Source organism: Lactuca serriola, chromosome 8, assembly GCF_051521515.1.
Source record: "Lactuca serriola cultivar US96UC23 chromosome 8, Lser_US96UC23_V15, whole genome shotgun sequence".
Lineage (NCBI taxonomy): Eukaryota > Viridiplantae > Streptophyta > Magnoliopsida > Asterales > Asteraceae > Lactuca > Lactuca serriola.
This window is the reverse complement of record NC_136415.1, coordinates 301,803,258-301,875,346: the sequence shown is the minus strand read 5'-3', so window position 1 is coordinate 301,875,346 and position 72,089 is coordinate 301,803,258. Positions and strand designations below refer to the sequence as shown.

Sequence of the window (72,089 nt, the reverse complement as noted above, 5' to 3'; positions counted from 1 at the left end):
TTTACCGGTTATTTGCATTTGATAAATATTCTTTGATGAATTTAGAACACACTTTCGAATTTGACACTAGAGTTTGTGCAATGGGTTGCAATTTTGTATATGTATGTTGTTTTATTTTGCATTATTAGATATTAAATGTGAAATATTGTTTGATTAAGATTTAGATTAAAGATTTGGCAAAAACTTAGAATATATATATATACATATATATATATATATATATATATATATATATATATATATATATAAAACCATCACATAAATTGCATGTCATAAAACAATGTAAACAATCATAACATAAATATGTCGTAAATGTTTGTCAATAACTACAAAATGTTACGAGTTATGACATACAAAGTCAATCGTAAATGTATGTCAAAATGGCATGTTGTGTATGTATGTCTTAATTTTAGGTCATAAAGGTTTGTCGTAAATTTTAGGATAGACCAAATGTCTGTCATTTTTATTTATAACATGACTTTCAATGACATACATTTGTCTATCATGTATAGGCATTTATGACCGACATTGTCTGTTAAGGAAAACCTTTTTTCTAGTAGTGAAAGTTCATACCTTGAGGCATGCTTTGCTAGATCTTGCTAGGGTTTATGTTTATGTTCATTTTGTCCCCAAACCTTGGTCTTTGTGAGTATGGACTACTCTAGACCATTTGAGATGTTTTTATTGACATTTTTTAGTGCATGGTGTCATAAAAATGCAAGCTTGGCCATTTCCTTTCATCCATGAACGAGTTATGGGGTTTTTAGTAATGTTAGAAGTTAGGGTTTTGGGTTTGAGCTCTCTTTAGCCATGCAAAGGCATAAAGTGGGAGACTTTATGGATTAGAATGCTTCTTACGGTCAGATCTAAGGTTGGGGTGAAGTGTCTTAATGATTAAGAGCTTAAAAGTTAAGAATGGAGTTTAGGATGTGTACGACATGCATAGCTTACGCCATGCGTAGAGCCTTGGTACGCAACACGTAAGGTCATCTATGTTGACCTTTAACTTTTTGACTGAGTTTGACATTTGGTCAACTGTGAGGTTTTTAGTGTTGGAAAATGGTATTTTTTCCCAAATTGTGGATTAGACTTGGCTTAGGACTTGTTGAGTTTGGATAATTACCTTAATTATTAATTAGGGTTATTTGGTGCGATTAATAAAAGGAGTCTAGTTTCGGCAGTTTGGGTATGTTTTATTAGTGTTTTGTACGAGGTGAGTTTTCTCACTATACTTACCTATGTGGCAGAATATATGTGTTTACCAATTGGGTCTATTTGCTGTTATAGTGATCTGTATTACTATGTGTGCTGAGACTTCGGGTAGTCTCCAACGCCCTCTAATATTTTAATTTCAAAAAACATTAAAAATTAGATTAATGAAGAAATTTCAATTTATGGGTTGGGTTTGGGGCTTCTTTGTCGTCGGCTAGGGTTGTGGATGGCGGAATAGTAGAGTAACCATCGACATCAGGCATCAACTTTTGATGAAGAAGAAGAAGAAGTGGCGGAATAGTAGGGTAATTTGATTTCTCCAGAGGAGGTAATTTGATGATGTTAATTTAATGGTGAGCATATGGATGAGAGTGTTTACGGAAAAAGAAGATTCCGAAGAAGACATCATGAGATGAAGATAGAAGATGAAAGGCACAAAGAAGAAAGCGGCGAGGGTTAGGGTTAGGATTGATATTTAGGTTGATACCATGTGATAATGGGATAATTGTTCCCAATAAATTTTATTGAACAATAGAGGAAAAAATATATAAAAGATACAACATTAATATAGGAGATATACAAGGTAAATAATCATTTATAATAAGGAACTAAATAAACTAATTATGTATACGATTTAATCTCCAATTTGTAAGACCGGTACGAAGATGGTAGAGTGTATTATGTATATACAACACCATAAAACCTAAAGTCAAGAAAGGCAAGTTTGTGATGGGTACTGGTGTTGGGAAGAGATGTGTATATGATGTGGATGCAACATGAAGGTAACATATTTGTTAATTACATTTAAATTTATCTAATATTCATTCTAAACAATAAATGATTGATAATTTTGAAGTAGAAAGGACATCTTACTTTTATAAATTTATAATTTTCATACAAATATAATAAAAAAATAAAAATTAATATTAAATAAAATTAATAAAGGGATATTAGTCTTTTTAGTTCAATCAAGGACCACACAACATAAATATATACTACAGATTGTCCGATTTAAGAAAATAAGTTAGAGATCAAACGCATAATTTATCCCGAACCATAAGGACCATTTGTGTAATTTATTCTTTAATTAATTAGTTACGTCATAATTTGATGTATATAAATATATGGCATAGAAAAACTATTGTTTTTACCTTACAGTTAACATACTGTTTATGTGCAAATGATACAATAGATTTAACATATGAACACATTGTTTATGAGAATAAGTGTTTAGATAAGAAGCTAAAAGCTAATTAACTAATGATACAATGTAATCTAAGTGTCATTACATTAGCTTTTATTGATCGATGGTTTAAGTTTTTATATAAGTTGATTAAGCCTAAACTAATGTATTATATAATATATAATTAGCATTTTGTGCATGGATTAAAGGAGAATACAAGAGTACCAAGTAGGGTAATTTTTACAGCAACCAAATGTGAGTAAGATTTTTTTGAACACACATCCCTAAAAGATTTTATTTTTGTGTTTACGTGGTATGTGTTATGATTTTTTTATTGATTATATGATATGATTGATATTTTATGATCTAATTAGAAGATTTTTATGAATTTATGTGAATATATATGTTTTTCTTCTTTTATTTCTTTAATATATATATATATATATATATATATATATATATATATATATATATATATATATATATATATAACTCTTTTAAAAAACATAGTTTTTCATGTACACTAATGGATTTAATTACTTCTGTTAAACACATGTTAAGTATTGAGGAAGGATTTTCAAAATTTTCATAAGCTTGGTTTTTTTACTAGCATTAAGCTAAACTTTCAATTTGGGATAAAAGATTATGAGAATCAATGTTAAAATGGTGATGATGGCAACCGTACATATGTTTATCAGTTGTAGTGGTGGTTGTTTGATTGTTGTAACACCCGTTTTCAGGTATTTTGATTTTTAACCTAAAAAAGACATTTCTTGTAAAATAGGTCCTAGGTGTAGGTGATGTGTACGCCGAGTGCAAGTCACTAAATGGATCATAAACTTTCTTGAGTATGCATAACATACATGTTGAGTACGCAAGACATACTCGTCCTGTTCCAAAACCCTAAAATATAGGGTTGTGACCCGTATTTAAGGACATTAACTCCTCTCGGACCTTCTTATAACCATCCTTCATCCCTATTAGCCCTAATATCAAAACCCTAACCCTTGAGTGTGAGTTTTGAAGCTTTTGAGTGAATTTTGGTGTTCTTGGTGGTGAACGAAGATCATTTGAGAATTGGTGGTGCATTCAAGCTCTTGGATCCAAAATCTACACCTCATTCTTCATCTGTATAAGGTATAAAGTTCATACCTAGAGGCATGCTTTGCTAGATCTTCCTAGGGTTTATGTTTATGTTCATTTATCCCCAAACCTTAGTCTTTGTGAGTATGGACTACACCAGACCATTTAAGTTGTTTTTATTAACATGTTTTAGTGCATGGTGTCATAAAAGCAATCTTGGTCATTTCCTTTCATTAATGCCTGAGTTATGGGATTTTTAGTAATGTTAGAAGTTAGGGTTTAGGGTTTGATCTCTCTTTAGCCATACAAAGGCATAAAGTTGGCGACTATGTATTAGAATGCTTCCTACGGCCAGATCTAACGTTGGAGTGAAGTGTCCTAATGATTAATTTCTTACAAGTTAAGAATTGAGTTTAGGATGAGTACGCCATGCGTAGCCATGCTTTGTGCTCTAAGCCATGGGTAGAGCCTTGGTATGCAGCACGTAAGGTCATCTGTGTTGACCACTAACTTTTTGATTGGGTTTGACATTTGGTCAACTGTGAGGGTTTTGGTGTTGGAAAATGGTCTTTTTCCCAAATTGTGGATTAGACTTGGCTTAGGACTGGTTGAGTTTGGATAATTACCTTAATTATTAATTAGGGTTATTTGGTGCGACTAATAAGCGAAGTCTAGTTTCAGCAGTTTGGGTGTGAGTTTTATGAGTCTTTCTTGCGAGGCGAGTCTTCTCACTATACTTACCGATGTGGTAGAATATATGTGTTGACCAACTAGATCTATTTGATGTAATAGTTATGTGTGTTACTGTGTGTGCTGAGACTTCAGGTAGTCTCCAGCCCCCCTCTAATATTTTAATTTCAAAAAACATTAAATATTTGATTAGTGAAGAAATTTCAATTTGAAGTACTCTTAACGCTTGATACTTAATTTCAATTTGAATAACAACGTCATCAATAACAAAACATTATCAGTGGTGGTTGTTGGAAAACATGGACATAGAGGAGGAGGGGGATATTAATCCTATGGGGAGAGGGTAAGAGGATGTTTGGGTCTCTTCTAATATTTTAATTTCAAAAAACATTACAAAATTGATGAAAGAGGAAATTTCAATTTGAAGTGACCTTAACCTGTGACACTTAATTTCAATTTAAATAAGGACCTCATCTACAACAAAACATTATCAAAATGACCGAAATTTACAAGTTTAAAACCTTTTACCAGTTTAGTCAGATAAACCATTTGTACCATATTTGCACTTTACTTTTTAAAGATTGACCCTAATAGACAAGAGAAGAAACGGCTTTTCTAGAGAAAGGTAGAAAAAAGGACATTTTTTTTTGTCCGTCTCACCAAAAAAATGATTAACATGTTAAAAATCCAACAAACGATAAATGTTTTTCTAATTAAATGAAAAACATGTTAAAAATCCAACGTAAGCTCAGAAAACAAAATTGATGTTGAAAATGCATCTGAGCTTAACGAGGACGACAACATGAGTGAAATTTCTGTAGAGGACACGGTTGACTGCTCAGAATTTATAAAAAGCGAACCTGAAAACCACAAGAATCTAATTTCTGAAAATTCAGTGGAGTTCGCTGGATTGTCCCAACAAAAGTCCCCGATCTTAGCAGAGAAAGCAGTTGTGTATCAAAAGGTCAGGACCACTCCAAATCAAGTATACAAGGTCACTGGAGTTACCGAACATCAGACGGCTGAACTCACAGCTATTGTAAACGAAGACAATGCTGATGGCTGTGATGAGTACTTCTGGTAAGCTCCAATAGATAATGCAAACGAAACGGTAGGCTTATCTGAAAAGACCTCCTGGATGAGTAAAGGTAGATACATACCTGAACCCTTGAATAAGCCAGATAATTTCGATGAGCCAAGCACCAGTGGTACGAAAGACATTCCTCAGGAGAATGAAAGTTCGGCAAAAGAAGACGTTCCCTCTACTTCCTCAGTTCAAAGTGAAACTCCTACAGTTCAAAATGAACCAGCCAAGGAGAAACCGAAAATGAAGGCTAATATTCATCATCAACCGAAGCAGATGAGGAATAAGAAACGTGAAAGGAATCAAAGATACAGGAAGAATCTCTCCGAAAGGAGGCAATTCTGGCAATCCCAGAATGCATACTTCTCACATCAAGACAAGAATCTGAAGTATGAAAACAATCCTGTCGGAAAGCCTGAGAGCCACAACAACCGAAAGCCAAGGTTCGGCTCACAAGAGAATACCAACCGAAAGCAAAGGTTCAGTTCTGAGAATGACTTCAACCGAAAGAAAAGGTTCGGTTCAAAGAACGATTCCAACCGAAAGCAAAGGTTCGGTTCTGAAGTCAAAAGAGATCAAAACTCTAAGGTCATTCCCTCTAATGATCAAAAGCAAAAGGGTCACCTAGAGTCTCCAGCCAAGAAGTCCTCTCAATCTAAACCCACTCCTTCTAGGTCATCTAATTCTTCTACTTCTAACAACTCATCTCCATCTTGCTCTAAAGCTCATTCTGTTCATTCTCAAAAATCTCATTCATCGGCTGAACAAAAAGGCAAACAGAAGGTTTCTACATCCACACCAGAGTCTAAACCGACCGCACCCAATCTTAATAAAATAAAAGTTTTTACCATTAAAAAGAAAGATGAAACAACACTTATAAAACGAACATATCTTGTTGACATCTCTCTTACTGTTCCTGTTCCCATGAAAGGCTCACGTGGACCCAAGAAACTTTGGGTTCCTAAATCTGCTTAATTTTTGCAGGTTATAAGTGACGAGCAGTTCGACGAAGAATGGTACATCGATAGTGGCTGCTCATGTCACATGACAGGGAGGAAAGAGGAGGTCAGGGAATATAGATCTCTTACAAATGGTGGCAATGTCAAGTTTGGAAACAATTCTTTCGGCACCATAAAGGGATACGGAATGATTACTAATGGTGATTTCACTATAAGGAAGGTGGCTTATGTGGAAGGACTCCAACACAACCTCATCATTGTATCTCAGCTTGTTGGAGGTACAGGTCTCAAAGTCTCATTCGATGATGAAGGTTCTGAAATTATTGAGAAAAAGACAAAGAAAGTAATTCTCAAGTCGGAGCGAAAGGGTGAAATGTTTCCTCTAAACCTTAAACCCATCAAAGGAAACCCGGATATATGCTTGTTATCAAAAGCTCAATCTGACGAAAGCTGGTTGTGGCACCGAAGATTCTCTCATCTCAAATTTAAAGATATCAACCGACTTGTCACTGGAGGTCATGTTAGGGGTCTTCCATTGCTCAAGTTCGATAGAGATCATTTGTGTGCTGCATGCGAAATTGGGAAGCAGAGTCGTCAAAGTCATCCATCTGTAATTAACACAAAAGTTGTTGAACCACTCGAATTACTTCATATTGATTTGTGTGGTCCTTCATCTATCGAAAGCATCGGTGGTAGCAAGTATATTCTTGTTATTGTTGATGACTTTTCACGATTTACATGGGTGTTCTTTCTAAAGCTCAAATCTGAAGCGACTCATAAGTTGAAAGTGTTTATCAAGCAAATTGAAGTACAGCTCAAAAAGCTCGTTCGCAACATCAGGAGCGACAATGGTCTGGAATTCAAGAATAGGGAGTTTGAAGAATTTCTAGCAGAAAAGGGAATAAGTCACAACTTCTCAGCTCCTTACACACCTCAACAGAACGGAATAGTCGAAAGACGAAACCGATCGTTGTGTGAAGCTGCCCGAACTATGCTAAGTTTCGCTTCCTTACCTCTTTATTTTTGGGCTGATGCTATTTCTGCTGCTTGTTTTACACAGAACAGGTCTTATCTCAACAAACGATTCACGCTCACACCTTGTGAGATACTAAACAACAGAAAGCCTAATGTGAAATTTTTCCATGTGTTCGGCTCACGGTGTTTCATCTTTAACTCTAAAGAACACCGCAACAAGTTTGATGTCAAAGCCGACGAGGGAATCTTTCTGGGCTACTCTCTCACACCCAAAGCATACAGGGTCCTAAACAAGCGTTCGAGAAAAATTGAAGAGACATATTACGTGACCTTTGACGATAGCTATGTCAAAAAGCTGCAAGCCAAAGAAGACATTGCTGGGGAAATCTTTCCTCAAACTGGCCAAGTCACAGTCTCGATCGCTAATCTATACGAGAAATTTCTGGAGCTCTTTGACGAACCAGAGAAAGCTTCTCTCTCAGAAGCAGGTGCAGCAGACAACAAGGTAGACCACATGAAGCAAATTGTCGAAGAAGCTGCCAGGAGAATGAATGAAGGAGGATCGACTTCTGATGAACCTCCATCCAACGATGCTTCAGTCGAGGGGGAGCCAAGCTCACATGTCGAGGGGGAGCCAAGCTCTACAACTCCAACCGAAAGTGCTTCTCCAACCGAAGGTGCTTTAACGCCTGAAAGTCCTGGACCACAAGAAACCTCTGAACCTCAAGTTTCTCAAAGCTCATCAATCGAGGGGGGGGGGCATGATGATATGACGCTTGACTACGATAGCCAATCCGAGCCAGAAGAAATGATCAATGCTGAACTAGACCCAACCTATAATCCAAACTATCCTCCTCTTACCAAATGGACCAGAGATCATCCTATCTCTCAAGTGGTTGGCGATGTCTCTGAAAAGGTTCTGACCCGATCACAACTGAAGGCAAAACAAACATCCTTATTTTCAAAGGTTGAGTTTTGTATGTTTACCTCATTCGTATCAAAAGTTGAACCGAAGACAGTTAACACTGCCCTCGATCACTCTGATTGGGTTCAAGCAATGCAAGACGAACTAAACGAATTTGAAAGGAACAAAGTCTAACGCCTCATTCCAACTCCTCCAAATGCTTCGGTTGTTGGTCTCAAATGGGTCTTTAGGAACAAAATGGACAAGGAAGGGAATGTAATAAGGAACAAAGCTCGCCTGGTAGTAAAGGGATACTGTCAGGAGGAAGGGATTGATTATGAAGAGACTTTCGCTCCTGTAGCTAGGCTGGAATCTGTAAGAATATTTCTTGCTTATGCTGCCCACAAAAACTTTGAAGTTTTCCAAATGGACGTCAAGTGTGCATTTCTTAATGGAGAACTCGAAGAAACCGTGTATGTGGAGCAACCTCCTGGTTTCGTGAACGAAAAGTATCCAAACCATTGCTATATTCTGGATAAAGCTGTGTATGGCCTTAAACAAGCTCCGAGAGCCTGGTATGAAACGCTGACTAAATTCTTAAAGATGTCTAAATTCAAACAAGGTTCGGTTGACCCAACCTTCTTTCGCAAAAAGGAAGGTAACCACCTTATGATAGTTCAAATTTATGTCGATGACATTATCTTTGGCTCTACGAATCCCAGCTTAACAGCTGAATTCAGAAAGTTGATGGAGACTAAATTTGAAATGAGCTCAATGGGCCCTATTAACTTTTTCCTTGGTTTAAATATTATACAGGGACCCGAAGGCATCTTTATCAATCAGGAAGCTTACACGAAGACTCTCCTAGCAAAGTTTGGTATGATGGGAGACTCCAAAGTCAAAGTCCCAATGGCATTCGGCACCAAGCTAACTCCATCCCTAGACAAACCGGCTGTCGATATGACGCTCTATCGTCAAATGATAGGCTCACTAATGTATCTTACTGCTAGCATGCCTGACATCATGTTTTCAGTGTGTTATTGTGCTCGATTTCAGGCAAACCCACGCGAACCTCACATGCTTGCAGTGAAGAACATCTTACGCTATCTCAAGCGAACCACCTCCTTAGGTCTATGGTATCCATCCAACTCAGGCTTCTTCGTTCAAGCCTATTCTGATGCTGACCTTGGAGGATGTGGACTCGACAGAAAAAGCACTACTGGTGGTTGTGAATTCCTTGACAGGAAGTTGGTCAGCTGGCAATCCAAGAAACAAACGTGTGTGTCGTTGTCTACTGCCGAAGCGGAATACATAGCCGCTGCTTCTTGCACCTCACAAGTGATTTGGATCCAGAGTCAACTTCAAGACTATGGACTCAATATGAAGAAGATCCCACTATATTGTGACTCTGAAAGTGCAATTAGGATCTGTCATAACCCAGTGCAACACTCTAAAACCAAACACATAGCACTGAGGTATCACTTCATCAAAGATCACGTGGAAGATGGAAACGTCGAAGTTCACTTCGTAAGAACCACTGATCAACTGGCTGACGTATTTACCAAAGCTCTTCCTGAAGCATCATTCAACAGAATATTGCAAGGGCTAGGTATGATGGAATCAGAGTCAGTACCTCACACTACCTCTCAACCTCAAACGTAAGAAGCGAAACCAACCGAACGTTCGGGTTCGGTTAAACCATCTGACTCGCTCATCACTTCAAAGGTAGTTTTTCTTTGTTGTATATTTCTTGTACAAAATTGTTTTTCTTAGTGTTGAAAATATTTTCCAATTGCATGTCTAAAATCCTTGGTTTCTTAAAATTTTCCAAAACCGAAACCAACCGAAGGTTCGGGTTCGGTTTCTTAAAATTTTCCTAAACCAAAACCAACCGAAGGTTCGGGCGGTTTCTCAAAATTTTCTGGAACCGAAACCAACCGAACGCTCGGGTTCGGTTTTTCAAAATTTCCTGGAACCGAAACCAACCGAACGTTCGGGTTCGGTTTTTCAAAATTTTCTGGAACCGAAACCAACCGAACGCTCGGGTTCAGTTTTTCAAAAATTTTCCCAATCGAAACCAACCGAACGTTCGGGTTCGGTTTTTCATTTTTTTTTCCAAAGTTTTTTTTCTAAGTCTTATTTTTTTTCTCTTACTTATTTTTTTTTCTACTTATCTTTTTAATTTTATTACTTTTATTATTTCTTTAATAAATCTCAAAAACTCCAAAAATATTTTTTTTCTTGTTGTGTGTTCATCCATTTATGGGGGTATAAATGTTGGATTACTTAAGTGTCCCTAGAAGCATGCTGTTGCATGTGTCCCAAGCCTCATAAGATTTTGAATAATAGCCTTCATGACCTGGTATAAACAAACCTTGTCTTCCCAATAAGTCTACCACATTTATTCTAATCATGAGCTACCTCACTCTTTTCTCACATGAGTTAAGAGTTTTTCTGCTTGGTCCTTATTTTCGCAGCAGAGGTACTTTATCTTCTTACACCATCTCCATTACACTTCTCCATTACATTCGTTTCATAACATCTGTGTTTATGATCTTAGTTTCGTGTCACTACGAGCTGAGTGAAACCCAACATTGAACACCAAATCTGAATTGACGGTGATCAATTAATTTGCTCAAGTTTTCACCAAAGAATTGACGGATGTACTTTCATGAAATCTCAAATTTTATTTTTTGTGATTCCTATGAAATTGTTAAATACCATAACATTTCTTCCCTTGGGATCCAGTTTTTATTTTTTTTTGAGATTTTATATTTTCCACGCCCATTTCAAATAAATTCCTACCTACCTGTTCAACAGACGACACCGGTCTCACAAGTACTTTGATCACTTTCTTTCTTATTTCAAGATTAGAATTGTTGCATCAAAGCGAAAGCCACCCTAAAGTAGCCTAATTAAAAGAAGTCTTTCAACTTTTCTTAAAAAGTGATTGATCGTAATTCAACGGGAATCCACATTAACACTTTAAGGTCTCTCTTGATCTTGAAGGAAGAGATTCGTGCCCGGGATCATTAGTTTCGTGTCATTATTGACATCACAGTTAATCCTAAAAAGAGTTGCTTTATTTCTTTTCTTTTTACACTCCTTGCACGAAAATCTTTGATTTTCCAAAATTCCGTTTCTAATTAATTTCAGGCTGATTTATTGCGTTGGTGGTTAATAATTAAGACGTGGTCAACAATCCTCCACGTGGGCAGTTTAATCAAAAGATGTGATTCAAAAAGATAACATGAAGGGTTGCTGACTCAGGCGGGAAATAAAAGGATTGAATTTCAACCGGTAGTAAAAAGGGGCGCGTGTGAATTTGAAACGTCCACTCTTTTACTGACAAAGTGGACGCGTGTGCGAATCCAAGCGTCATCTCTCTGGCACTTAAAGGCGCGTGAGGAATTGAAACGATTCTTTCTCTGAAACGGCGCTTGTTGGGCGGCGTGATCCTAGGAATCTGACACTCTCTCTCCTACGTGATCATCGCACGCCTCAACTGTCGCACATCTGTCATTCAGGAAACATTTTCGTATTTCCATAGAAGATTTGAAACGATTTTTCTCTCTCCTATCACCCACTATAAAAGGCAGTCTTCACCACCATTTACCTCTTTACTGCCTCGTAAAAAGCTTTCCTGTTCATCATCTTCTTTAATCTTCAACAATGGCAGAATCATCTTCCGTCCATGCTACCTCACAAATCCTTCCTATTCATCCACAACAATGCCTGGTGATTGACCTCAACCCTCTGGCGTACGACTCTTACATGACGCCGATCATCGAGTGCCTAAAGTACTCCCAAATCGCTCCAGCTCTCTCCAGGATTGAGTCTGTGCCAATGGTGGTTCTCTCGCAAGTGTATGCGACTGCTTATTACGACAAAGCAGTTGAGCGGGTGTTCTTTGAGGTTGATGATCACAAGACCTCGATTTCAAGGCAGTGATTCTGCACTCTGCTAGGGTTTGGTGCTGACTCTTCAAGAATCAATCCGGAAACGATTCCGGTGGGCCATCTTTACAACATGTTTTATAACATGGGGTACACGGAGGCGCTCGTCTCCGTCGCAAAGTTCAAGAAGTCCTGCTTGCCGCCGCAGTGGAACGGCATGTTCACAGTCCTCTTCAAGGGCTTGTCGGAACGGAGCTCAGGATCCGACGGTGCTAGTCGACTTTTCTTGTCGATCATGTATGCAGTCTACAACGGGATCAACTTGGATTTTGGGTTGGTCCTCTAGCAACAGCTCATCCAGAGCCTTTCTTCTTCATCACGGCATTCGGAGGTGTCGCTTGCCCGGTTCTGGATTCTTATCACCAAGTGGGCAATGAATAAGCTGGATATACCTACTGCTGCTGGTGCGGTGATGTCTTCGGTCGGTACTTTTCATACTACCAAGATAATCGTTTCTGATGCATCCAAATTTTCCTTCATTGGCTCTATTCCAGAGACAATGTACGGCGATGTTCCTTCTGACAGCAGGATCATCAGGACGATCAAGGAGTTCAAACAGTCAAGGCCAAGGGAACTCACACCGGAAATGCTCAAGTCCATCCACGATGCTGACAAACCGGTGCCAAGGGGCAAAAAGGCGGACAAAGGGAAGCAAGCGACCAAATCTCCTAAGGGTCCTTCTCCCAAGAAGAGGAAACAGACAAAAGCTGCACAGTCCCCACAGCCGAAGAGGAGGAAGACTCAACCGAAGCGCAAGCTTGTCATCCCTTCCTCTTCAAGTGACTCAGAAGGTGAGAGTTCGGGTTCGGACGGCTCTCAAGGAGGCGAAACCCCTCAAAGAGGCAACACCCCACCCCGATCTCCTACTCCAGACATGGAAATCCATCATTCACCCATCCCTTCACCCACACAAACTATCCCTACTTCCATTCCGACCATAAACCCTACTACCACTATTCCCCCAACCTCTTTTCCTATACCACCACCCATTTTCACTGATACAACAACAACCACTGCAAAGGTTACAACCAACGTATCTGATACGGGGGTTCATACCAGTGCAACCGAAACCCCACCCGTAACCGAACCACCTCAAACCGAAACCCATACAACCGAACCTACCCACACTCAACCATCACCCGAAACTACCCCACCCCATACTCAACCTGAACCTACCCAAACTACTACACCCCCAGCTTCACCACACCCACCATCTCCAGATAATGCCTCTGATGGAGATAACTCGTTCCTTGGCGGTGATAACATGACCTTCGATTCGGTCTATTTTAGTCCGTTTCAGGTTTAGAGTGATGAAGAGGATGATGCTCCAGTGACAAAGAAGCATCTTAAGGAGCTCAACGAGAAGGTTGACTTACTTCTCGCCTCATCTTCCAACCAACAATCCTCCTTATCTGAAGCTGCACTTCAGAATATTGTTGATGCCTTCTCCAGGGCTCAGCATGATTCGGTAGCCTCAGCCACTGCCGCCATCGACGCCTCTACCAAAGCCTGTGAGGCTGCGACCGCAAAAGTCGATAAACTATTCTCCGATGCCTCTTCTCTGTTGAAGTCATTACAGGAGAGTGCGGATTCTACCAAGATAACTTTGGAACCGATTGTTCAGCAATTGGCAAAGTTCATCTCAACGGAGTTGACCTCGTTCGCCAACCTTCGCCAATCAATAAGCGACGACAACTCGGTCCTTCGTGCCTCCATTGATGAGCGCCTCACTAAGCTTCAGGAGGATCTCGCTGCTGAGAACTCATTGATGGACGTTCTGGCAAGCAAAACCACCGCCCTAAAGGTCAAGAGCACTCAGCTATCAAACTCTCAACAACAGCTTGAAGCTCTTCGATCCGAAAGGGAGGTCATCAAGACATGTGTTTCGGATGTACACGCTGCCTTATCAAACATCCTTGAAGCACACGATCCCATTCTAAACCATTCGGTGAGGCGAACCCTTGCTGAAAAGCTCTCTCCTGCCATGGACCTTCTCAGCAAAATAGAAGGCTTACCTAGTTTCGTGTCCAATCCAAAACAAGGGGGAGAAGAGCAGAAGACCGGATCGAAACCACCTCCTTCCTCCAAAGCTACTCACACAACCGAACCTCCTCCAACTGGTCAAGCTTCGGGTTCGGGTGTGAAGGACAAAGGGAAAAATATAGCTCGAGGAAGAAGATGAAGATGAAGACAAGGAAACCATTGCGGACATGTTGAAACGAAAGAACAGTCGCAATGTTGATGAAGATGTAAATCGTGTGGCGCGAGAGGCTGAAGAAGCCGAACGCAAGCAAAAGGAAGCCAACGATCTCCTTGAGAGCAGGAAGACTCTTTTCCCTGCATGGACTCGGGAGCGAATGATCAAAGAGGCCATAGACACTCCCAGCATCTTATGGCTCGAGCCGGTGATTTCGTTCGACTGCGTTAATTCTGTCGATTCGCAGTTCGACATGTCGTTGACTCGAAAGGCGTTTATCTTCCACGCCTTCTCAAATATCTTTGAAGTCCCTCATCCGAACGCTGAGCTTGATAGGGAGCTCATCGACTTCTATCTGAAGGCTGCTCGTCCTCAGTATCTAACTTGAAGCGCCCAGAAGATAGTGAACGTTCGGGTATTGAAGCCTTATACCGAAGGGAGATTCATTAATGTTCGGTTCAAGGTGATTCGAGGATCTGCAAGAACTGCACATCATATCTCCCTGGCAGATCTACCGAACTTAAATCCTCATGATTGGATCGTTCTGCATAACATCCTCTTGACAAATGAAGCTGAATATGGTCCGATCATAGACCATCTCAAGAGGATGATTGTCTGTTATATCATGGAGGTAGCCCTTATGGATCAGGAGGTAGCCACTGTCTTCAAGAAGAAACCGGAGATAGCTCCTGTGGGATTGGCCAGTGATCTCAATCAGATGAAAATGGGCAAGATCGACCCGAGAAGCAATTCGGTTATGTTCACTAGAGCAGAAGGACAAAAATGTCTCTTTGCTTTACCTGACAAACATCTTTACACCACTACTTGTCTAGAGCACGTGCTGTCAATCGTTCGAAGGTGTAAAGAGAATGCAGCGGATGATGTTAAGTACTTCAATGACATGATCCAGTGGTACATCAGGTTTAGGCAGACGATTCTGGCTCTTATCTCTCGTCTGTTTAACACCGTGAAGAAGAAGGTACCTGCCTCCGCTGCTGGCCCAAGTAACAAGTGAAGATCTCGCTCCAATTGAGGCAAAGGGGGAGATTGTTGGGTTGAAGATTTGTTCAAGGGTTGCGTCTTTGGGCTCGGCTATTTGTTTATTTATTTTGTATTCCGGTTTGGGCATGTCCAACCGAGAGCCCATTATGTTTATTATATAAGTATATGCTTGCATGCATATTAGGTTAACGATTGATCTAGAGCATAACGATAGTATTTACAGATTTCTTTGATCATTCTTGTGACCTACCAATCCTCTACAATTGATGTTCTTAATCGAGCTCTTCTAAGGATTTTGTTTTAATCATTCGACACATTTGATTCAATCTTGTCTTGTTCTTATTTTCGTGTTCTTGCTGTTTTATATTTACTTACCTGTTTAAGATCTAATCGATCTTCAAAGATTAAAGTTTTAATCTCATCAACATGTTATTTATCTTTTCATTATATTTATCCACATAAGTGATTCATTTATATAATGGGAGCTCCATGTTATAACTTTGGCACACAATTCTGATACCTTATTTCTTTTCAAACAAAAATATATATATTTGGAGCTTCTTCTAATGGCATTTTCTACATGTTATTTGTCCATTACAATCTTCTTAATGATTTTGCAGGTGTTATGGAATACTAGCGTGTATGCGAATGGATGCTATACGTCCATCTTTAGCTTTGGAGACTCCTTGCCCGACACCGAAAACATTAAGCAAATCGCCTCCATAACCCACACAGACGTTGAGGCTCTACGGTGGCTTTACAGAGAAACATTCTTTGATCAACCCACGGTTCGTGCCTCCAATGGTCGCCTCCTCATTGATTTCCTATGTAACTCCTGTGTGTGTGTGTGAAAGTAATAACTATTAAATGTGACTAGTAATGGTTGATCCCTAGCTAGAACAACTTAAATATTGCAGTAAACAGCAAGATTTGATAGGACGTAGTTAAATTTGTTTGTCCCGGATTAGACTTGACTTAGAGTAGTTTTGTTTGATCGAGGATTAAATTTGACTTATGGTTTAAGGTATGTCTTATATGATAAATGAGATTCTAGTTGTCAGTACCATTGCATAGATACATCGAATTTCGTTCATGCATTGACAAATACCTAAAGCAGTTCACCGACCACGTTCCTCATATCATGTACATGTCTGGATAAGCCAAATCCATATGTGTAATTCTACGAGCGCATTAAAAATTGACCTAGATCTTGGAGAGAAACATTATTTTTGTATCAATCCTAGTGGTGGGTTTAGATATTTGACATCTTGTAAACAATATCTAATAAACTATGTAGTTCATGTTCTAGGTGAATAAATTTTGATATTTTCTTCTTCCAAAAGCTGAGAGTCTTGGGTTGCCATTGATACCACCGTTTATGCATGACAAGGAGGATGACAAAGTGGTGGAATTTGGACAAGGAGTTAATTACGCGGTGGTGGCTACAACAACATTGGATACATCGTTTCATGAAGTAAGAGGGACTGTTAATGCGGCGGCAAATGTTTCTTTAGGAGATCAATTGAGATGGTTTAAACAATCATTGCCTTTTATTTGCAGCAACACTTCAGGTAATCAAACATACATATGTGCTTCTACTGTATACAGTTGTGCTAACCATAATGCGGCAACAAAGATTCTTGTTTATAATTTTGAGATTCAATTTACAGTTTTTAGTGAGTACTTGTATTTATTATAATTGTTGGCAGACTGTAGAAACTTAATTGGGCGTTCTTTGATCCTAATGGGAGAGATTGGTGGAACTTGTTAGGGTAAAAAGTTATTCATTCATGACTTTGTAAATGTTTGACTTTTGTAAAACTCACTTGCATGTGGTGCTTTAGCCTTTAGACCTATTTGTTTGTGAGAGTGAGAGAGAGACATATAAACACCTCTATAAATAGTGGGTTCTTACCACTTGTAGAGGTGTGCTTGAGAGATGTAAAAGTGAGTGTGTAAGTGTGTGTTATTTATGTAGTCTAGATCTAGATCCTTTTTGTGTAACACCATATACATTCAATATATCTCTTAAACACCCAAATCACTATGTTCAATTGTGCAAGCTTTAATTCTGCATGCCAAACCATGTTCGTTGTCACTTTAATTGGTATCAGAGCTTGGTTTTCACGATCAATGTGACTTTTGAAGAACGATTCATGGTTTGGCAAATTTTTGTCGCAACTTGAACAATTTTGGTGAGTCTCTCTCTATGATCTCTCATAATATTTGATTCGTGCGTTGCGTTTTTTATTTTTGATGGTTTTGATTCATTGGATCTAATTCATTTGAAACCTCATTATTGATCCAATTAATTTTTTATTAGATCAAATTCAAACCAAAAACAAAATAAAATTTACTGTTCATGTTCATCCATTGAGCCCAAATTCGAATCTATTATTGTTCACAATTCTTTGAGCCCAAAATCTCGTATGGTTACTGTTCTTCATTCCAATTTGAGTCCAATTAATTTTTTTTCGATTAAATGAGCCCAAAATATAACAGATGTATTTGACTCAATTCGCAGTTCCTCACTCTGCGTTCACTTTATCTGTTACATATACTGTTCTTGATTCACGTTTTGTTCAACTTGATCTCATAGATTTGATTTTGTTTCTTCATCTCTAACATTTGATTAACTTTGATTCTTGAGTTAGAATTGTGAATCGGTTGTGTATGATAAGCCGATAATGATTAATTAATCGTCAATCCATTCTTTGATTTAGATGAAATTGATCAGCTTCTAAGTTAGAAGAATAAATTATTATCTGTTTGACATGAGAATCAATGATAGATTCATGGATTTATGTTTGTCGATTGATGAATTGAAGAATCAAAACAAAAAGTGTGAGTCGTTGTTCTTGGTTCAACTTGTACGTGTGCATCACTGTGTTGTACAATTGGATTATCATTGTTTGAATTCAACTACGTATCGTTCTGAATCAAACCGAGTTGCTTGGTGCTTTTAATTGATATCTGATACTTAGAGTCAAGTATCGATATCTTGGAGACTGATCAATTTCGATGAATTGGAGCATTTTTGTTATTGTCGATGGTTTTAGATCGATTTGGGTTGTAAACTGAAAGCAAAGATTGAGTCTTGGAGTCGTAATTTGGATGATTCGCTTTTTAGCTTTAGCTGTCATTGTTGAAGAACTGGAAGAACGAATTTTTGGGAACGAATTTCTTGAAAACAAACGAAGCCATGGATTTAGAAAGCAAATGACTTCGCAAGATTTTTGTTTTTGGATTGTATGATTATTGATAGTCGATTTTGGTATCATGAATGGGTATAAGGAGGATGCGAAGGTGATTAAGGTTGTTATTCACTTCGCATTTGGTGAATAAATTTAAAGATCAAAATCGGGTTCGCATAAGGTGATTTGGTCAGTTCGCATATAAGGTCAAAAGCTGTTCGCATTTGATTAACTGGATTGAATGTTTTGCAAATAATGATATGGTTCGCATCCATGTTCGCATATGCGAAAGTTGTTCATTCTCATTTGTGTTGCAAGTGATTTGCGAAAATAACGATGGGAAGAATTTGACTGAATAAGAATATGCGAAGCGTTCTTGTTATAACCCGTTCAATGAAGAAGAAAACAAATATTTTCGAAATTGGTCCCTGATCTTTTCACGAAATGACATAATTGGTCCAACTTCGCAAAATGGGGTTATAAAATGACAAAAATGCAGAATTTTCATTTCGCATCCCTGCAGTCTTTGCAAAATGGCAAATTTTACCCAGTTTCGCATTTAGGGTAAAAAATTTGAGAAAATGGAATATTTTCAAATCTGGTCCCTGCAGTTTGTGCGAATTTACACATTCTACCCAGTTTCGCAAATGGGAGTGTGTTTCGCATATTTGGCTGTTTTTGGCGCAACGGGTCACTGCAGAATTTTGAAATTGACAATTTCTACCCATTTTTGAGAAATTATGTCAAAGGCGATCCGTGAACGATGATAAAAATTGATAATTTTTTGATTTTCCGGATTGAAGCACAAAGTTTATGCCACATGTTAAGGGGGAGTTTTGACACGAAAAATTCCGAATAGAGCACGTTCTTTTTCCTTGGAGTTTTATAATCAAATTTTGATTATAAAAAGGGGGAGAAGTTTTATATGGAAATTCGAACTTGAATTTTTCATATTACGCGGATTTGAAGACCGAAGTGATCTTGAAGTTTTAAAGCTACGAGATGATGCAATTGGAAGTTCGGAAGTGATGTATTCGAAATAGGTTTGGATTTATTGAAGATTTTTGGGGTGTGTTTTTATGCGCAACTTTTGGGTGATTATTTGGAGTTTAGAATACTCTTGATCATTCGTTGCTGCTTGGATTGTATGGTCTCACATCCTAGAGCCCAAATTGAAGAATCATGGAAGAATTGAAGATTGAAGTTCGTTTCAACATGTGTCACCTTTGAGGCTCGAACCACGTAGTGCTTGATTTTGGAAGATTTGAAATGGGTCATTCATTCCTAACTTTGAGGGGGAGAATGTTAGGGTACAAAGTTATTCATTCATGACTTTGTAAATGTTTGACTTTTGTAAAACCCACTTGCATGTGGTGCTTTAGCCTTTAGACCCATTTGTTTGTGAGAGTGAGAGAGAGACATGTAAACACCTCTATAAATAGTGGATTCTTACCACTTGTAGAGGTGTGCTTGAGAGATGTAAAAGTGAGTGTGTAAGTGTGTGTTATTTATGTAGTCTAGATCTAGATCCTTTTTGTGTAACACCATATACATTCAATATATCTCTTAAACACCCAAATCACTATGTTCAGTTGTGCAAGCTTTAATTCTGCATGCCAAACCATGTTCTTTGTCACTTCAATCGATTACAACAATCCAATAGTTGGTAATAAACCAATCGATGAGCTCAATTCAAACGTTCCACTTGTTATTGATACCATCATCTCAGCAGTTAGTGTAACTACTCAAATCATTCATATTATATTTTAAATTTCTTTTCCTAGTTTGTGATTTTCTGTTGGAGTTGAATCTAATAGTTTTAAATACAGGAACTAATTAATATGGGCGCTCAAACACTGGTTGTTCCAGGAACCTTTCCAATTGGGTGTTCTGGTATGATTCTAACAAGCCATTTTTTTGAAAAAGAAGAAGAGTATGATAACAGAACCGGTTGCCTCATCAAGTTCAATACACTTGCTGAATACCACAATGAACTGCTGCAATCCAAACTAAACCACCTTCGAGAGCTTCATCCGAATGTCACCATCATCTATGCTGACTACTACAATGCTGCCATGCAGATTATCTATTCTCTAGATAAATTCGGTACTTTTTTTTTCTTGAACGGCCAGAGTTATATTAAAATAGGTGATAGCAACCAGAGACCAATTTGAGACTCTACTCAAGTAAGCCAGTAGGTATATATATTCACCCAATCTTTTCACGTAAAAGGAATATACACAACACCAAGTTTTCCCAATTTCAAAAATCTTCCCAACACAAACAAAACACGTTTTTAACATCGAAATTATCTCAATCACACCAACACCCTTTGATCTCACAGTTAAGATTGCACCCCAAAAACCTGAACACATTCTATGAGTTCCCATGCATCCAATCCACCACGATCCGTGTTCCAAATAATGATTGTTCGACATGCATGCTCTTTCCTTTCTTCATCATTCTTAGACAAAGGGCAAACTATGATCATCAAGTTATACGCCAATATCAAATTGACAATAGTAGGAAGTCGTTTTTTAGGAGTTCCCTAGATCAAGACATTAATTTTTCCAGAGATCAGGTTATTCCACTTCCACTTTGCGCAACAACCACGGAAAATCATGTCATTTCATATGCCTTAACGGTCCAACCTTGAATCTTTTCGAAGGACCTAGAGACCATTTCACGCAATCTGTGTCTCTAGATAGCCTTACATTTATGTAAATGTCAAACAGATTATCGAATTCCTCGGTAGTCCTTCCAGCCACCTTTTCTTGAATCCCCTCCCAGGAGAATTCTACCCCCTCACTATATTATTTTAATCTTTGGCTCACTAGAAAATCTCTTTTAGTTTCAATTGCCAATACTCTTGGAAATGGATCTGCAAAGGCTGTTTTATCACACAATGTTGTTAGCGGGTAATATAGCAAACCCCTTGTAATTGTGTTCACAGCCCTTGTATAAATAGCCCAACAGTATGTTGTATTTTGTTACATATTTCTGTTGTAATCCCTAATATCAGCAACGAGAGTGAACCTTTCAAACAAGGTATCAGAGATGGTATCTTCTCCTAAAAATCCACACTTTCCCTTCTTTCTCGACAACTTCCTTTCTTACTCAAGGCGGCACCACCTGCTCCACCTCCGGCTACCATCCTGTGGTTTGTCTTTTTCTTCTTCTTCTTTTCCAAAAAAGGTCTTTGGTATCAGCAATATCAAAACTCACATACCCTTGATCATGCACTTAGATCGATTGAACTTTGACGGTTGGAAAGAACAATTTTCAGTGGACCCATGTGGACAACACCATGCCTAAGCCAACAGATGTAGAAGGGAAGATGATTGATGCTACTGTGAAACTCTGGACATATGGCAATGTCTTTCAAAACCTATCGCCGATATTTTGAAGATTGGCTTCACTGTTAAAGATGTGGGTGAATCTAGAAGGCTTATTCCGAGTCAGTAAGGATGCAAAAGGTATGGAGTTGGATACTAAATTGCATAATGTGTCCATTATTGATATCTCGGTCACGAGATCTTCACAAAAATCAAGACAATGGTTGATTTAACTGAAAATGTCGGATCCCCATTACTAGACAAAAACCTAGTCTTCTTTGCTATTGAAACATCCGATATCCCAAGCTAAACCTTTCATTTCAAAATAATAAAACATCCAGTTTAGCAAAGTTACATTTAGGGAAACCTATTTTTTCATAAACCATTATTCATAAATCGGAGTTAATAAGAAGACAATGCGAAATCTCAAATCATACATCTGAAGATGTATATGTATAGTCTCGCCTTTGCAATCGGATAACTCCATGCAAAATATTTAATCCACAACTGTAAGCACAAAATTTAGTGAGTTCCTAACATATCGCATACATCACGGGTTATCAGCAATCCTGGGGACTATCAACAGTCCTAGTGGGCTAACGGTATGCCATGTAGATTCCACAGCACACCTCATGGGTAATCAACAACCCTGGGGACTATCAACAGTCTCATGGACTCACAACAGTCCAAAAGTTATCAACAAATCAGTTCCCATATAACAGAAATCAATAAACAAGACCCAGCTGGTCCACATTCATATACTACCACACATGTAAGTATGGTGAGATGGCTCACCTCGCAAGTAGTGGCTAAACACCACAACTCTCACCCGAAAAAGATTGATCCTACATGGCACCTAACAGCTATAAATAGTACCCTCTCAGTCTACACTCCAAAACCCTTAGTTTGACCAAAACGTAACAAATGTCGAAATTCAATGGTGAAAGTCAAAATCAACAACCACCAATATTAACAGTTGACCCTCATGTCGTGACCAACCCTTGGTCACATTATGAGAACGCACCACGATGTGAGCCTTCCTTGTTCATGTCGTGAACATATCAGGACAAGATAATCACGAGAACTTCCATCGTCATGTCATGACACTCTCTTAATCACGACATTACCACAGTCTAAAACATAATCCTAATGGTTTGAGTCCTTAATCTTAGAAACCATCAACTCCAACTTTCTAAAAGGTTTTCCCCAATCCAATGGACCATAAAAATCATAGTTTTTTAGTCATGAATGTCCAATGCATGACATGAATGCTAACTAGATAAAAAAAAAAGGAAAATGAGGCCATGACTGATGCTTGGAATCCAATCCACTACCAAACTTCAGATCTGATACTTATGATTAACAAATGAAACCATGTTCGCTATCCACTTCCTGAAAACAATGGGGTCTTTCACCCCGAAGAACTTTGGTGCCCCACATCCCCAAAAACCCTTAAACGTGAGGGTACGATCTTCATACTGCCCGTCAAACATATTGGCTAGATAAATGTTGGATTAGTGTCTAAGTCCATAACTATTTTGGTATGTACTTGACCCGATGGTGCATGGTCCTTTTGGGTTGCCTTCACCAAAGCAACTTGATAGGATGAATTATGGAGAGAAAGGATTAAATATGATTTATTAATATATTATGAGAATAATATATTAAAGGAGAAATCATATTGTTTAATTAATATTAGTCAATAATTAATTGGTAATTAGTTTTGTGACTAAAAGAGATTAATTAAACTTAAGGGACTAGAATTGTAATTATAAGATAATTGAAATTTGGGCCATGGATTGCCTTGTATTAAGGAGTGGACGAATTCTATTGGGAAACCCATAAGTAAATCGTCCAAGGCCTTAAGGAAAGGGATCCATAGGTTACTTAGGGCTTAAGCATCCAAATTAGGGTTTCCTTGTTAGATAACCCTAATAGCCTCACTATATATAGACCCTTAAGGACCAAAAACGTGGCTAAGCTTTGTTCTAGAGTTTCACACGTTTTCTGGTAGCCTCCATCCTCTCTCCTCTTCATCCTCTTGCTTATGGTGTTTGTGAACCATTAGAGGAGTGACATTTGTGACTCTAAGCTTTCTAAAGTCAATACAAGGATATTTGGATTGTTATTACTACATAACAATCAAGGTAACATCTTAAACCTATTCTTATGTTAATATGATTACTTGAATGCTAGAATTAGGGTTTATAGTCTTGGATAACTTGCATGTACTATAGAGAAACCTAGATCCAAGCATTAGGGTTTGTATGAGCACATAGGATGTTCTTAGGACCAAAACCCATCCGTGGTATCAGAGCCTAGATTGGTTTCTATTGTACTGATGCTTTGTATGATTGATAAATTCAATTTTTGTGTTTCTAGAGGCTGGACTCGCCGAGTCCATGCTGACACGACGAGTCCATGCCTGACTCGGCGAGTAGACTCATCAGAACGAGGGAAAACTGGGATTTCTTGCTGTTTTTGCTTAAGAATAGTTGCCTTATCATATTAGATCAATATAAATCCGATTTTATGAAATACTTGACTATATTCTTGATCTAATTGAAGATATTTATCAATTAATAAAATAGTTGTTTCCTTATGCGATAATTGATTAATTATTTTGATTAAATTGGTAAATTGTTTTGCAAGAAATCATTAAATAAATCAAATATGGATAATTATGTGATTAAATGTTAATTTAGATTATTTGTTATTTGATACTTGTGCTTTGAAAAGTTTCATATTTTCCCCTTTAGGTTTTATAGTTTAAATTTCAACCCAAAAGTTTTGTTGTTTTGAAATTTAAATAGTTAAAACCCTAATGTTTGGAAAAAGGTTTCAAAACTTGCCCTCAAGTTTTGGACTTTAAATTTTGATTAATTGTTTAATGTTGATGTACATTTAAATTCTAAACCCTAATGTTTTGAAATGTTTCAAAACTTGCCCTCAAGTTTTGGAATTTAAAAGTTGATTAAAAGTTTAATTACAAATGTTAAATTCTAAAACCCTAGTACTATTTTGAAAAAGTTCAAATTACACCCTTATGGTTTTATTAATTAATTAAGGTGTATAATTAAAAGAGGTTTAATAAATCCATAAAAATTTTGGTTTACAATTTAATTGAATTAAAAGTATAATTGTTAAATTTGACCACCTAGTATTTTAAAAGTATAAAATACATCCTATACTATATATAACATTAAAAGTCTAACATTATATATATATATATATATATATATATATATATATATATATATATATATATATATGAGTAAAAGTCAGTCTTACCGTTACTAGGCCTCATTCACGAAGCTAGTCTATAAGGGGTGTTTAAGGAAATTACCTATAAAATGGCGATTGAATGGGTATCCACTCTTACCCACCGCACTCTTGACTAGTGGAGGGTCGTTAGCCGAACGGGTAGGATAGGACAAAACCTTCCATTATAAGTATAATGATATACAAAAGTAACTAAATGTTTTACAAATTCCCAATCTTAGTTACTTAGGCAAAAGTGAATTGATGCAATTCCATGAAATTACACTTTGTGCCCTTGCGAAGACGTTAGTGGAGCGTGTGTGGTTTACCGGCACACTAAATGGTTCTAAGAAAAGGTAGCAAAGGGTGACTCAATGTTTGTCATAGTTCGGTGGAGCGTGTGTGGTTTACCGGCACATCAAATAGGTGATTGTAACATGTGAGGGCACCATGTAAGTTTGCATGGTTATTCACACCCGCTTTGCGATCCTCAGCATCCCAATCACAAACAAGAGGGGCATATCGAGAATTAAACATGCCACTAAAATGTTCAATGAATCTCAAAGGATCTAGGAGTTTTCATAGATTTAAAACTTAAAGTTCTTTTTCGTTTTTCATGGTGGAAATTAGTGAATCGTCATTCACTTACCTTCAAATATTCTGCAACTAGATTACGACATCCCTTTTCTAGGTTGTAGCATATTGTGTTGGGTCCCAGCCTTAGTATCTCATTTGGGTGATTTACTAAGGACTCAATCAATCAACTAACTTGAATTTGTTTTCTCCCGTTTTGTAGATGTCAAAGTTCGACAACTATGGTCTTCCCAAATCCCGTGGAACAAGCTTTCCACATGAAGATGGTATTCCACGATTCGATCAAGGAACAAGAAATCATGCTTCACTTCATCCACCTCCTCCAATTGTTCTCCCCAACCCACAAGTTCAAAGGCTTGAAAAGTTCAAGATTACTCAAGCCCTTTTGGCAAGTAAACATAAAGAAGGAAAGCCGATGTGTGCACACGTCCTAGGGATGAAGTCACACATTGATAGGTTAAGAATGTTGGGATCCGTTGTCTGTGAGGAAATGGCTGTTGATTGGGTTCTTCAGTCACTTCCTAACTCGTATAGTGAGTTCGTAAGAGAGTACTGTATGATGAACCGCGACGTAACCCTTATAGATCTCACCTATATGCTTATTGCTGCTGAATCAGCAATGGTTTGGCGCAATAGAAAAGCAAAGTTGATTGGTGAATCTGCCTTCAAGACCTCTATGGATATAGACAATGGCAACGAAAGACAGGCTATGATCGAAAAGTTTGATCGTAAGAGAAAGGCAATGTCTGAAGTAGTTCCATGGCATGTTCCAAAAGAGTCAATTTGCTTTTATTGCCAAGAGAAAGGGCATTGGAAACGAAGCTGCCCCATTTACCTAGGAGATCTAAGAGATGGGAGAGTCGAAACGATGGCTCTAATATAGGTAAAATCCATTAACTAACTCTTTTAAGTTTCTATTCTAGATTCTTACTACATAATGTGATAAGATTACAATTGATGTTTTGTAGGATCGAAGAAAAGAAAGGAAGCTTAAGGGAAGAAGTGAGCAAAATCTAACCGTGAAGGAATGGATTTCGATCGCATTTCTTGAAGATTAGATTCTTGAGCTACTACTTAGAGTTAGAATTAGATTGCTAAGAAAGATGTATTAGCATAGTTTTTCAATGAATTGCATTGTAAGGACAAAATTTTTCCGCAATAAAATAAAATTTGATTTTATATCCTTGCAATGGCGTATATGAAAAATTGATGTTTGAATGTTTCTATTATTAGCAATAATGGATTTGGTTCTTATTATGTTATTTATGGAAAGTCGAGAGTTTACCAAATAGGGAGAGTTTCTCATCGCCCAAGTTTCAATTAGACATAAACTTGGAATCATGCAATTTGGTTGCACGATGAATGAGGAATTTCATATTTGGAAATTAGACTATTTCATTGACAAAGTGTCAGGTGAAAGAATAGGAGATCGAGTACACAAAGTTGCGTGTTGATCAAGTTCACCATAAGAGTAACAAAGAATAAGAAGAATCAAGTGAATAAGAAGAATCAAGTAGGCAGAAAGATAAAAGTTTCTCCATTCTAAGAAGAAGGGAGAGTACCTTTTATGCTTTATGATAGGTCTTAATGATTAAGAACCATATCTCAATTGATCCTCTAAGTGAGTCTTAGTACAATTGTATGTCTAAGAAGAGGAATCAAGAATTGAAGAAATGGTTAAATCAAGAAGTCAATCATACTTCGTTCCAAAACAAGTCTTAGAGTTAAGATTGCGACATTGAGTGATAAGTATTAAGAAGGCTTATAGCATTCATCAAATATGGAAAAGTTGTGATGTCTTGGATAAGATAAATACCAACTAGGACCAATTTATGAAATGTTTTGATAAAAACTACGCTAACTCTTGAATATTTGTTTGTCAAGAAATGGTTATTGACAAGAGAATCCTATATGTCAAGGAGTAAGTGGGAGTCTTAATGGTCTTGAAGGGTTTCAAGAACAAATCAAATAAACCTTATCGATCATCACTAGGACACAATTTGAGGTTTACCACCTATCGTGTTGACATTATTTTGTTTCTGTGCCAATCCAATCGAGTTAATTATGCATGGGAGTCCTATGAGTTCTCATTTGAATGCATAAAAGGCAAGGACCTTGATCAATGGAAAGTACATTGATAAGAAAAGGTGAGCTGCTTAACTACTTGGAAGACATGGTGGGCAGTTGTGCTACCATAAGGCAACAAATCGAGATTAAGAAAGTTCGATCCATATGAGTTTGAATTTGCCATAAACGTTAGTTTTAACAAATTCACATGGATAGGAGTACATAAACCGTTTAAATCTAAGTGTCATAAGATTTCCTCCTTCATGAAAATGATTGTGAGGAAATTCTTTCACTAAGAAAGATTTTGTAACAACCCGAAGTTGTCCATTGCCGAAATCCGTTCCGCGCGTAAAAATCCGCCTTTATCGATTCGTTCCGCTTTCGTTTTTGGACTAAGATATATAAACTATAAGTTTATTTTAATCTCGTAAGTGTTCAAATCCATTTAAAACTCATAAAAATGGCCCAAAATCATTAACTTGAAATTTCTAAATTCTATCCCGTCGGGTAACGGCAACTTAATCGGGTGTGACCAAAAACCCCGTTTAATGCCGGTATCGGGTGAATTCCATCGTGTCCAAGTTTTTGGACCTATTTAAACGTGTTTAAACATTCATTTGAAGCTTTTTCTTCCTCTCTCTACTCTCTCTCTAACCTCTCTCCTAAATCCAAGTTTAAGGGTCCAAATCTCAAATTTAAGGCTTCTAATCACCAAGGTACCTTCCCTAACTTGTTATGCAACCCCTCTAGCCTTCAAATACGAGTTCAAGTCATGGAATAGGCCCATATTCATGAGTTTACAGCCCTAGAACAGTCCTAGGCCGTGAACTCACATAAAATGGGTTTTGGAGCCCAAAAACCCTTCCAATCGACCTTTGGAGCTTAGATATGGTTTAATGGCTTAATGGACCGGACTTAGAACACCTTGAACTTAATTTTTGGAGAGTAAACATGAGTTTACTGCCCAAGATCAAGCTCGGGCCGCAAACTCCATATCATGGAGAGTAAACACATATTAAAGGGGTTTTTAAGCCCTTAAACCCTTCCAAAACACCAATAAGGCTTAGATACGACTTGTAGAATTATGGAATTGGCCTTGGAACACATTGGACATCAATTTAGAGGAGTAAACTTGAGTTTACTACCCAAGAACAAGCTTGGGCCGTAAACTCATTAAAATGGGGAGTAAACTCCTCTAAATGTGTTAAAATGCCACTTTAACACACCTAAAGCCTTGGGATAAATTCTAGAAGTGTTTACAAACAAGTATTGGACCTTAAAACATATAAAATCACCCTTTCATAAGAGTTCACGGACATGAGGGTGTTCATGGGCCGTAAACTCCTAAAAACATGCCAAAAGTCCCTTAAAAATCCATATAAGGCTTAGGAAAAATCATTAGAATCACATGTGATTGATTTAGGACGAAAACATCAAGGATCTTGTGTGAGGGGGGAGTTTACGGCCGTAAACTCCATGTTTACAGCCGTAAACTCCAATAAATGGTCCCTTTGTGAGTTTTAATCCATTCCAAAGCCAAAAATCCAAGTCTAGCAATTATTCCCGATTGTTATGAAGCCATTTTGCACCCAAAATCACCCTCCATGAGTTCACAGCCGTGAACTCATGTGGATGGGGTGTTTATGGAAGTAAACTCCTTTTGGAGTTTACTCTTGAAGTGAAACTCCATTCCCTAGTCATACAAGTCCTTAAACGCCACCCGAGTCCTTCCAAACACTCAAAATGGGGTGTTTCCGCAACTAGAAGTGTATGTCGTTGGCAAATAAATTAATCAAGTCCTAATTAAATACAAATATGTATCATTTCATAATCCATAGGAAACTTGTGTGTTCGCGAACCCAGAACTGACGTTTAGGATCCAATCTGACGCGTTTCTCAACCGGTGAGTTCATACCCCTACCCTTTTTCATGTGTTTTTCAAATGGTTTTGAACGTTTTCAGGGGGGAGAATACAAGCAAAAGTTCAAGAAACCTTGTACTTTAACGTATTTTCATTTCAAATGTTTTCTTTCATGTATGATTTTAATAATGAAAATTGTGATAACTAATGGTTCGAATTGCAGGTTAAACAGTTAGACTAAACATAGATTTCTTTTAAAAGTGTTATAACTATATTCTCTTTGAATAAGAAATCATACTAATCATAACTAAGATTAATACTAAACAAATGCGAATACGATTATAACTAATAGAACAGAACGAATACGAATATATAACTATTAGGTTAGTACGAATATGAATGTGAATACGAATATAACTAATAGGATAGAACGAATACGAATATAACTATTAGGTTAGTACGAATACGAATGCGAATACGAATATAACTAATAGGATAGAATGAATACGAATCTAACCAATAGCATAGTACAGATACGAATAGAAATAGGAATACGAATGCGAATGCGAATTAACGCCTTTGGATGACACCAAGACTTCGAACACACAGCTAGTGTACCCCTTGAGTGTCACCAGAGTTTCGAATTAAGTATGAAAATACGCCTCTGGACCTCTTCTGAGTTTCGAATATATCCGCCTCAAAATGTCGACAGAGCTTCGATTATACAACTAATATACTCTTTTGGAACTCAACAGAACTTCAAAAATACTGTAATGTACGCTTCTGTATGATTCAAAATATTCGAAAATACAACTAAGTTAGTAGATAATAGTCATTCGAATGTAGAATAACTAAGGGTTTAGAATACTTAACTAATACTATACACCTGGTAATTACTAGTACTTCGAAATCAAACCTAAGAACCAACTCAACACATAGGAAAATATGGGATTTTCCTGGGATAACATAACAACCAGTAACGAACTTAGATAGAAATAGGCAACTCAACACATAGGAAAATATGGGATTTTCCTGGGTAGCACATCAACTCATAAACGGATAAAGTAACAAACGAATAACTAAAACTATAAGGAAAATATGGGATTTTCTTGGAATGACATAACCAACCGTTTTCGAAATTGTAACAAAGGAAACTTGATCTTTTCAAAACTAAACCGCTTATGAACTCACCAGCTTTATGCTGATTTTCAAACCGCTTGTATTCTCAGGTCAGCGTTAGACAGGTACACCGCCACCTTTTGGAGAAGACAGAGCCTTCCGAGGACTCGTCTTTACTTTTGTTTATATTACATATGTAAAACACTTGTACAACTTTACTTTCAAACAGATGTAATCAATATTATGTAATGTAATGTTTTGTGATTACTGCTTTACTATGTGCATTGGATTTGATACTCAACATGGAGTCAACCCCGGAAATGTTTCCGCCTTTGGTTTTCGGGGTGTGACAGATTGGTATCAGAGCCCTTGTTTATAGTGAACTGGTATACCAAAGCTTACATGGTATAAGACTATAAACATTAAAGGGCCTAAGTGCTCTGAACTAAAAGTATACTCTACGAATATAACTATTTTCTAAAGTATACAAGTATACCGACCGTCGAGATCCGTAACTACAAGTAGAACAAAATATAAGTAAAGGGGTGTTGTACGCTGCGATTAAACCTGGGCAGTTATGTAGTCGTGTCTAGGATCAATATAGCCTGGCCAACTATATTCATTCGAGACACGGCCAACATGTGCTTGGGAGTGACTGTGGTACGCAACATACCTAAAACTTACCTAATATCCCAAACAATGAGTCGTCGCTGCAGCATACCATGAAATACTATGGGAGTATTTCTTGAGCCGATCCTTTGTAGAAATCCTCGTATACGTGTTGTTCCTTGATCATTCCTCTAGCAATAAAATTTCCTGCCTTGATCACTCTTTCCTGCTTTATCACTTAATATAATGTTATATCTGTCTCGATGAGATATCCTCTAATCCATATCTCTTGATTCAATTCAGAGGACTTATGATCCTCTCTTTCATGATCTTTTTAGATCAAGATGCCTCCGAGGAAAAGACCCAACTCAAAGAACACCAACAACCCTCCGCCACCACCACCTCCTCTTCAAATCGATCTAGAAACACTTCAGGCAACCATTTCTGCCACCATATCAGCTCTCCTACCTCAACTAAAACCCAACGGTTCAGAAGGTGGTTCCCAAAACCAAAACCAAGAAGGTAATCAGGGACACCGGAAGGAGTGTTCCTATAAAGAATTCATGAACGCAAAACCGATATTCTTCGATGGCATAGGGGGTGTCATTGCTCTAACTCGGTGGTTAGAGAAAATCGAATCTATCTTCGAGATTTGTGCCTGTTCGGAATCCGATAAGGTAAAATTTGCCGCCTGTACGCTCACCGATAAGGCTTTGACTTGGTGGAACGGTCGAGTCAAATCCCTGACTTTACCTGTAGCCAATGCTATGGGATGGGAAGTTATGAAGGAACTACTACGTATGGAGTATTGCCCTCGGGGTGAAATCCAGAAACTGGAACATGAGCTATGGAACTTGAAGATGAAAGGTTCTGATATCGCCGCTTACACTTCAAGGTTTGACGACTTGGCACTTCTCTGTCCGGGAATGGTTACCCAGGAGAGCAAAAATGTAGAAAGGTTCATCTGGGGATTAACCCAGCCAACAAAAGGGAATGTTATAGCAGCGAAGCCGGATACCTATGACAATGCTAAATGTCTCGCGCAAACCCTGATCGATCACAATGATAACCAAGAAGAAGCAGACACCACTCCCGAGCCAACAGAAAAGAGTGATGAGAAAAGAAAGTTTTGGAGAAAGAAGAAGAAGAGTCAGCCTTCCCCAGAGCCCTCGAAGAAACAGAAAATAGTGGCAGTCCACGCTGCCACTATTCCTGTTGCTGTTTCTGTTGTCAATTCCACATCCCAAGTACCTGTCACCGGATATGTCGGTATCCTCCCGTGGTGTGACCGATGTAACTACCACCATCGCATCCCTAGTCCTTGTCGTGCAAAGTTTTGTAGAAGTTGTGGCCAGGAAGTTCACCTTGCACGAACTTGCAAAACCCCAACCCCGTCAACTAGTCATGCTTCCGGAGCTGGTATCGGTCAAATCTGCTACAACTTTGGAGAGGTCGGACACTATAAGCGAAACTGTCCAAAGACAGTAACGTCTGGCAACACCGGGAGAGTCCTAATTATGGGGCAAGAAAGGACAGTCGCTGATCCCGCCGTTGCCACTGGTATACTTCTTCTCGATAAATCTTGTACTTGTGATCCTTTTTGATTCTAATGCTGAAAGAATTTGCTAACCATTCATTCAAAATATCTTTCTAAACTAAATCCTTCGTTAGTAATCGAAACGTGCACCATCGAGATGACCAACCAATGAGAAAGAGAATGTTAATGTCATACCTATGGATCGTATCCTCAATCCGGATAATTATTCCTTTCCATTCGATCTAATGATAAACTTTTCATGAAAAACTTTGATGCAAACTCGACATGGAATGCTTTAGAAAAGCGAAATCCTTCCCTCATGGTACATTAGACCCTTCGCGACCCTTGTGAAATTGATTCCGTAACCTTCAAACTCCGATTACCCTCGGAACTTAGTAACACCCATCTGATACTTCACGTCTCGGTCTTTGAGAAGTATCTACCCAACGAATCCAAAACGCGTCTCGATAGTGAGGGTTCGCTGGAACGTCAAGCGGAGACCCGATGCCACTTGGGAGCGTGAAAACCCGGAGCAACTGATCCACCCGCATCTCTTTTCATTTCATGAGCTGTATCGTAACCTTTGAATTTCGGGACGAAATTCCCTCTAACGGGGGGATAATGTAACAACCCGAGGTTGTCCATCGCCGAAATCCGTTCTGCGCGTAAAAATCCGCCTTTATCGATTCGTTCCCCTTTCGTTTTTGGACTAAGATATATAAACTATAAGTTTATTTTAATCTCGTAAGTGTTCAAATCCATTTAAAACTCATAAAAATGGCCCAAAATCATTAACTTGAAATTTCTAAATTCTATCCCGTCGGGTAACGGCAACTTAATCGGGTGCGACCAAAAACCACGTTTAATGCCGGTATCAGGTAGAATTCCATCGTGTCCAAGTTTTTGGACCTATTTAAATGTGTTTAAACATTCATTTGAAGCTTTTTCTTCCTCTCTCTACTCTCTCTCCAACCTCTCTCCTAAATCCAAGTTTAAGGGTCCAAATCTCAAATTTAAGGCTTCTAATCACCAACGTACCTTCCCTAACTTGTTATGCAACCCCTCTAGCTTTCAAATTCGAGTTCAAGTCATGGAATAGGCCCACAATCATGAGTTTACGGCCCTAGAACAGTCCTACGCCGTGAACTCACATAAAATGGGTTTTAGAGCCCAAAAACCCTTCCAATCGACCTTTGGAGCTTAGATAGGGCATAATGGCTTAATGGACCGGACTTAGAACACCTTTAACTTAAGTTTCTGGAGAGTAAACATGATTTTACTGCCCAAGATCATGCTTGGACCGTAAACTCCATATCATGGAGAGTAAACACATATTAAAGGGGTTTTTAAGCCTTTAAACCCTTCCAAAACACCAATAAGGCTTAGATACGACTTGTAGAATTATGGAATTGGCCTTGGAACACATTAAACATCAATTTAGAGGAGTAAACTTGAGTTTACTGCCCAAGAACAAGCTTCGGCCGTAAACTCATTAAAATGGGGAGTAAACTCCTCTAAATGTATTAAAATGCCACTTTAACACACCTAAAGCCTTGGGATAAATTCTAGAAGTGTTTACAAACAAGTAATGGACCTTAAAACATATAAAATCACCCTTTCATAAGAGTTCACGGCTATGAGGGTGTTCATGGGTCGTAAACGCCTAAAAACATGCCAAAAGTCCCTCAAAAATCCATATAAGGCTTAGGAAAAATCATTAGAATCACATGTGATTGATTTAGGACCAAAACATCAAGGATCTTGTGTGAGGGGGGAGTTTACGGCCGTAAACTCCATGTTTAAAACCGTAAACTCCAATAAATGGTCCCTTTGTGATTTTTAATCCATTCCAAAGCCAAAAATCCAAGTCTAGCAATTATTCCCGATTGTTATGAAGCCATTTTGCACCCAAAATCACCCTCCATGATTTCACGGCCGTGAACTCATGTGGATGGGGTGTTTATGGCAGTAAACTCCTTTAGGAGTTTACTCTTGAAGAGTAAACTCCATTCCCTAGTCATACAAGTCCTTAAATGCCACCTGGGTCCTTCCAAACACTCAAAATGGGGTGTTTCCGCAACTAGAAGTGTATGTCGTTGGCAAATAAATTAATCAAGTCCTAATTAAATACAAATATGTATCATTTCATAATCCATAGGAAACTTGTGTGTTTGTGAACCCAGAACTGACGTTTAGGATCCAATCTGACGCGTTTCTCAACCGCTGAGTTCATACCCCTACCCTTTTTCATGTGTTTTTCAAATGGTTTTCAACGTTTTCAGGGGGAGAATACAAGCAAAAGTACAAGAAACCTTGTACTTAAACGTATTTTCATTTCAAATGTTTTATTTCATGTATGATTTTAATAATGAAAATTGTGATAACTAATGGTTCGAATTGCAGGTTAAACAGTTAGACTAAACATAGATTTCTTTTAAAAGTGTTATAACTATATTCTCTTTGAATAAGAAATCATACTAATCAGAACTAGGATTAATACTAAACGAATGCGAATACGATTATAACTAATAGAATAGAACGAATACGAATATATAACTATTAGGTTAGTACGAATACGAATGCGAATACGAATATAACTAATAGGATAGAACGAATACGAATATAACTATTAGGTTAGTACGAATACGAATGCGAATACGAATATAACTAATAGGATAGAACGAATACGAATACGAATCTAACCAATAGCATAGTACGAATACGAATAGAAATAGGAATACGAATGCGAATGCGAATTAACGCCTTTGGATGACACCAAGACTTCGAACATACAGCTAGCGTACCCCTTGAGTGTCACCAGAGTTTCGAATTAAATACGAAAATACGCCTCTGGACCTCTTCTGAGTTTCGAATATATCCGCCTCAAAATGTCGACAGAGCTTCGATTATACAACTAATATACTCTTTTGGAACTCAACAGAACTTCAAAAATACTGTAATGTACGCTTCTGTGTGATTCCAAATATTCGAAAATACAACTATGTTAGTAGATAATAGTCATTCGAATGTAGAATAACTAAGGGTTTAGATACTTAACTAATACTATACACCTGGTAATTACTAGTAATTCGAAATCAAACCTAAGAACCAACTCAACACATAGGAAAATATGGGATTTTCCTGGGATAACATAACAACCAGTAACGAACTTAGATACAAATAGGCAACTCAACACATAGGAAAATATGGGATTTTACTGGGTAGCACATCAACTCATAAACGGATAAAGTAACAAACGAATAACTAAAACTATAAGGAAAAGATGGTATTTTCCTGGAATGACAAAACCAACTGTTTTCGAAATTGTAACAAAGGAAACTCGATCTTTTCAAAACTAAACCGCTTATGAACTCACCAGCTTTATGCTGATTTTCAAACCGCTTGTATTCTCAGGTCAGCGTTAGACAGGTACACCGCCACCTTTTGGAGAAGACGGAGCGTTCCGAGGACTCGTCTTTACTTTTGTTTATATTACATATGTAAAACACTTCTACAACTTTACTTTCAAACAAATGTAATCAATATTATGTAATGTAATGTTTTGTGATTACTGCTTTACTATGTGCATTGGATTTGATACTCAACGTGGAGTCAACCCCGAAAATGTTTCCGCCTTTGGTTTTCGGGGTGTGACAGATTTTAAGAAGATAGTGATTGTAAAATTGCATTCTCGAATTCGATCATGGTTACGGTATCCCTTTCCATGATTTGAATTGTGAGGTTTGGCAATTAGTCTTAATTGTTTAGACACAAATATGAACTATCTAAGGGAAAGGTGTATAAGTTCAAGAAGCCTTGATAAAATATTATCAAAGCACTAAGTATTAGAAACATGAACTTAACAAATTCAATAGGTATTGTTTTCTGAAAGTTAAGATGTTTATGAATACATGTCGAAGCTAGTGGGAGCATAAGTGTCATGTTTATAATAATCATCATGATAGTGGGAGCATAAATGTTATGATTGTATGATTATTAAGGCACGTATTTCAAGTTGGCAATATTAATTATAGAAAACAAGAGTTATACCTTGCAAAGTAGTAAGGGTTGTAAAGTTGTTTTGCTATAATTAAGGGAGAGAATATTATGCTTCATTTCAAATCTAAAGGCTTAGGTTGTGGAATGTTAATAAATTTAGTCAAAGGTACATAGTGTGTTCTTAAATTTCGATTATGATTACGGCATTCCTCTTCATAATTCGAATTTTGAGAACATAGCAAATGAAATATTATGGCGGAAGATTGATAAAGTATCAAATCTTTATGTAAGACATTATGCATTGTGTCCCATACGCTTCGGGTATAGGATCGATTGCAAATGCTATAATATTTGACCATTCTAAAATTTTCCAAATGTCTAGCGCATTTAGAGGGAAAAAGGACAAGAATCGGTTTTGACTAATATAATTAAACAACTATCAAAGGATAATCCAAAGTTCGCCGAGGATTGGTCGCTTGTGAGTAGTTGGAAGTATACTATTGGAAAATATGGAAATGTTTCCATATTGGATGGACCATATCGATATTATTATGAATAGATAAGATTCTATTAAGAATAACTTGTCATATGGAAAATATGGAAACGTGTCCAAATTGGGAATTGAATATTGAAAATATATGTCTAGATTAGAAACTTTTATGCAAAAGGATGTTCAAAGGAAAGTACTTTGAGCGAGAGACATCATATCTAAGGAATTGTCTTGTAACAATCTCCGATAGAGGACTTTGTAATATCATTGGGAATAGTCTTTGTGACTTTGGTGCGGTGATATCACGAAAGGATCATTGCATAAAATGTTAGAATCTAGCATAATCTATAAGTAGAAAGAATTTGATATTCTTTCACTTATGAAAAAGGATTTGGGATTGTGAAATGAGAATGACTGGAAAGGTGCTCAATTTGGTCTATTTCACAAAGTAAGAACCATACGTAAACATTGTGTGCATGCTAAGAGCATGGGACAAGTGTAATAATTCAAATAAGAAGTTGATTACCCGAAACGACAAATAATGAGTAATCGATATGGTGATAAATAAAAGGTGTTTTATTTATACTCAAAGGTTTGAGGCCATATGGGATTAGTATTCTTCTTGTGTTTCACTTTGCATGTTTTGACTTCCTGAATAATTTAATTGGTTAAGAACAGTCAAATTATTCGAACGGGCCACAGTCGTTCATATGTTGGAAGTAGGTATGAATGAAGACTATCGTGAATTGGTGTGTGGATTGTCTAAAGAGCGTTAGACATAAGCAAATGTTTGCTGCAATGTTCATGAGTGCTTATGAATATGAATTTGAGCATTGGATTAAACCCACGCTCACTTGGATCACTCCGTGAATTGTATCACGAGTGATTGGTGAGACGATAACATCTTATATTCTTAAAACCGAGATGTGTGAGTTGTATCTTGCAAATCGGTTGCACATTGATAATATGTAAACGCACTAGTAACTTGGTGTTATAAAACATATTGTTGTGTGTGATTCGGTGAGTGAGTGCAAGAAAGCATTGTATCAAAGTTTATCCGTTCCTTTTATCCAAAGTAGGATAAAAGCGATATCTTTGGGCCCCTCGATGATTTAGTGATGACAAACGTAAATGCTCGGCCGGGCTAGCCCTAATTTGATTTGTTCAATTAGTCAGTCGTCATAAATCGGGAATCGAGATATAGTACAAGGAGAATGATTTGAAATCATATCTCATATGATATCTAGAATGGAGGAATATATGATCCCTTATCTAAAGGAAACGCGTATCTGATAGGATCAGAGTTGACAGCGGCTTCGGAAAGCTACGATTGCAGATCAGGATCTGAAGTCATACGCATAATAGTTATTAGACTTATCCAAGTGGGAGACTGTTGGATTAGTGTCTAAGTCCATAACTATTTTGGTATGTACTTGACCCGATGGTGCATGGTCCTTTTGGGTTGCCTTCACCAAAGCAACTTGATAGGATGAATTATGGAGAGAAAGGATTAAATATGATTTATTAATATATTATGAGAATAATATATTAAAGGAGAAATCATATTGTTTAATTAATATTACTCAATAATTAATTGGTAATTAGTTTTGTGACTAAAAGAGATTAATTAAACTTAAGGGACTAGAATTGTAATTATAAGATAATTGAAATTTGGGCCATGGATTGCCTTGTATTAAGGAGTGGACGAATTCTATGGGGAAACCCATAAGGAAATCGTCCAAGGCCTTAAGGAAAGGGATCCATGGGTTGCTTAGGGCTTAAGCATCCAAATTAGGGTTTCCTTGTTAGATAACCCTAATAGCCTCACTATATATAGACCCCTTAAGGACCAAAAACGTGGCTAAGCTTTGTTCTAGGGTTTCACATATTTTTTGGTAACCTCCATCCTCTCTCCTCTTCATCCTCTTGCTTATGGTGCTTGTGAACCATTAGAGGAGTGACATTTGTGACTCTAAGCTTTCTAAAGTCAATACAAGGAGATTTGGATTGTTATTACTACATAACAATCAAGGTAACATCTTAAACCTATTCTTATGTTAATATGGTTACTTGAATGCTAGAATTAGGGTTTATAGTCTTGGATAACTTGCATGTACAATAGAGAAACCTAGATCCAAGCATTAGGGTTTGTATGAGCACATAGGATGTTCTTAGGACCAAAACCCATCAATAAACCCAAAAGCGCTCCTCCATCATTTCAATGATCCCTTCCCTGATCGTCCCGAACATCACCGGGTCGCATCAATGATACTTCGCGTAATCTCCGATGTGATGAACTCAAGTAATCCCTCATCAATTGGTTTGTTACCATAACTAGATCCTGAACCTCCTTCCCCACAATGTGTCATCACTATACTTAAACACAATACACAAACAATTTGTATACAAGCGAAGAGGTTCACACTCTACAAGTTCCACAGAATCATCATGACTATCCTCGATTTGAGTGTGGATCCTATGCTTTCAGTAATACGGGTCTAATATTACCTTGCACACCTATCCATACTTTTTCATACCGATACACATAGGTACCCCGCTAAACAGCACAACAATCACACTAAAGTACTTGCTAAGCACTCCTAGAATTCCCACATCACCCTACCATCAGTTGCTGAAAAACTCCTACTAATGTTAGGTAACTACTTCATGAATAAAATTACATGAAACAAAGCTTAGATAATCCTTCCACTAAAAGACTCAACCCTACAATGGTTAGAATCAAATGAGAGATGTGCAATAGGCTCAGATCAATCACTATTAGATTATCTAACCTTTGTAGCATGTAACTTAACATATTCTTGTAATAATTAACTCACATCAATATGAGTCCCAGAAAGCACAAAGAAAGCATCATTCAAGCATCGAGTAATCTAAACTAGGGATCCACTAAGCAGGGAATTCTATCCAATATCTGAAATCCATACTAGCATGCAGCTCTGAAATCTCAATCAACAAGCATATAAAGGCATATCTGCTAGTATCCTATCATGCAATCCCAAGGAGATTCTTAGCCCTAACCTAGCATGCAATTATCATATACTCATACCAGAACAATAAACATAACACATGTATGGGTATTTTGGGAAATACATACTCGAGCTTGGCCGATTGCACGCATCACACCCCTTTTCTTTGAAGAAATACTTTTAGAAAAGTTATTTTCATTCAATAATTTTACAAATTCCTCAGTTTGAGTTTAGACACACCCAAGAGTGTGCCCGAATGCCTCAAACCAAGGCTCTAATACCAACTTGTAATGTTCCAAAAATTCTAAGTGATTTTTTTTTCCTTTAAATCAACCAAAAACAACCATTCAATAAATTTTAAATCCCATCAGAAAATGGAAAATAGTCATTAGAGTACAAAACAAATCAAATCATGCGGAACACTAGTGGATGTGGTACAATCATGTTGAGCTCTTCCCTTTGGAACTGGATGTATCTGAAACCATAAACATAAAACCATAAGCAACAAAGTTTAGTGACTTCCCCAAAATACCCTATACCATACATAATCTCGGGCCCCGTCCACCCATGAGGTCCCGCCTATCATAATGGACCCAAACAACATATAATTTGGCCCTGTCTAGCGCACATAATATGACCCGCCAACATACATAATGGGCCCCGCCCAACAAGCAAAATAGGCCCAACCCATCATACACATGCAAGGTCACCCAAACAGTTAGCATCAAACCTATCACAATCCAGTGGGCTGGTATTGGTGCCTTCGACCCATGAGTATAGTGAAGAGACTCACCTCGATCGATAAACGATAGATCTCACACACAAGCTGTTGGTGTTAAAGTCACTCCCACTAAACATATTAAAACGAAACCCTAATTAGTAATTAAGATAATACCCCCACATAATTGATCCAAATACCAAGGCTAATCTCCGTTTGAGAAAAAGACCATTTTCCTGTTCTAAGTCCTCAACCCTTCATAGTTGACAAAAGGACAAACTGGTCAAAAAGTCAATGGTCAATGCTCAATTGTTTTACCCCCTGTAACCAATCTACACCCTATGTAAAGCTACACGATGCATACTTAGAATATGCCCTGCGTATCACACAATTAAATCAATTCCATTTTTTACTCTTAATCCATATAGACTACCCATCTATTGCTTAGATATGGTCCTAATAAAGGTGTAGAGTGATAAAGTTCCTAACTTTATGCCTTTTCATGGCTAAATATAGCTCAAATCCAATCTCTAGTTTCCTAACACCTTCTAATGTCCAAAAGCTCTTGCATGGGTGAAAGAAGGCAACCAAGATACCATTTTTATGACATAACAACCTTCGAAACATAAGAAAATAGCTACCCTAAGGTCTGGAGTAGCTCATACTCTCAAGAACCAAAATCATGGGACAATAAGCATGAAAACCAAGAAGCTAATGAGATTTAACCTATAGACCAACAAGATTCAAGCATTATACATTTTAGATTTGTGAAAAGCAATGTAGGCTATGGATCCATAAGCTTGAGCTTCAACAATCAATAAGCTTGGGCTTCTAATTTTTCCAAAATACTCCGAAACACACAAAAAGGCTCAAGATTTGATGTAGGGGATTAGGGTTTCAGGTTAGATGCTCAAAAGGGTGGATGTTGATGATAAGAAGGGCCTAAAGGGGTTAGAGTCCTTGGATAGGGCTCAAAACCTTAGAATTATGGTTATTGACAGCCGCAGTTATGCCCATGTGTAGCTTATTAATAACGCATCCCTTCATCAGCTACTACGCCATTCGTAGCTGCCTTACGCATTGTGTAGGGTAAAAATCCCTTCTTCCATCTCAATTTCAAACATCCATAATATCTTCGTTTAAACTCTATTTTCGGCGTTCTTTATATGCACAAAAAGCTATTGAACAGCCCACAATCGTATTTAGTTACTTTTATCTTAGCACATGTCGAACTAAAACCCTAATCCATGCAAGAAACCCGACATATAACTTTTACCTTTCTACCCTTCGGTTCCAACACACAAATCAAGGGCTTAGATCTCACACCTAACGCCTTTACATGATCTAAATTTTGGTCCACAACCCTGAATTAAGAAAAAAATCAAAACAGTGTGTTTCACTCCAAACCTAAGATCACTTTAAGTCTCTCGGACGAGACATTCTTAATGATTTGATAGACACAACCAATAAGATCAGTTGGTCTATATGTACTCACTAAGATTTGATAGTTCATCAACCTTCGAGATTAAGGTGATGAATGATGAAGTAGATCCTTTGTCAATGGATGAATCTCTTTCAAAGTGGGTAACTATATCATTACCCTAATGAGGTAGATCTTTTGCCAATGGATTAGTAGTGACTAACTGTTTTAAGAAAGCAAAGGAGAAGCCATCGGGCGAAGTGCGGTATCTCTACTATACACTCGTACCGAATTTTTGACTTCGTCAGCTGATAGTAAGTTTTTAGAGTTGTAGGTTATGATCTGGAGAATTTCCTGAGCTTACTACTAAAAAATATAGGTCTTGAAAATTTATTGTCCAAGAATTTGGACTTAAATAATTCAAACATGGACACCTTAACTGATGGATAAACAATGCAACTTCTGCTAATGGTAAGTTTGTGAGGACTATTAATCCTTCTTTTTTTGTTTCTAACTCGATGAAAAAAAGTGAACTTTTTGTCCCCCTCGACCCTTATTTCACCCTCTCCTTTTGTTTCAAGTCAAACACCGACTTCCTCCTTATGTATACGCTTTTGATATGGTGAAGCTTTCTCTCTAGTGAATTCGTTTCTTATTTTATATCACTCGACACCATGAGGAATCTCATCCATCATATTCTATAACTTCATTTTTTCTACCTGATTCTTTATATTTTTTAATTTTCCAAGACGATGTCGAAATCTGTCACACCCCAAAACCACGAACGGCGGAAACATTCAGGGGTGGAGGACGTCATGTACAGTATCACAACAGTGTAATATAATAAACAAGCAACAACATCATCCATTGAATTATAAGTAAAGTTTTAATACATGTGTGTTCTTTATGTAATAAGACACCAAAAATATACAATCAAAATAAAAGACGAGACTTGTCTGCTCCGTCTTCTCAAAACCTGGCCATCGTACCTGTCTACTGTTGACCTGAGAATACAAGTTATTTTGAAAGAGAGTATCAACTTTAAAGCTGGTGAATTCATAAGTAATTAAGTGTCATTGTCTTGCTTATGAAAATTTGTTATGAAGGCCATGTAAACCTTTAAATGAAAATGTTGATGTAAGTAATAAAACCCTAGAAAATCCCTTATTTTCTATAAGTATGAAACGTATTCTTCTACCAAGACCCAAATGTTTTGTTATGACAATGTAGTCTTCTACCAAGACCCGAATGTTTTGTACGTAAAATGATAGTTTTTCCTTTCTATTGACTAGTACTAAAAGTACTTAGTCTAACTCATCGTTTATGTGAAAGTATCACAAAATAAAGTTAACATGAAAAATTACTAATGTAAGTGTTATCCCGAGGTACTAGGGCTAACACGACGTATGTAACTATTATCCCGAGGTACTAGGGCTAACACAACATATATAACCTAATGAACATCCGAAGATTGTCCAATTGTCCTCTGTAGCAGCAGCAGGGCGGAGGAAGGGTTAGTCCCTGTAAAGGTACTCCTAGTATAATTAATAACCGTAGACATCCGTAGATGTTCATCACCCACTGTTGCTAACAGCTGGGTTCCGGAATGGTTAGTCCCGTCCATATATCCCGAGGTACTGGGGATAGGGTACCGACTAGATATCCCGAGGTACTAGGGAGATGCAGGAAGATTTACATAGAAGGTACTAATAAATCATCCTCGCAATTCGAGATACAAGTATTCATGTTAATATACACAGGTAAGTGTATCTACGTAAAGGTACTCATGTAATGTGTTCGTGTAAGCGTTTTCATGTATCATGTATCATGTACTCAAATGTAAATGTACTCATGTATCAGGTAATGTACTGGTATAGACTCATGAATGAACTGACTCCTGTGTGATTCCCTGTAATAGGAATTATGTTTGATATCTAAAAATTGTCCCTATGATAATTTACTGAAAGGTAATTGGTTGTTCAAGTAGGTTTATACACGCTTAGTACTCAAGGGTGTGGGAAACTAAATGAAAGGTGTAAACTATAACATCAATACATATATTAGAATATAAGTGTATATACATAGTTTAGTTCAAGAATGTAAAATGGTTTTGTAAGATATCTTATGGGTTTTGAACAATAATTAACAATGAATTGATGTCATTTTAATAAACATTTCAAAAGTAACACCTTTGATAATAAGGTATTTTTAAGATTTAAAACCATTTCATGCATCACATTTTGTAGTATGTGAAATCTGTTAAATGACAAACACTGTTATAAAATACATATCAATGATTTAATAACATGTTTTTTTCTACTTGTATTCCCCCCCCCTTTTAAAGCATTTAAAATCATTTAAAACATTGATTAAGGGGTATGAACTCACCTGTAGATGGTGATTCGGATGAACCGGACGGTGTAGAATTGTTAGGTGTCAAGTGAGGACTTGTACACACACTACGATCCTAATGAACATATAATCACACATATATGCATTCAATTAGTCTTAAATCACTAATTGATAATGTTAAGACATCCTAGACACAATAAACACTTTATATAAGTGTTTTAAGCCCTAAGGATTGCATCTAAGCTATTGAGGGACAAGGCACTTGTGTTTAGGGTTCCAAAGGACCCAATATATGAGTTTACTCCCCATATACCATCACACATGGAGTTTACGGTTGTAAAATCTTGAGTTTACGGCCGTAAACTCCCAACCATGTGGGTATTGTTTGTTTTGAAGTCCCAAATGATTCCTAGAATTATTCCAACTTGGTGGTTAAGTCCTTGGAAGGATTTAAGGCCTAGAAACACTCCCTACAGGAGTTTACAGCCCCAAGGCCATTTCCTTTGGAGTTTACGGCCGTAAACTCCCTTGGAATGGTGTTTTTGTTGTTTTCAAGTCTCTTGCATATGAAGGATAGGTTCTAGACTTTTACCTAAAGCATATGAAGGCATTTGGCACACTTTGGTGCCCTTCATTCATGTTTACGGCCCAAGAACCATGTCTTGGCCGTAAACTCACTTTGGAAGGTGATTTTGATGTGTTTAAGGCCCTTGATTTATTGGGAACAAGTCTAGGTAAAAGCCTAAGGCCTTAGGTTCCTTGAAAGCACCATTTTGAGTATCATTGTGGAGTTTACGGCCTAAGAAACTCTTGGGCCGTGAACTCCCAAACTTGGGTGGTTCTTGCTTGATTTCATGTCCCTAACACATCCTATACAAGTCCAAGGCAGTTGTATATCACGGGGGACAGTGTAGGCTTCGTTTCGGGAGTTTACCGCCCAAGAACACCTTGGGGAGTAAACTCTTAAATTTAGTGATTTAGCCTTCTAAATCATGTTATAACTACATATAAAGCTTTCTAACACTACTAGAAAGAGTTACTCACGTTTTGGTATAAAAACCCGAAGATCCGTGAGAGAGAAAATCGCTTTTCTCTAGTTGGAAATGTGAATAATGAATGAATTTGGTTCAGAATTCTTTTTATAGGTCTGAGATATTTTTGGCAGAAAATATTTTTATTCCTGAAATGACCTCTAATCTAATAGAGTGATGGAATAATAGAGTTGCACTAAACCCTAGTGCATCCACTCTCCTAATATCTCCTGAAGTGTAAACCCTGAATTACTCAAACTTAAACGAAAAAGTATGAAAATTAGTTGTGACTGCTATAACTTCTATTGAAGTGATATAGTTTGTACAAAATGGAAATTTCGGGTTGTCACATCATCCCCCCGTTAGAAGGAATTTCGTCCCGAAATTAGAATTTAAGCAATCAAGAAGTTACAAATAACTAAGCGAAAAGATGAGGGTATTTATGTTTCATATGATCCTCACGTTCCCAAGTGAATTCCGGTCCACGCTTTGCGTTCTAGCGCACCTTCACTATCGGGATACAACTCTGCTTTGTTTGCTTGACCTCTCGGTCCATGATCTCTACTGGTTCCTCCACGAAGTTGAGGCTCTCGTTGATCTCGATCTCGTCGAGTGGAATAACAAGAGTCTCGTCGGACAGACACTATTTCAAGTTCAAGATGTGGAAGGTAGGATGTACGTTACTGAGTTCGTGCGGTAGGTTGAGTTTGTAAGCTACAGGGCCGATTCTCGCAAGAATCTTGAAAGGCCCTATGTATCTTGGATTTAGCTTCCCACGCTTTTCAAAGCGTATCAATCCCTTCCAGGGTGAGACCTTCAGTAGGACTCGATCGCCCACCTAGAACTCCAATGGTTTCCTACGCTTGTCGACATAGCTTTTCTGTCGGTCTCTAGAGGCTTTCAATCGTTCAAGAATTTGAACGATCTTCTCTGTCGTTTCCCGAATGATCTCCGGACCCGTGAGAGTGCTTTCGGGAACTCGCCCCTTAGCAAACTGGGTATCACCCACTTCAGCCCATCATAGACGGGATCTACACTTATGGCCATAGAGGGCCTCGAATGGAGCTGCCTTTATGCTCATGTGATAACTGTTGTTGTAGGAAAATTCGACAAGGGGTAAATGGGTATCCCAAGCTTTTCCAAAGTCAATCACATAGGCACATAACATATCTTCTAAGGTTTGGATAGTTCTCTCACTTTGCCCGTCGGTCTGTGGATGGTAGGCTGTACTCATGTCCAGCCTAGTTCCTAGGGAACTTTGTAATGACTGCCAGAACCTCGAAGTGAATCTACTATCTCGGTCCGAGATGATAGATAAAGGAACACCGTGCAGCCTTAAAATCTCCCTAATGTAAGTTCTGGTAAGTTTCTCCATCTTTTCTGTTTCTTTGATTGGCAAGAAGTGTGCAGACTTGGTCAGTCTATCGATGATGACCCATATGGAATCAAGTCCAGCCGTCGCCTTGGGCAACTTGGTTATGAAGTCCATAATGATCCGCTCCCACTTCCATTCTGGTATCTCCGGTTGCTGTAGGAGGCCGGAGGGTTTCTGGTATTCGACCTTGACCTTTGTGCAAGTAAGGCATTTACTCACGAAGGTAGCAATATCTTCTTTCATGTTAGGCCACCAGTATAACTTTTTAAGATCTAGATACATCTTATCTGAACCTGGGTGGACGGAATAACGAGTGTTGTGAGCTTCGGTCATGACCAAGTCTCTGAAGCCACCATGTTTCGGTGTCCAGATCTGATCCATGAGGTATAAGTGTAACAGCCCGGATTTCCAGGTATCTTTATTGTTTTGATTTTTGGTGTTTTGAGAGGGGACTCGTCGAGTTGGAGCTCATACTCACCTAGTAGGGTCGTGATTCTGGACGCGGGATTCGTCTGGACTCGGCGAGTCCAGGATATGGACTCGGCGAGTCCATGCTGTTTAATGAAACCCTAATTTCTCGGGTTTGGGACCTATTTAAAGGGCCTTATGGCCGTCATTTGCTCCCAACAGTCCATAGAGAGAAACCCTAGAGTGCTTTAGCAATTTGAGAGAGAAAGGAAGCATTTCTTGACATTTGTGTGTTGTTTAGCAAAGAAGAGGGAGGTTCTAGCCAAGAGGAGACAAAGGAGATTGCTATTCTATGGATTTGAAGCTTAGCCCTTCAATCTAAAGGTATGATTTCGGCTCATCTCCTGTTTTGTGAAGTATAATTGATTTTAGGGTTTCTTGTGACCTTGTTGAGTTGATTGGATGGCCAAATAGTCCCTTGCTAGTGATGAGACTTTGGATCTGGATCCAGAGAGGTCCAGAGAGCCTCATTCATCAAGCTTTATAGAGAGCAATGGAGGTTATGACCTTGAGTAGTGAGAATTGTTGATAATTCTTCATATATGGTCATATAGAGGTTGTTTATGCACCAAGTCTGGGGATTTACGTGGTGAATCAGTCTAGGAAGGCCAGATCTATGAATTGTTGGAATAGATCTGACCTTAGAAGCAAGTTTGAGTGATTGCATGGCATGGACTCGCCGAGTCCGATGAGCAGACTCGGCCAGTAGCTTGAAGATTGCCTTGGACCGGCCAGTGAGTGGTCCAGTCGAGTCATGGGTTGACTTAGCGAGTCAGGGCGAGTTAGAGAGGGTTGTCAAGTGGACTGAGTCGAGCTGGGACTCGCCGAGTCGTTCTTGAGACTCGGCGAGTTGAGTCGGGGTGGCCCCGCGATTCTGCTAGGTGAAACTCATCGAGTCAGGGGAGTACTCGACGTGTAGAAAGGGAATCCGAGAGAGTTGGTGAGAACGTCTAGACTCTCCGAGTTGCCTTGTGCACTCGCCGAGTCCGGTCAAAGTTGACCGTTGACCTGTGTTGACTTCTTAGGGATAGTCAAACTTAGAGATATAAAGTGTTAATAAGAGTCATGTGATGCTATAGGAGGATTAGAGCTCGGAGGATCGAGCACGAGGGATTTCCAGGATTCGTGAGATACCGAGATACGCAAGGTGAGTCTTCTCACTATACTTTACCTTGAGTAGGTAATCAGAGCTATGTGTTAGTGTATGTATGTTATGTGTATGCTATGTGTTGTACTGCATTATTTCTATGTGATTTATGTTGTGCATGATTCCAGAGTTGGAACCGGAAGGTTCCTAGAGTTAGAACCTGAGGGTTCACAGAGTTGGGTGTACGGACCCATAGAGTTATAGCCTCGAGTGGCTAATATGCGTTTTATGTGTGGTATTTTGGGGAACTCACTAAGCTTCGTGCTTACAGTGTTAGTGTTATTGTTTCAGGTACTAGCGATGACCGTGGGAAGGCGCCGACTTGATCTGTACACACGCAGGGGACTTTTGATATATTTATGAGATCATGGGATTTGTATGATACAGATTGGAATTTGAAACTTAATGTTTTTATGAAATTGAATGAGAAAATGTTTTTATGTTGCGAAAAATTATTTTGAAATTCACGGTGTTACAAGTTGGTATCAGAGCCTTGGTTTGAGGGATTTGAGTATACCTTCGGGCGTATTTGAACTCAAACTGAGGATTTGAGATGTATTTTCAAAAAGAGTAAAAGATTTTTGAAAAACGCAGAGCAAGAGATGTGTGTACGATCAGTCAGCGCCCGAACGGTGATTTCCCAAAATACCTTTATATTATGTGATATTGATATTGATATGATGTATTCGCATGCTAGAGTAGGCTAGGTATTGCTATTAGGACTAGAGTGGCCTGATTTGTGATGCCTTAGCCTAGGGAGAGGTGAGCTGCTATGAGATGCTTGAGAGTGAGTAGGTAGCAACGAGGGGCTTATGAGAGATCTATTAGAGAGTGGTCTACGCATGATAGAGTACTTGAGACTTGGGATCCGAAGAGGAGGACTTGGAGTGTATTCTGGTGCGGTGCGGACAGTAGTATTGGGCCCGTACTACTGGAAGCACCGTAGCGGTGTGCAGCCCAAGTAAGAAACTTTGGAGTGCCAAGAATCAAGGAGGGAAGAGTTGATGAGTGTGAGCATGCTCGAGTGGATTCTAATTTTTCATATGTTGTATTTCAGAGGTAGATCATGGTGAGGACACGTTTGATGCCCGAGAGCAGTGGTACCAGTGAGGAGGAGATCCGCCGGATCATTCAGGAGGAGGTGGCTGCGGCCATCAGGGCAGAGATACCGGAGATGTTTGGGTCTATAAAGACCACATTGATTGAGACGTTTGATGAGCGTTATGCCGCTCTTTCTGAGGCTGCTGCTGCAGTGGCTACCGCAGCGATTGCTGTTGCGAGGCCGCAGGGTGGGGATGCGTTGCTGTTCCGTGAGTTCAGCAACACAAAACCACCAGAGTTTGACGGTACTCAGGATCCGGTGGCAGCTATGAGGTGGATATCTGATATTGAGGGGTGTTTCTTCACTTGCTCGTCTCCTGAGCATTTGAAGGTCCGGTTCGCGCTGAACCAGCTTCGCTTGGGAGCGAAGGACTGGTGGAAGTTTGTGACGGCGCATTATACGCCTGCTGAGCTTTCTTCGGTGACCTGGGAGAGGTTCACCACCATGTTTCGGGATGAGTATGTTCCCCAGGTGGAGAGGGAGCGTTTAGCATAGGAATTTCTGACCCTCCAGCAGGGTACTGAGTCTGTTACAGCGATCACGAGGATGTTCCATGAGAGGGCGATGTTCTGCCCTGAGCACGTGTCCACTGAGCAGGCACGTATGAGCCGCTACTTGAGCATCTTGAGTTGGGATATTCGGGAGTTCGCTGCGAACTCCTCGTACCGGACATTTGCCGAGCTTCAGGAAAATGCCCGGAAGAGGGAGATTGAGCTTGAGACTCAGGCCAAGGAGGAGGCGGAGTCTCAGGGGAGGGATCGGTGACCGGCACAGTCGCAGCCGGCCGCCAAGCAGGACAAGCCTGCTGATCCCAGACCAGGGAGCCAGAAGGGCCGCACTTGCGGAAAGTGCGGCAAGGGTCATGACGGAGTTTGCCGAGCGGGGTCTTGCTACAAATGTAGCAAAGAGGGGCACATGGCCAAGGACTGCCCCAAGGGTTTTGCAGTGTGTTTTCACTGCAACCAGACCGGACACCGGAAGGCCGAGTGTCCGCAGTTGCGCGGAGCATCTCAGGGGTCTGCTCCTGCCGCCATCAGAGCTACAGAGAGTCGGCCTGTGAAGGCCGAGGCACCGAGAGCTCGAGGGAGAGCCTTCCAGCTGACTGCGGAGGAGGTCCGTGCTGCGCCCGATGTTGTGGCTGGTATGTTTCCTTTCATGTATTTATTTTTGATATTGAGATATTATGCTTATATCATATTATGCGTAGGTACCTTTCTTGTGAACTCTGTGCCTGCTTTAGTGTTATTTGACTCGGGTGCGAGTCGGTCTTTTGTATCTTTGGCCTTTAGTCAGCATATCAGTGTTAGTCGTGAGGCATTGAGTCGGCCTATGAGAGTTTCCATAGCTGATGATAGAGTGATTTGTGCCATGGAAGTTTTCCAGGGATGTGTGTTAGAGATTTTCGGGGTTGAGTTTCCGATTGATCTGATTCCTATTGCGATGGGTGATGTCTGTGTCATTGTGGGCATGGACTGGTTGAGCCGATTCGGCGCGATTATCGACTGTGAGCGTCAGCTGGTGACCATACGAGACCCTTGTGGGGGAGTTCTTTCAGTGTACGGCGAGGGTACACGTTCAGGATCAGCTTTTTGTTCGGCCGCTAGGGCGAGGCAGTGTCTACAGCAGGGCTGTAACGGTTTTGTGGCGTATGTGATGGATACGCGAGCGACTTCTGAGAGACCGAGTTCAGCTGAGGAGGTACCGGTGGTGCGTGAGTTTCCAGATGTTTTTCCCGAGGAGTTGCTGGGTGTGCCTCCTGTGAGGCAAGTGGAGTTTGGTATTGATTTGGTTCCGGGGACCGCGCCTATCGCTAAGGTGCCTTATTGTCTTGCACCTCCAGAGATGCAAGAGTTATCCTCGCAGCTTCAAGAGTTGCTGGGAAAGGGATTCATTTGGATGGTTCACCTATTCTGTTCGTCAAGAAGAAGGATGGTTCACACCGGATGTGCATTGACTACCGGGAGTTGAACAAGCTGACGGTCAAGAACCGTTACCCGTTGTCGAGGATCGACGATTTATTTGATCAGTTGTAGGGAGCATCTTGGTTCTCCAAGATCGATTTGAGGTCAGGATATCATCAGGTGAGAGTGCGGGATGAGGACGTCCAGAAGACAACATTCAGGATGCGATATGGGCATTATGAGTTTGTGGTGATGCCTTTTGGGCTCACCAATGCCCCGGCTGTGTTCATGGATCTCATGAACAGGGTATGCAGGCCGATGTTGGATCGGTCGGTGATTGTATTTATCGATGATATTCTGGTGTATTCGAGATCTAGAGAGCACCATGAGGAGCATTTGAGCGAGGTCCTTGGGGTATTGAGATCGGAGAAGCTTTATGCAAAGTTCTCCAAGTGTGATTTCTGGTTGCGGGAGGTCCAGTTCCTAGGACATCTCGTTAACCAGGAAAGGATTCTGGTCGATCCGGCCAAGGTTGAGGCGGTGATGAGTTGGGAGGTGCCGAAGTCACCATCTGAGATCAAGAGTTTCCTTGGGTTGGCAGGGTATTATCGGAAATTTATCAAGGATTTCTCCAAGATCGCAGTGCCGCTTACCAGATTGACCCGGAAGGGTGTTGCATTCTCATGGGGTCCCGAGCAACAGACCTCCTTTGAGACACTTCGCCAAAGGTTGTGCGAAGCCCCGGTATTAGCTCTCCCAGAAGGGATGGAGGATTTTGTAGTATATTGTGATGCATCGATTTTGGGGCTGGGTGTTGTGTTGATGCAGACGGGACATGTGATAGCATATGCATCGAGGCAGCTGAAGCCTCATGAGACGAGATATCCCACACATGATCTAGAGTTGGGGGCAGTAGTGTTCGCCCTCAAGATTTGGCGTCACTACTTATATGGGGTCCGGTGTACGATATACACGGACCATAAGAGTTTGAAGTACTTGATGGATCACCCCAACCTAAATATGCGACAGAGGAGGTGGTTAGATGTGGTCAAGGATTATGATTGTGAGATCCTGTACCACCCGGGCAAGGCCAATGTGGTGGCCGATGCGTTGAGCCACAGGGCGGAGAGCACTCCATTGCGAGATGTATGTTTGAGATTGACCATGATAGCTCCAGTATTGGATGCCATTCGTGGGGCACAGGCCGAGGTTGTGCAGCCAGAGATGCAGAAGAGGGAACGGGTCGTCGGTTTGGTTTCAGAATTCGTTACGGATGGTCGAGGGCTTATGACTTTTCAGGGTCGGATTTGGGTACCGTTCGTGGGTGGTACGCGCACTTCTTTGATGGAGGAGGCTCATCGGTCGAAATTTTCGATCCAGCCGGGGGCTACGAAGATGTATTTGGATTTGAGGAAAGAGTATTTGTGGCCCTGTATGAAGAGGGACGTCGCATGGTTTGTTGAGAGATGCTTGACCTGCCGCAGGGTTAACGCCGAGCACCAGAGACCGCATGGCAAGTTGCAGCCATTGGAGGTTCCCGAGTGGAAGTGGGAACATATCACTATGGATTTCATCACCAAATTGCCGAGGACTGCCAGAGGAGTTGATGCAATTTGGGTAATTGTGGATAGGTTGACGAAGAGCGCTCACTTCCTTGCCATCAGTGAGAGTTCTTCAGCGGAGAAGTTGGCGGAGATATATGTGAGGGAAGTGGTATCTCGGCATGGGGTGCCGATCTCGATTGTTTCGGACCGTGATGTGCGTTTCACTTCCAAATTCTGGAAGAAATTTCATGAGGAGTTGGGTACTAGATTGCATTTTAGTACCACGTATCATCCCCAGACAGACGGTCAGAGTGAGCGGACGATTCAGACGCTTGAGGACATGCTTCGAGCATGTGTGTTGGATTTCTGGGGTAGTTGGGATGCGTATTTACCCTTGGCAGAGTTTTCCTACAACAACAGCCATCATTCGAGCATTGGTATGCCACCCTTTGAGCTGTTGTATGGTAGGAGGTGTCGGACCCCCATTTGCTGGGGAGAGGTTGGGCAGAGAGTGATGGGCAGTACAGAGATCGTGCTTCAGATGACAGAGCAGATTCAGCAGGTCAGACAGAGGTTATTGACCGCCCAGAGCCGACAGAAGAGTTATGCAGACAGACGCCGGTCCGAGCTTGAGTTTCAGGTCGGCGACTTCGTTCTCCTGAAGGTCTCTCCTTGGAAAGGAGTGATTCGATTCAGGAAGAGGGGCAAGCTGGGGCCCTGATATATTTGGCCATTTCGTGTGATTGCGAGGGTAGGCCGGGTAGCCTATCGTTTGGAATTGCCAGCAGAGTTGGGGCAAATCCACGACACTTTTCATGTGTCGCAATTGAGGAAATGTATAGCCGATGAGTCGGCAGTGGTTCCATTAGAGGATATTCAGGTGGATGCGAGCCTGAATTATGCCGAGAGACCAGTAGCCATCAGAGATCGGAAGATCAAGGTTCTGAGGAACAAGGAGGTACCTCTGGTGTTGGTTCAGTGGCAACACCGGAAGGGATCAGAGATGACCTGGGAGCCGGAGCGCGACATGCGGGAGCAGCATCCGGAGCTATTTTCAGAGCGAGACTTCGAGGGCGAAGTCTAGTTCTAGTGGGGGAGAGTTGTAACAGCCCGGATTTCCAGGTATCTTTATTGTTTTGATTTTTGGTGTTTTGAGAGGGGACTCGGCGAGTTGGAGCTCAGACTCGCCGAGTAGGCTCGCGATTCTGGACGCGGGATTCGTCTGGACTCGGCGAGTCCATGTTGTTTAATGAAACCCTAATTTCTCGGGTTTGGGACCTATTTAAAGGGCCTTATGGCCGTCATTTGCACCCAACAGTCCATAGAGAGAAACCCTAGAGTGCTTTAGCGATTTGAGAGAGAAAGGAAGCATTTCTTGACATTTGTGTGTTGTTTAGCAAAGAAGAGGGAGGTTCTAGCCAAGAGGAGACAAAGGAGATTGCTATTCTGTGGATTTGAAGCTTAGCCCTTCAATTTAAAGGTATGATTTCGGCTCATCTCTTGTTTTGTGAAGTATAATTGATTTTAGGGTTTCTTGTGACCTTGTTGAGTTGATTGGATGGCCAAATAGTCCCTTGCTAGTGATGAGACTTTGGATATGGATCCATAGAGGTCCAGAGAGCCTCATTCATCAAGCTTTATAGAGAGCAATGGAGGTTATGACCTTGAGTAGTGATAATTGTTGATAATTCTTCATATATGGTCATAAAGAGGTTGTTTATGCACCAAGTCTGGGGCTTTACGTGGTGAATCAGTCTAGGATGGCCAGATCTATGAATTGTTGGAATAGATCTGACCTTAGAAACAAGTTTGAATGATTGCATGGCATGGACTCGCCGAGTCCGATGAGCAGACTCGTCGAGTAGCTTGAAGATTGCCTTGGACCGGCCAGTGAGTGGTCCAGTCGAGTCATGGGTTGACTCAGTGATTCAGGGCGAGTTAGAGAGGGTTGTCAAGTGGACTGAGTCGAGCTGGGACTCGCCGAGTCGTTCTTGAGACTCGGCGAGTTGAGTCGGGGTGCCCCGCGATACTGCCAGGTGAAACTCGTCGAGTCAGGGGGAGTACTCGACGTGTAGAAAGGGAATCCTAGAGAGTTGGTGAGAACGTCTAGACTCGCCGAGTTGCCTTGTGCACTCGCCGAGTCCGGTCAAAGTTGACCGTTGACCGTTGACCGTTGACCTGTGTTGACTTCTTAGGGATAGTCAACCTTAGAGATATAAAGTGTTAATTAGAGTCATGTGATGCTATAGGAGGATTAGAGCTCGGAGGATCGAGCACGAGGGATTTCCAGGATTCGTGAGATACCGAGATACGCGAGGTGAGTCTTCTCACTATACTTTACCTTGAGTAGGTAATCAGAGCTATGTGTTAGTGTATGTATGTTATGTGTATGCTATGTGTTGTACTGCATTATTTCTATGTGATTTATGCTGTGCATGATTCCAGAGTTGGAACCGGAAGGTTCCTAATTTTAGAACCTGAGGGTTCACAGAGTTGGGTGTACGGACCCATAGAGTTATAGCCTCGAGTGGCTAATATGCGTTTTATGTGTGGTGTTTTGGGGAACTCACTAAGCTTCATGCTTACAGTGTTAGTGTTGTTGTTTCTGGTACTAGCGATGACCGTGGGAAGGCGCCGGCTTGATCTGTACACACGCAGGGGACTTTTGATATATTTATGAGATCTTGGGATTTGTATGATACAAATTGGAATTTGAAACTTAATGTTTTTATGAAATTAAATGAGAAAATGTTTTTATATTGCGAAAAATTATTTTGAAATTCACGGTGTTACAATAAGGCTCCGCCACCCTTGATTTCTAGGTTCTTATCGATCCCTCTAAGGGATTCACCCGCCACGTTTTCAGGTTTCAAAACGTCGAGCTGAGCCTCCTTTATTTGCGTAGACAAGTGTAAATGGATAGTTAGAGTCAAAGATTTGACTCTACGACCAGTATATTCTTTCCGACTTAGGGCGTCGGCTACTACATTGGCTTTACCCACCGTCGTTGTCTCATGTTGAGCTCTTTCTGGTCGAAAATGTGTTGTAGACTCTTATGGTCTGTAAAGATCGTGCTTTTTGTACCGTACAGGTAATGTCGCCAGATCTTCAGAGCAAACACAACTGCTCCTAGTTGAAGATCGTGGGTTGTGTAGTTAACCTTATGTGTCTTCAGCTGTCTCGAGGCATAGGCGATGACTTTACCTCGCTGCATCAGAACACATCTATGTCCTTTATTGGATGCATCGCAATAGACAAAGAAGTCTCCTATCCCTTCGGGGAGGGATAGTATCGGGGCGGTGCACAAGGCTCGTTTGAGCGATTGGAACGCTCTTTCCTGTTTCTCTTCCCAGTCAAAGGCCACGCCTTTCTGGGTCAGGGTTGTAAGAGGTTTCGCTATGCTGGAGAAGTTCTGAATGAACCTGCGATACTAGCCACCGAGACCTAGAAATTGACGAATTTCGGTAGGTGTCTTCGGTGCTGACCAGTTCTCAATGGCTTTGATCTTGGAGGGGTTCACGTGTATTCCCTCTTCACTAACAACATGGCCCAAAAATTCGACTCGCCGAATCCAAAATTCGCACTTTGAGAACTTCACGTAGAGCTTCTCCGATCGCAATGTTTCTAAGATTTTATGGAGATGTTGACTATGTTCCTCCTTACTTCGAGAGTAGATGAGTATGCCATCAATGAAGATGATGACGAACTGATCCAAGTAAGGACGACACACCCTATTCATCAGATCCATGAATACTGCGGGCACGTTAGTTAATCCGAACGGCATCACTACAAACTCATAGTGCCCATAACGAGTTCGGAAGGCTGTCTTGGGAACATCCTCCTCTAACACTCGTAGTTGGTTATATCCGGATCGCAGATCTATCTTCAAGAAGTAGTTGGCTCCTTGAAGTTGATCAAATAAATCGTCAATGCGGGGCAAGGGATAACGATTTTTAATGGTAAGTTTTTTGAGTTCTCTATAGTCAATGCACATGCGAAACGATCCATCTTTCTTCTTGACGAACAAGACCGGTGCTCCCCAGGGTGAGAAGCTTGGTCGAATGAATCCTTTCTTGAGAAGTTCGTTAAGTTGACTGGAAAGTTCTTGCATTTCAGCTGGTGCCAGACGATAAGGAGATTTGGCTACTGGGGTAGCTCCTGGCACTAAGTCGATTCTAAACTCAACTTGGCGTTGTGGTGGTAAACCGGGAAGTTCTTCTAGGAAGATGTCGGGAAAGTCGCGTACTTCTGGGATGTTCTGGATGTCTTTCAGTTCTTGACTAGTATCAACGACGTGTGCGAGGAATGCATGATACTCCTTCCGCAAGCACTTCTGGGCTTGAATACAGGAAATGATGCGAAGACTCGTACTAGGTTTGTCACCGTAGATAATTTGAGTTTCGTTGTTAGGAAGGTTAAGACACACTGCTTTTTCAAAGCACATGATGTCGGCGCGAAGAAGACTCAACCAATCAATGCCGATGATAACGTCGAAACATTTAATTGGGACTGGCATGAGATCTATCTTGAAGGTATGGCCATCTAAAGTTAAGGTACAACCTACGTATATGCAGTTAGTACTCTCTGTTTTCCCGTTAGCCATTTCTACTATGAATGAACTATCTAATGCACATGGTTTTTGTTTAAGCAGGTGTGCAAATTTTTGACTTACAAAACTTTTCTCTGATCCCCTATCGAAAAGTATGCAAGCATATGAGTTATCGAGGAGAAACGTACCAGTAACTATTGTAGGATCAGCTACCACTTCCTCGTGGCCTAGGGCCATAACTCTTCCTACCCCTCCAGCCATTCCTTCTTTAGGGCAGTTCCTCTTGTAGTGATCACTTCACCATAACCGTAGCAAGCTTGGCCCATACCGGCGTTAGGAACTTTGGCGGCCTGAGTTGTTGGAGCCTTGCAATAACGAGCTATGTGTCCCTTCCTGTTGTAGTTAGAGCACTGCATCTCCTTGCAAGGTCCGTGGTGGTGGAAGCTGCATTTGTTGCACTTCGGAAGAGTTCCATCATAAGTTTTTGCTGGTAAGGGGTTCACAGGGACAGCGGGAGTCACTGTGGTAGCATTGATCGCCAGAAGTTGTTGTTCCTTGGAGGATCCTTGCGAAGCCCCTCTTTTCCTCTTATTCCACCCCTTCTTGTTGTTGTTGGCCTTTGGTGGTACAGATGCAGGGATTGTTGGGTTCTGAGGTTTCCGGTGATCGATGAGAGATTGTGCCAGTTCCTTGGCACTATCGAAGGTAATAGGCCTGGAAGCTATCACACTTGACTGGATCTGGGGCGACAGTCCCGAGATATATTTCTCTATCTTTTTGCTCTCAAGAGAAACCATATCAGGGCATAAGTTTGCCAGATCACAGAACCTATTTGTGTAGGTCGTGATGTCGGATCCAACCATTTGAAGACCCCAGAATTCTTGCTCGAGTTTTTGTATTTCACCTCGAGGACAGTATTCATTCACCAGCATGTCTTTAAACTTTTCCCAGCCGATGGAATACGCCACCACCAAAGTCAGATAGTTAACATGGCTGTTCCACCATGTTAGTGCTCTGTCAGAGAAGGTAAAAGCTGCAAACTTGACCTTGTTGCCCTCCTGGCAAGCACAGATGACGGATTCCATCTTTTCAATCCATTGTCTCAACACCATAACACCCCCAGTTCCATTGAAGTTGCGGGGTTTGGCATTCGTGAAGTCCTTGTAGATGCATCCCCGAGGATGTCCATGGCTTTCGCCGTGGTTCGAGGGTGGTGCACCTGTTCCTGATCCACTAGGGGCAGGAGCGTTGATTGCTGACACAACAGCTGCAACTGCTGCTGTGAAAGCTGCCTGGAACATGTTGGCATCGAAAGGATTAGGTGCTTGAAGAGGTTCAGGTGGTGGTGGAGGTGGTGGTATCAGTGTTTCGATGTTTGGGTTACACCTTGGATTCCTGCGTGGTGGCATCTTTAACTATAAGTTTTAAAGATGACGACATGGATAAGAATAAATGATTAATGAATGTGTCTCATGGACTAACTCCCCATAGTCCAACAACAGAATGAATAGAATGGTTAAATGAAGATGACAACATTTAGATAATGATTTCCATAAGATTAGATATCTGTCAATAATACTGGAATTACAGATGTAACAAGTTCGGGAAAATGGCCTAGAAGTAGGCCTCATCAACCAAGATGGAAAATTTTGACAGAATTAAGACTAGATCAAGACCTAACAGGTCTAAGATTTATACAGATAGGAAATTAGACCAACGTTTTACATAAACTAGGTTATATCCAAAAGATGAGTCGACGATATTCTATCGGCGACGAGAACTGCTAGCATGAGTCCTTGATCCCGACAGTAGACGTTCAATGTCCCTTATATGCCTGTCCGACCTTGCTTGCTGAGCTCGAAGTTCTCTAACTTCAGCTCGGGTTTCAGCAAGTTCCCTCTGCGGATTTGCATTGCGGACCAGAGTCCTTTCATGAGCAGACTCTAGTTGGCGAATGTGGACAGTGTTAACACCAGAGTTGGCGTCAACTTCCAAGACTTGATTGATAGTTTCCTGAGCCATTATCGTGTTCCAAGAAATCCTACGCACCATGATTGGTAGGACTCTATCAGCAGAACCTCCTTCAGTGAGGTTGTAGAAACTTCGGTCTCCATTGTAGGGAATGGGCTGACCCTGTTCATGACTCCATGTATTCAAGTTAGTGGCCCACAGAGGTGTGGGTCCTTGAAATATGGGAGGGGGGTTCAGGTTTGGGTTTTGAGCATTTAGGGGTAGGTTGTTGACTTCCGGCTCCGAGTCAAAACTATTAGAAAAACCTTCAGCATGGTGATCATCCAAAGGGATTGGGTGATCATCTTCTGGTTCTGCCTCTAGCCAACCAGCATTGCCTTGGTTTGGGAATTACGTGTCGCCATGATGAAATCCAACCATTTTAATCTACGTGAGAAAAGGGATATAAGACGTAGCTAAAATAGATGAACTAACTAAGATAATTACAGTAAGACCAAATACCCCTATGGTATTTCTTTATGGTTGTGTTGGTAAGTTTTTAGACTTGTTGCCATATCACAACCATTCTTGGGCATATGCTAATCACTCCTCGGACCAGCATAGTTGATCAGGATATGCCATTCCCAAGACTGACCATATATCCCCAGGCTTACTTGTGATATTCAACAATCGTAATACTTTTGTTCTTGTCATTGTGACACTGATTTTAGTATGAATGCAGGCACGTATACTTTGTTAAATATTTTATTATTTAAAAGTATAACTCTTAGACAGAGTGATTTAATCCCCATGTATTTATTGTTGGTATATCTTTTATGGGTTGATATACTTTATTCACTATAAACAATGCTCTGATACCAATCTGTCACACCCCAAAACCACGAACGTCGGAAACGTTCAGGGGTGGAGGACGTCATGTACAGTATCACAACAGTGTAATATAATAAACAAGCAACAACATCATCCATTGAATTATAAGTAAAGTTTTAATACACGTGTGTTCTTTATGTAATAACACACCAAAAATATACAATCAAAATAAAAGATGAGACTTGTCTGCTCCGTCTTCTCAAAACCTGGCCATCGTACCTATCTATTGTTGACCTGAGAATACAAGTTATTTTGAAAGAGAGTATCAGCTTTAAAGCTGGTGAATTCATAAGTAATTAAGTGTCATTGTCTTGCATATGAAAATCTGTTATGAAGGCCATGTAAACCTTTAAATGAAAATGTTGATGTAAGTAAGAAAACCGTAGAAAATCCCTTATTTTCTATAAGTATGAAATCTAGTCTTATACCAAGACCCAAATGTTTTGTTATGACAATGTAGTCTTCTAACAAGACCCGAATGTTTTGTAAGTAAAATGATAGTTTTTCCTTTCTATTGACTAGTACTATAAGTACTTAGTCTAACTCATCGTTTATGTGAAAGTATCACAAAATAAAGTAAACAGGAAAAATTACTAATGTAAGTGTTATCCCGAGGTACTAGGGCTAACACGACGTATGTAACTGTTATCCCGAGGTACTAGGGCTAACACAACATATATAACCTAATGAACATCCGAAGATTGTCCAAATGTCCTCTGTAGCAGCAGCAGGGCGGAGGAAGGGTTAGTCCCTGTAAAGGTACTCCTAGTATAAGTAATAACCGTAGACATCCGTAGATGTTCATCACCCACTGTTGCTAACAGCTGGGTTCCGGAATGGTTAGTCCCGTCCATATAGCCCGAGGTACTGGGGATAGGGTCCCGACTAGATATCCCGAGGTATTAGGGATATGCAGGAAGATTTACACAGAAGGTACTAATAAATCATCCTCACAATTCGAGATACAAGTATTCATGTTAATATACACAGGTAAGTGTATCTACGTAAAGGTACTCATGTAATGTGTTCGTGTAAGCGTGTTCATGTATCATGTAAGTATATGTAAACGTACTCATGTATCATGTACTCAAATGTAAATGTACTCATGTATCAGGTAATGTACTGGTATAGACTCATGAATGAACTGACTCCTGTGTGATTCCCTGTAATAGGAATTATGTTTGATATCTAAAAATTATCCCTATGATAATTTACTGAAAGGTAATTGGTTGTTCAAGTAGGTTTATACACGCTTACTACTCAAGGGTGTGGAAAACTAAATGAAAGGTGTAAACTATAACATCAATACATATATTAGAATATAAATGTATATGCATAGTTTAGTTCAAGAATGTAAAATGGTTTTGTAAGATATCTTATGGGTTTTGAACAATAATTAACAATGACTTGATGTCATTTTAATAAACATTTCAAAAGTAACACCTTTGATAATAAGGTATTTTTAAGATTTAAAACCATTTCATGCATCAAATTTTGTAGTATGTGAAATCTGTTAAATGACAAACACTATTATAAAATACATATCAATGATTTAATAACATGTTTGTTTCTACTTGTATTCCCCCCCCCCCCAATGTATTTTATAACATGTTTGTTTCTACTTGTATTCCCCCCCCCCTTTTAAAGCATTTAAAATCATTTAAAACATTGATTAAGGGGTATGAACTCACCTGTAGATGGTGATTCGGATGAACCGGACGGTGTAGGATTGTTAGGTGTCAAGTGAGGACTTGTACACACACTACGATCCTAATGAACATATAATCACACATATATGCATTCAATTAGTCTTAAATCACTAATTGATAATGTTAAGACATCCTAGACACAATAAACACTTTATATAAGTGTTTTAAGCCCTAAGGATTGCATCTAAGCTATTAAGGGACAAGGCACTTGTGTTTAGGGTTCCAAAGGACCCCATATATGAGTTTACTCCCCATATACCATCACACATGGAGTTTACGGTTGTAAACTCTTGAGTTTACGGTCGTAAACTCCCAACCATGGGGGTATTGTGTGTTTTGAAGTCCCAAATGATTCCTAAAATTATTCCAACTTGGTGGTTAAGTCCTTGGAAGGGTTTAAGGCCTAGAAACACTCCCTAGAGGAGTTTACGGCCCCAAGGCCATTTCCTTTGGAGTTTACGGCCGTAAACTACCTTGGAATGGTGTTTTTGTTGTTTACAAGTCTCTTGCATATGAAGGATAGGTTCTAGACTTTTACCTAAAGCATATGAAGGCATTTGGCACACTTTGGTGCCCTTCAATCATGTTTACGGCCCAAGAACCATGTCTAGGTAAAAGCCTAAGGCCTTAGGTGCCTTGAAAGCACCATTTTGAGTATCATTGTGGAGTTTACGGCCTAAGAAACTCTTGGGCCGTGAACTCCCAAACTTGGGTGGTTCTTGCTTGATTTCATGTCCCTAACACACTCCTATACAAGTCCAAGGCAGTTGTATATCACGGGGGACAGTGTAGGCTTCGTTTCGGGAGTTTACCGCCCAAGAACACCTTGGGGAGTAAACTCTTAAATTTAGTGATTTAGCCTTCTAAATCATGTTATAACTACATATAAAGCTTTCTAACACTACTAGAAAGAGTTACTCACGTTTTGGTATAAAAACCCGAAGATCCGTGAGAGAGAAAATGGCTTTTCTCTAGTTGGAAATGTGAATAATGAATGAATTTGGTTCAGAATTCTATTTATAGTCCTGAGATATTTTTGGCAGAAAATATTTTTATTCCTGAAATGACCTCTAATATAATAGAGTGATGGAATAATAGAGTTGCACTAAACCCTAGTGCATCCACTCTCCTGATATCTTCTGAAGTGTAAACCCTGAATTACTCAAACTTACACGAAAAAGTCTGAAAATTAGTTGTGACTGCTATAACTTCGATTGAAGTGATATAGTTTGTACAGAATGGAAATTTCGGGTTGTCGTAAAATGTGATTAGGAAGTGGGATCCATCTCCCTAATAAATCATCTATTTGAATCCATCACAACTAAATCCTTATATGTTAACCAATAACTAAAATTATTAAAATAATTAGTACTGAAATCTACCTTATCAATATGTCAACATGATGATCGGGAAATGATCTTATAGATCTGTTTCATGGAAGTGGATTATGCATCCGAGAATTCTAAAGAAAAAACTCAAGAAAGAAAGACTTTGTCTTACTTAATTTAACTCTATAGCGACATTCTTGTAAAGCCCTTCCTCCCATCTTCAGATCTACCAAAACAATATTTTCTATGAATTTATCAAAGTAGCATACACCAGCCGGGCAATACAATTAGCATTTCCTTTCATTGACTTTTCTAACGTCTATAAATCGTTGAATATTATCCATCAACCTTCTTTGTTACTCTCAATCAGCCTATTAATTTCTCCCCATAATAATTTTTTATCAGATCAAGCTTGTGGAGCATATACATGGATGAGCTAATTATCCATTTTGATGTACCCATATGCTTTTTATTGCTAGGAAGAATTCTTTCTTTATACCAATGACTTTGTGGAATAACAGAAGGTTTAAATTGAAAATAGACCACCTAGTTTCCAGTTTAGAATTACAAGGTAAAATTGCATGTTATGTCTCCCCAAATAGATCTATAATGCTTAATTCAACCTTTGATGTGATAAGTTCCTGAACCCCCATGAATTGTACCCTATTTTCTCTACATAACTCAGTTATCCAATTTATTTTGGATGCATAGCCCACTCCTAGTTCCAATAAAAAGGGTATTCAGAGGTGAATGTTTAGCACAACTCCTTTTTCACAATTTCTAATATATCATTTTCATTACTACACATAGTGAAATGTTCTTGAGTACCAATTTCAATTATTCTTCTAACTTCTACATCTGCGTCATAAATTGAGATTTTGCAATTAGCCTTAGATGGGACTATCAAGTTTTCTATGTCATTGGCCTTATTTATTTTGTTGATTTGAACGATCTTTGAGTCACTTAGAGAGTCAGACCATATCTCTATGGACCTAGAAACAACAATAATTCATCACGTTTTCCATTCTTCTTCTTTTATCTCCTATCCTTGTTTAATGTTAATTCACTAGGTTTTTTTCTTTTTCTTCTCTTTGTACCCCTATTCTTTTTTGTTTTTTATTTATCTGTTTTTCAATAAAACGTAGGTCACCATACAAGATATATGAAAGGGTTGCCATCTTTAGACTTGTACTGGATTTCTTAGCTCAACTTCGTTTAATTTTTCATGAATGATCTGAGTTAGTTGAATAGGGATTTTGATTACTACTTCCATATCCTAAACTTGTACATAATATGTTATAAACTCAAATCACTTTCTTTTTCATCAATGGGAGCCTAGTGGTTGAGGTCCAAAATTCCAAAAAGGAGATCTGATGTTTAAATATTGCAACAACCAAAATATTGCTAGTGCTACACGATTACCTTATTATTTGTTAATTTAGGATCTTGATTTTCTTCTTCTGATGGAATTAAAAATATTGTAGGGTTCACAAAAATGGTTTTGAAGTCGTGTTGTGGAGGAGGACGTCCATATAATTACAATCCCTTGGCACAATGTGGATATGCATTTGCGACTACGTGTGATGATCCCAATATGTACGCTTATTGGGATGGAATACACTTTACAGAAGCAACATACCTAATAATCTTCAAGAGTTTATTTCAGGGCCCATATACTACACCCCAATTTAATTTGTTGTGTCCTTCATCAACATTAAAAGTTAGAGTTGGGTTATCGGGTTCACAAATGCAACACAAATGCAACAGAGACCTATTAGAACTGGAGTAGAAAAGAGAGATGTGCATTTGCTAGAAAAAAAATGTAATGTATAGTTAAAATAAAAACTGGAAACATGTCATCCACAGTCTACAATTAGTGGAAATGTGAAGGGGTGCAGTGTATTATAAGGAATAAATCGTTATCGAGTTCAATGGTAATAGCATCATTCATTGAGAAATAATAAATTTTTTTAAGGGAACGTTTGGATTGTTAGATTATTTTTGTGGGGTATGGAATCTGTCAAACCATTAGGAGTTAGATGGATTTAAACTTACAAAGACTGAGATGGTATTGTGTGTTTGTATAATATTTTGAACATAATTAAAATTTATTATGTTTACAGTATCGTTTGGTTTGCCAAAGATTTTGAATGTATTTATGCTATAGTTCTAAAGTGCTCGTCATGATGCGTCATCGCTACAAGGCTTATACTTGAAGAGAGGCATTGAAAACATGTCACGTTAATTTATTTATGTATATAAAACGAATCATAGTAAAATGTGTGTGTGTGTTTGTAGATATATATATATATACATATATATATATATATATATATATATATATATATATATATATATATATATATATAAACTACTGCTTTTAGTCATGTCTTAATAGCAGTCGTGACTGGCCACGACTAATAAGCTTGAGGGTTCACATTTCCATCATGACACGCCTCGCGTTAATTAGAATCTTTATTTATGTTAGACATAAGTAATCTTTAACTTTTTTGAAAAAAAAAATAATAGATATTATTTATATAACCTATAAAATATATTTCAAATTTGTTGTGGAGAACATAAATGATCAGGAAAAAGCTTTCGTGGACAAGTGGCAGTGTTGGGATACATATTTGTATAAATTTGAGGATGAAAAATATATACATTATAGTTATAGTTTATCTGCTCATTGTAGATAATCATTATTGCCTAAGTGTAAATAATATAACTTAGACAAACTGATTTATCAGAGTTTATTTATATGGTTAATCTGAACATGCTGATGGAAGTTCATTTTTCGAAGATTGAAGTTCATCCCCTGATGACGAAATGACACTGAGGAGACTATCAACACCAAAGGCACTGAAAGTTATCAACACTAAGAGCATTAGTCACTATAGATTGATGAATGTGTCCATAGGTTGAAGTACTTACACTGATGACACAATGATTATATGATACGCTGATACTCTACAGACTGATGCACTACGATGGTCACACACTATTTGCTGAAGTTGAAGATGCATGAGGTGTAGCTGAAGCTGATCAGTGGATGGCTCCCCGACAATGATGTTGATGCCGTGATTAGCGTGACTTCGATACGCTGATGCTCTGATCAACGTATGACGTGTTGATGTCCAAATATGGAGTATAGAAAATTTACTTACTGAAGAAGCATTTTGAGGATCTAATCTGATCCATTCCTTAAGTACCATATTTGCATTTATCATTGAAGATTCAATCCTATCAAATCAAGGATTTGATATTAGAGAAGTGTAACGCCTCGATATCACGTTATGCATTTATTCTTTTATATTTTTATTTTATTTATTTATTTTTTAGTAATTAAAATATATAAAATAAAATAAATTAATAAATAATTAAAAATATTAGTAAATTGGTTAGAGAATTAATTATTTAAGTGGGAGGGTCCTCTTTGCCAAAACCTAAAACTAGTAATGCTAACATCTTTGCCTTTTGGGCTAATATTGTCGTTATGAGGACTTGAAGGGCTATTTTTGCTATTTTCGAATTTCTTGCATGGCAGCCCACACCTACGAGATTCTTCCCTCTATGCAGCCCAATAAAACCTCTATAGGATCGGCCCTCTCCCCAAGCCTTGAGCTCCACATAATAAACCTAATCTAAGTGTGTGAGTGTGGTTACGGCTACAAGATCAAAAGAGAGAGAGAGAGAGAGAGAGAGAGAGAGAGAGACGAGAAGGGAGTGATGGGAAAGAGGAGGCATAGATTGATGTGGTGCTCATACCTGTAAAGGGAGTGTTGCAGGGGCTTGGCTGGAATCGGTTTCTCCTTAAGTAAGTCATAGAGGTACTCCTTTCTTCCTCCTCCCTTTCTTATGGTTCAACCGTGCACTCTCCACCATAAATCACCATGATTGGCTTGCCTTTACTTTCCTTGCCGACAACCACTACCACAATTCTAGGTGGCAGTGGGTGGTGTCCATAATTGACCCCTTTGACACCTTGAATCATTCTTGAAGGTTAAGACGAACTGCTTTTTTGAAGCACATAATGTCAGCACGAAGAAGACTCAACCAATCCATACCGATGATAACATCGAAACATTTAATTGGGACTAGCATGAGATCTATCTTGAAAGTATGGCCATCTAAAGTTAAGGTACAACCTACGTATTTGCAGTTTGTACTCTCTGTTTTCCCGTTTGCCATTTCTACCGTGAATGAATTATCTAATGCACATGGTTTTTGTTTTAGCAGGTGTGCAAATTTGTGACTTACAAAACGTTTCTCTGCTCCACTATCGAAAAGTATGCAAGCATATGAGTTATCGAGGAGAAACGTACCATTAACTATCGTAGGATCAACTACCGCTTCCTCGTGGCCTAGGGCCATAAATCTTCCTACTCCTCCAGCCATCCCTGCCTTAGGGCAGTTCCTCTTGTAGTGGCCCACTTCGCCACAACCGTAGCAAGCTTGGCCCATACCGGCGTTAGGAACCTGGGCGGCTTGAGCTGTTGGAGTCTTACAGAAACAGACTGTGTGTCCCTTCCTGTTGCAGTTAGAGCACTGCATCTCCTTGCAAGGTATGTGGTGGTGGAAGTTGCACTTGGTGCACTTCGGGAGAGTTCGAGCATATGTTTTTGCTGGTAAGGGGTTCGCAGGGACAATGGGAGTAATTGTGGCAGCATTGATCGCCACAAGTTGTTGTTTCTTGGAGGATCCTTGCAAACCCCTCTTTTCCTCTTATTCCACCCCTTTCTGTTGTGGTCGGGGTTGGACTTTTGTGGTACGGGTATAAGGATTGATGGGTTTTGAGGTTTCCTGTGGTCTATGAGAGATTGTGCTAGCTCTTTGGCGCTATCGAAAGTAATAGGCCTGGAAGCTATCACACTTGACTGGATCTGGGGCGACAGTCCCTAGATATATCTCTCTATCTTTTTGCTCTGGAGAGCAACAATGTCAGGGCATAAGTTTGCCAGATCACAGAACCTATTTGTGTATGTCGTGATGTCGGATCAAACCATTTGTAGACCCCAGAATTCCTGCTCGAGTTTTTGTACTTCGCCTCGAGGACAGTACTCTTTCATCAGCATGTCCTTTAACTTTTCCCAGCTGATGGAATACGCCACCACCAAAGTCTGATAGTTAACATGGCTGTTCCACCATGTTGGTGCTCTGGCAGAGAAGGTACAAGCTACAAACTTGAGCTTGTTGCCCTCCTGGCAAACACAGATTTCAAAGACGGATTCCATCTTTTCAATCCATTGTCTCAACACCATAACACCCCCAGTTCCATTGAAGCTGCGGGATTTGGCGTTCGTGAAGTCCTTGTAGGTGCATTCCCGAGGGTGTTCATGGCTTTCGCCGTGGTTCGAGGGAGGTGCACATGTTCCTGATCCACTAGGGGCAGGAGCGTTAATTGTTGACACAGCAGCTGCAACTGCTGCTGTGAAAGTTGCCTGGAACATGTTGGCATCAAAAGGATTTGGTGGTTGAAGAGGTTCAGGTGGTGGTGGAGGTGGTGGTATCGGTGTTTCGTTGTTTGGGTTACGCCTTGGATTCCTGCGTGGCGGCATCTTTAACTATACGTTTAAAAGATGACGACATGGATAAGAGTAAATGATTAATGAATGTGCCTCATGGACTAAATCCCCATAGCCCAACAACAGAAGGAATAGTATGACTAAATGAAGAAGATAGCATTTGGATAATAATTTCCATAAGATTAGATATCTGTCAATAATAATGGAATTACAGACGTAACAAGTTCGGGAAAAATGGCCTAGAAGTAGGCCTTACATCAACCAAGATGGAAAATTTTGACAGAATTAAGACTAGATCAAGACCTAACAGGTCTAAGATTTATACAGATAGGAAATTAGACCAAAGTTCTACATAAACTAGGTTATATCCAAAAGATGAGTCGACGATATTCTATCGGCGACGAGAACTGCTAGCATGAGTCCTTGATCCCGACAGTAGACGTTCAATGTCCCTTATACGCCTGTCCGACCTTGCTTGCTGAGCTCTAAGTTCTCTAACTTCAGCTCGGGTTTCAGCAACTTCCCTCTGCGGATTTGCATTGCGGACCAGAGTCCTTTCATGAGCAGACTCTAGTTAGCGAATGTGGACAGTGTTAACACCAGAGTTGGCGTCAACTTCCTAGACTTGATTGATAGTCGCCTAAGCCATTATCGTGTTCCGAGAAATCTTACGCACCATGATTGGTAGGACTCTATCAGCAGAACCTCCTTCAGTGAGGTTGTAGAAACTTCGGTCTCCATTGTAGGGAATGGGCTGACCCTGTTTATGACTCCATGTATTCAAGTTAGTGGCCCACAGAGGTGTGGGTCCTTGAAACGCGGGACGAGGGCTCAGGTTTGGGTTTTGAGCAGTTGGGGGTAGGTTGTTGACTTCAGGCTCTGAGTCAGAACTATCGAAAAAACCCTCAGCATGGTGATCATCCAAAGGGATTGGGTGATCATCTTCTGGTTCTGCCTCTAGCCAACCAGCATTGCCTTGGTTTGGGAAGTACAGATCGCCATGGTGAAATCCATCCATTTTAATCTACGCGAGAAAAGGGATATAAGAAATAGCTAAAATAGACGAACTAACTAAGATAATTCCAGTAAGACCAAATACCCCTATGGTATTTCTTTATGGTTGTGTTGGTAAGTTTTTAGACTTGTTGCCATATCACAACCATTCTTGGGCATATGCTAATCACTCCTCGGACCAGCATAGTTGATCAGGCTATGCCATTCCCAAGACTGACCATATATCCCCAGGCTTACTTGTGATATTCAACAATCGTAATACTTTTGTTCTTGTCGTTGTGACACTGATTTTAGTATGAATGCAGGCATGTATACTTTGTTAAATATTTTATTATTTAAAAGTATAACTCTTAGACAAAGTGTTTTAATCCCAATGTATTTATAGTTAGCATATCTTTTATGGGTTGATTTACTTTATTCACTATAAACAATGCTCTGATACCAATCTGTCACGCCCGAAAACCACGAATGGCGGAAATGTTCAGGGGTGGAGGACGTCATCTACAGTATCACAACAGTGTAATATAATAAACAAGCAACAACATCGTCCGTTGCATTATAAGTAAAGTTTTAATACATGTGTGTTCTTTCATTGTAGTAAGACACCAAAAATATACAATCAAAATAAAAGACGAGACTTGTCTGCTCCGTCTTCTCAAAACCTGGCCATCGTACCTGTCTACTATTGACTTGAGAATACAAGTTATTTTGAAAGAGAGTATCAGCTTTAAAGCTGGTGAATTCATAAGTAATTAAGTGTCATTGTCTTGCTTAAGAAAATCTATTATGAAGGCCATGTAAACCTTTAAATGAAAATGTTGATGTAAGTATGAAAAACCCTAGAAAACCCCTTAGTTTCTATAAGTATGAAATGTAGTCTTCTACCAAGACCCGAATGTTTTGTTATAACCATGTAGTCTTCTACCAAGACCCGAATGTTTTGTTATAACAATGTAGTCTTCTACCCAAACCCGAATGTTTTGTAAGTAATATGATAGCTTTTCCTTTCTATTGACTAGTACTAGATTACTTAGTCTAACTCCTCGTTTATGTGAAAGTATCGCAAAATAAAGTAAACAGGAAAAATATAATCATGTATGTGTTCTTATCTTGGGTTACCAGGACAAACACGACATCGCCGAAGCGAAAGATAGACCCTATGGACATCCGAAGAGTGTCCCCTCATCCTCTGTAGCGGCAGCAGGGTGGAGGGAGGGTTAGTCCCGATATCGATCTCTTAATACAAATCGTTAACCTAATGATCCTCCGAAGATTCACATCTCATCCACTGTTGCAACAGTTGGACAAAGGGATGGTTAGTCCTGTCACTGACTACTAAATAAGTAACAACCTTAGACATCCGTAGACATTCATCGACCACTGGTGCTAATCAGTGGAGTTCGAAATGGTAAGTCCCGCCGAGATATCCCATTGAACCAGGATAGGGAAGATAATTTACATAGTAAGTACTAATAAATCATCCTTGTAGTTCTAAGTACAAGTATCCAGGTAAGTAAATACAGGATAATGCACCTATGTAGAAGTGTTCATGTATGGTATTCATGTAAGTGTGTTCATGTAACAGGTAAGCATATGTAAACATATTCATGTATCATGTATTCCTAAGTACGTGTACTCATGTATCATGTAAGGTATTGGTATAGACTCATGAATGAACTGACTCTTGTATGATTCCTTGTAGTAGTAATAATGTTTGATATCTTCTAACTATCCCTATGATAGTTAACTGGAAGGTAATTGGTTGTT

General features: G+C 39.4%; 1 protein-coding gene across 1 annotated transcript; it reads left to right on the top strand.

Annotated features, from left to right (window-relative positions):
* Positions 1–15,811: 15,811 nt before the first annotated feature.
* LOC145068220 (GDSL esterase/lipase At1g28610-like) lies at positions 15,812–65,572 on the top strand. Its single transcript, XM_079015188.1, has 6 exons — positions 15,812–16,073; positions 16,589–16,816; positions 16,955–17,009; positions 20,083–20,176; positions 20,269–20,545; positions 65,268–65,572. The coding sequence occupies exons 1-6, from the start codon at positions 15,812–15,814 to the stop codon at positions 65,570–65,572; spliced, it is 1,221 nt and encodes a 406-aa protein (XP_078871314.1).
* The last annotated feature ends 6,517 nt before the right edge of the window (positions 65,573–72,089 follow it).

Bases quoted from the DNA above. Each gene is read 5' to 3' on its own strand.
- LOC145068220 (XM_079015188.1), top strand. From the start codon at position 15,812: ATGGCATTTTCTACATGTTATTTGTCCATTACAATCTTCTTAATGATT. The intron at 16,817-16,954 runs GTAATCAAACAT...AATTGTTGGCAG, and splicing joins TATTTGCAGCAACACTTCAG to ACTGTAGAAACTTAATTGGG. The intron at 20,546-65,267 runs GTACTTTTTTTT...AAAATATTGTAG, and splicing joins CTATTCTCTAGATAAATTCG to GGTTCACAAAAATGGTTTTG.